The 69,046-nt window shown below is 50.3% G+C and overlaps 3 protein-coding genes and 1 long non-coding RNA gene across 7 annotated transcripts; 2 read left to right on the forward strand and 2 right to left on the reverse strand.

Moving 5' to 3' along the window:
• Positions 1–8,250: 8,250 nt before the first annotated feature.
• On the reverse strand, positions 8,251–29,981 carry ZNF688 (zinc finger protein 688). Its single transcript, XM_069541387.1, has 7 exons — positions 29,574–29,981; positions 29,258–29,371; positions 26,065–27,239; positions 11,693–12,052; positions 11,176–11,557; positions 10,750–10,863; positions 8,251–9,622 (listed from the first exon to the last, which is right to left on the reverse strand). The coding sequence occupies exons 1-7, from the start codon at positions 29,776–29,778 to the stop codon at positions 9,102–9,104; spliced, it is 2,871 nt and encodes a 956-aa protein (XP_069397488.1). The 5' UTR covers positions 29,779–29,981; the 3' UTR covers positions 8,251–9,101.
• Positions 16,264–16,835, reverse strand: LOC132438153 (uncharacterized). The gene is made up of 2 exons (XR_009522155.1): positions 16,623–16,835; positions 16,264–16,440 (listed from the first exon to the last, which is right to left on the reverse strand). It is a non-coding gene; the product is annotated as an uncharacterized lncRNA (long non-coding RNA).
• Positions 29,982–41,504: 11,523 nt separating the features above from the next.
• Positions 41,505–46,490, forward strand: PRR14 (proline rich 14). 4 transcript variants are annotated; one of them, XM_060033118.1, is made up of 12 exons: positions 41,505–41,585; positions 42,378–42,449; positions 42,574–42,742; positions 43,386–43,507; positions 43,580–43,769; positions 44,056–44,099; positions 44,302–44,411; positions 44,704–45,292; positions 45,429–45,504; positions 45,581–45,672; positions 45,945–46,016; positions 46,107–46,490. In XM_060033118.1, exons 2-12 carry the CDS (start codon positions 42,427–42,429, stop codon positions 46,384–46,386), a joined length of 1,767 nt encoding a protein of 588 aa, XP_059889101.1. In that variant the 5' UTR covers positions 41,505–41,585; positions 42,378–42,426; the 3' UTR covers positions 46,387–46,490. The 4 variants fall into 4 exon arrangements, with proteins under 4 accessions (XP_059889101.1, XP_059889105.1, XP_059889104.1 ...); XM_060033122.1 differs by lacking the exon at positions 42,378–42,449 and having other exon boundaries at positions 41,556–41,585; XM_060033121.2 differs by lacking the exon at positions 41,505–41,585 and having other exon boundaries at positions 41,958–42,449; positions 45,429–45,474.
• A 1,473-nt stretch (positions 46,491–47,963) lies between these two features.
• Positions 47,964–60,344, forward strand: FBRS (fibrosin). Its single transcript, XM_060032085.1, has 18 exons — positions 47,964–49,509; positions 49,791–49,970; positions 50,710–50,745; positions 50,866–50,895; positions 51,957–52,005; positions 52,097–52,397; positions 53,767–54,068; positions 54,274–54,479; positions 54,595–54,639; positions 54,876–54,971; positions 55,208–55,276; positions 56,057–56,086; positions 56,467–56,538; positions 56,849–56,969; positions 57,075–57,155; positions 58,058–58,141; positions 58,267–58,474; positions 58,573–60,344. Exons 1-18 carry the CDS (start codon positions 49,054–49,056, stop codon positions 59,162–59,164), a joined length of 2,958 nt encoding a protein of 985 aa, XP_059888068.1. The 5' UTR covers positions 47,964–49,053; the 3' UTR covers positions 59,165–60,344.
• Positions 60,345–69,046: the final 8,702 nt, after the last annotated feature.

Below are 69,046 nucleotides of genomic sequence, written 5' to 3' on the forward strand. Positions count from 1 at the left end.
GTAAAGTAAAGCATGACTGCACTTGGTGTGGGGATGAGGGTGTGGTGTGAGTGCCAGGTGTTGAAGCTGGGCACAGACTGAGGGCCTGGGAAAGTCCTGACTACAGGGAGCCTTGGCCACAGGCTCCAAGGCCACGTCAGTGTCTCTGACCCCAGAGCCTCACGACAACTCCCAGATAGACTTCTGCTCACCCCTTCCAAACGTATCATTTTTCTGAGTGAGTGCTGGGAAACAGCAGATTCAAAACTTACCGTTTTTCCTGTTAAATCTCCAAGGCCTACGTATGTTCAGGTAATAGAATCAACCTTCACAATGACAGAAGCATTCAGATGGGTACCCAGCCCTGGAAGCCCCCTTCTACACTGTATTGGCCAGTTGAGGGCTCCCAAGTCAGGGACATTCCCACCCACTCCAGGGCCAACCAGAAGAGATACTCTCAACCAGAAGGGCAGCTGTTATAGGAACCAGGGACCTGGAAGACAGATGAACTGCCTCCATCCTAAACTTGAATTCACACACTGCCACTAACCTACGGTCTGGATGATTCATACAGTGTGACCTAATCATGTGACCACTTGGATGCCTCAAAGCCAATTAAGTGAGAAAGAGAAGGTCAAGATTGCAATCTCCAGTGGGTGTCATAAATTCAGGTCAGTGAAAATTAGTAATGCCAGCAGTAAAGAGCATATAGATGGTGTTTCTTGCTCAACAAACGTTTTCCCTTACAGTTGACACTGGGACATCACCTCCACTTCCCATCTTTCTGGCTTTTTCTCAGGCTTCCTCCTCCAGAGGATCCTGAGCACCTGTACCCCACAGCTGGGTCTCCTGCTCCACCCATTTGATGAGGGCTGGTTTGGGGTCTGGCAAAACTGGGGAAGAACCCTCATCATCCAATAAACAGTTCTTAAGACTACCTAGGCATGCATTTAATGAAAATGTATTGGGCATCTCACGTGTGCCAGGCATTGTTCTAGATGTTCCAGGTATTAGAGACATTGGTGAACCAAGATAAAGTACCTGCTCTAAGAGAGATACCAGGTAGGAGCTTTGCTGGCACAGGTGCAGAGAGGACCTTTGGGCAGATTGTACTCAGGGCTACAGAGATGGACACAGAGCTGCAGCTTAGAGGAGACTTCCAGCACAGGGCAGAAGAGCTCCAGGAGGAATTTCATTTCTTTTCTTTCTTTCTTTCTTTCTTCCTTCCTTCCTCCCTCTCTCTCTTTTCTTTCTTTCTAATTTTTATTAGAGTATAGTTGATTTCCAATGTTGTGTTAGTTTCAGGTGTACAGTGAATCAGTTACACATATACATATATCCACTCTTTTTTAGATTCTTCTCCCATATAGGCCATTACAGAGTATTGAGTAGAGTTCCCTGTGCTATATACTAGGTCCTTATTAGTTATCTATTTTATATATAGTAGTGTATATATGTCAATCTCAATTTCCCAATTTATCCCTCCCCCCCAAGGAATTTCTTGAAGATGGCATTTGAGAAGGGCATTGAAGGGTGTTAGAGTTGGAGGTCAGTGTATAACACAGCCGAATAGCAAGAACAAAGGCTCATTAAGCTAGAAGCATGTCCAAAGAACAAAGATTCTACTTAGCTGCAGTCAAGGAGATGGCTTGTCTGTAGGGAAAGATCTGGTTTGAGTCGGTGGAGGTTAGTGTGCCATGCGCCTTTAAGGCCGGTACAGGTTCTGAACTTTTTTTAGAAGTTTTTGCAGTGTTGAAATCTAACCGGAGAGGGTCACTTATGAATTTAGGCTGATCTGGCGAGGATGCCGGGAAACAGAGTCCCTCTCTGTTGGAGTCAGGCTCAGTGGATTCAGGCACCTGGCCCTGTTCGTCCCACCCACCCGCTTCCCTTTTCAGAGATCCGGGACACTGGATCTCACCGAGCACGGTCAGGTTAACGTATGCCACCGCAGACATCCCCACTCCTCGGGGAAGAAATACAGGGCCACCTTCACGAAGCCCGTGGCCCTCAGCCTTCTCCCAGCTCCTTCCCCCCCGGCCTTCACCGGCACCTGCGCAGGGAGCCCAGAGCAGGGCCGGGGACGGAGTCTTGGGCTCACCCCCATATCCCCGGGTTGGGACGCTGGTGATTCGGCCTGCGGTGCTGGGCGGGCGTGGGTCCCTCCGGGCCCAGACGACCGGAAGTAGCTTTGGTTGGGGCCACTCTAGGATGGCGGGAAAACGGCTCGTTACGCGAACTCGTTGGTCCCAGGGCCGGGAAATGAAGAAGCCCTCAGAAGAGATGGTGGCACTCTACCGTCCTTCTACTTTAGCGAAAGGCATGTAACAGCTTCAGTGTCGGCCTGGCGTTGATGATCTGGTATACTCCCCCCTCGAGTTGTCTTCTCTTACTGTTCCGCTAGTGGCTTTGCAATGGCCTGTTGCCCGTAGTTAAGATGGCCGCAGCCGCTTCGGCGCCCGCGCTCAGGTCGGGTGGGTGAAAGGTGAGGCGCGGGTGCAGGCGCGGGTGCAGGCGCGGGTGCAGGCGCGGGTGCAGGCGCGGGTGCAGGCGCGGGTGCAGGCGCGGGTGAGGGAGGGCTGGCGGCGGCGAGGGGTTTGGGAGACGGGGACGCTGGGCTAGGAGTGGAGGGGCTGTCCGGCCAAATGTCCTCTTCCCAATCCCCGCAAGAAGGCCCACTCAGTGACCCGGTCATTAAAATATATTTTTTTATTATTGGCAAACTAATTCATTTCTCAGGTTTTTGGGTTTTGTTTTTTCATTTACAAGGTACATAAGAATATTCAGTGAATGTCCTCTCCCCCAGCCCCCCACCATTCCTCTAATAGTTTCTTAACTATCCCTACAGTGATTGTTCCTTATAGAGATAGTCAGTCTGTTTGTCTATAGTACTTCCACACCTTTACTAGCTCTTACTGAGGACACCGGGCCGAATGCCTCTCAGTCCCTTAGAGTTCAGTCATTTTATAGAAGGGAACTGAAACCCAGTTAGGACCCAAGGTCAGGAGGCCATTAGTGACTCAGGGTTTTCAGACTCCTAATGCGAGCCTTTCCACCGCCTCCTGGCGCTGCCTCCTCCAGGCTCCCAGAAAAGTAACATGAATGCTTCAAATTTACTGGCCCCTGCTGACATTGTGAAACAAACTGGATTCTCGTTATTGTCATTATTGTTGTATAAAAAGTTAGACGAGGGACTTCCCTGGTGGTGCAGTGCTTAAGAATCCGCCTGCCAATGCAGGGGACATGGGTTCAATCCCTGGTCCAGGAAGATCCCACATGCCGCGGAGCAAATAAGCCCGTGCGCCACAACTACTGAGCCTGCGCTCTAGAGCCCACGAGCCACAACTTCTGAGCCCACGTGCCACAACTACTGAAGCCCGGGTGCCTGGAGCCTGTGCTCTGCAACAAGAGAAGCCACGACAATGAGAAGCCCGCGTACCGCAACGAAGTGTAGCTCCAGCTTGCCGCAACTAGAGAAAACCCGCGCACAGCAACGAAGACCCAACGCAGCCAAAACTAAATAAAAATTTAAAAATAAACTTATTTTAAAAACAAAAAGGTTAGGGACTTCCCTCATGGCCCAGTGGTTAAGACTTCACCTTCCAATTCAGGGGGCACAGGTTCGAGCCCTGGTTGGGGAAGTTCCACATGCTGTTGGGCGTGGCCAAAATAAAATGTTAAAAAAAAGAAAAAAGTTAGATGAGTTACTGGATGACAGGACTCATTTGCTTTCATGCTCCATCTGAATGTGCTTCCATTTCCAAGCTCCCCTAACAGAACAGTGGCCGACTATGCAAGAGCTGCAGTTGGTTCTGTGATGTGACTAAGACATTAATAATATTAGCTTATCTTGATCGATCACTTACTGCATGCCAAACTCTGTTCTAAGTGCTTTTGCCTGTTAACTCAACCCTCACAACACTTCAGAGATAGGTACCCTTCTGGATCAGGAAGCTGAGGCGCAGAGGAATGACCTTGCCCCAGGCCACACAGCTAGTGAGGGTTCTGACTCCAGAACCCATGCCATGATGTCTCCAATTATTGAAGGCACAATGTCAGCAACCAGAGACAGGTGGGATTTTAGGCCAGGTATGCAGTTGTAATGTGGGGTAGGGCAAGAAGCAGGGACGTAGGAAGTCAGAAGAACTGCTTTTGGTCACCTATGCAATTCCATACTGTTGTATTAAATGTAAAGAGAAAAAATTAAAATGATGTGCTCTAAGCATTAAAAGGATTGTGTTTAGGGGTCAAGTCACGGGGAAAAAAATATATCATTCGAGTGCTTGGGAGGTATGTGGAATTGCCCTGCAGGAGGGTGACAGGCTTCACAAAAGGCACCCTGTAGCAGCTCTTGCTCAGTCCATTGCTGATTTAGGCCTGGGGTCTCCTACCTGGTCTCTGGGCATCCAGCCCTTTGCCTTTCCCATCCATCCGGCACCGCAGCCTGGTGTAGTGAAAAGATCAAGAGCATCAGCTGAGAAATCGGGAGCTTTAGGTTCCAGGCTTGCCTCTGCCACTAACTTAACTGTGTGGTCTAAGCCAGGCCCTTCCCCTCTCCGGGCCTCAGCCTTTCTCAGGGTGTATTCTGTGGAACAGTATTCCCATGAGATAGGAACAAGTGTTCTTCCCCGTGCCCCAGAGAGTCCCCTCCCACCCTCGGTTTCCCAAACCCTGCTTCAAACATTGGACCAGACAGCTCCAAGAGCTCCCCACCAGCTCCAAGATGCCACAGTCCACCCTGTCATCACCTCCAGGTCCACCCCAGGAACTGCTCCTCCATCCTCCTCACTCAGCCAGAAACCTTATCACGGTCCTGGTGCCCCTCCAATGACCCAGCCCCCATGTGCAGCCCTGGACAGGCCCTGTCCCTTCATCTTCCAGTGTTTACCTCCAGCCCTTCAACTACTCTCCATTTCCACTCTATCGCCCCCCTGCAGTCCACTCTCAGAGCAGCCAGAGTGGGTTTTTAAAATGCAAATCGGATTACCTTGACCCTTGACACTCTGCTTAAAACCCCCTAGTGGTTTAATCCCTAAAGTAGTCAAATTCACAAAGACAGAAAGTAGAATGGTGGTTGCCAGGGGCTGGGGGAAGGGGGAATAGAGCATTATTGTTTAAGGGGTACAAAGTTTCAGTTGGGGAAGATGAAAAAGTTCTGGAGAGGGATAGGGGTGATGGTTGCCCAACATCGTGAATGTTGAGCAATGTTGGGCAATGTTAATGCCACTAAACTGAACACTTAAAAATATTTAAAATGGTAAATTTTGTTACATATATTTTACCACAAAACAAAAACAGAAATGATACAGTGGTTCCCAGTATATTTAGAATCAGATCCAAACTTCACATCATGGCAAGCAAGAGCTCTGTGACCTGCCCCTTTCCCACTCCCCACACTCCTTCCCCTGCCTCCAAACTCATTTTCAGCACCTCCCCCAAACTCATCCCTACCTCAGAACTTGGCACTTGCCGGCCCCTGTTTAGAAGCCCCTCTCTCCCACACCCTGTCCCCAGCAACCCCCTTACCCCAGCACCCACCCACCCCCGCCTCTGAAACCCTGCCCTCCCCCACTCCCACATCCTGCGACCCTACCCGGTTCCCCTTGGCTCCTTTTTTTTTTTTTTTTTTTTTCTGACCACGCTGAGCGGCCCTTTGGTTCCTTCTCATCCTTTGGATCTCATCTCAAGCGTCTCCTCACCAAGGGCCGGCCTAGGTATCCCCCCCGCAACAGGCACTTCCAGTATGTCCTCTGTTTTAGTTCCTTTGTAGTGCTTGTTATTTGCAATTACAGTACCTTGTCTTATTTATGTGCCGGCTTATCACTTGTCTCTCCCCACCCTACCCGAATGTAAAGTCCAAGAGGATGCCTATGTCTGTTTTCCTTGCTATACCTTGGCACTTAGAATAGTACCTAGTACATGGTAAATGCTTAGTAGATATTTTCTTGTTGTTTTTTGTTTGGTTCGTTGGTTTTTCTTTTCTTTTCTTTTTTTTTTGGCTGCGTTGGGTCTTCGTTGCTGGGTGCAGCTTTCTCTAGTTGCGGCGAGCAGGGGCTACTCTTCGTCGCGGAGCACAGGCTCTAGGCACGCGGGCTTCAGTAGTTGCAGCATGTGGGTTCAGTAGCTGCGGTGCACGGGCTCTAGGGCACACGGGCTTCAGTAGTTGTGGCGCACGGGCTTAGTTGCTCCACAGCATGTGGGATCTTCCTGAACCGGGATGGAACCCATGTCCCCTGCATTGGCAGGCAGATTCTTAACCACTGTGCCACCAGGGAAGTCCCTGTAGATATTTGTTAACTGGATAAACGAGAAAGAGCAGACAGCACTTGCTCTGTGCTGAGACAGCTCTGCTTGACACACTGTGCCTGGTTCTGCTCCCCCCTCCTCGGTGGCTCCTCCACTCTCCAGCTCCCCCTCCTCTTTGACTCGCCCCCTCCAGTACTGGTCACCCCTGGACCTTCACACCCTCCCACTCCTGATTGCCCCTTGTCCAGCGCCCAGGCTCCCTTACTTACCTGTTCACAGCTCATGTTGTTCATTCACTGAGCCATGCAAATTCTATGGCAGAAGCCTCTCAGGAGTATCTTTCTTCCCAATTCCAAGGTCAGCAAACAAGAGCAACTGAAAGAAAGAGTCTTGCTTTCTAGCTTTGTCCCACTCCTGATCGCTTCTACCTGGGGACAAACGCCAAACAGATCTCTCATGTGCAGGCTCTTCCCACGGAACACACTCCACACTGTTTGACAAAGACATTTTTTTTTTAAGAATATTTATTTTTTTAAATATTTATTTATTGGCTTCATTAGGTCTTAGTTGCGGCACGCGGGCTCTTCCTTGTGGTGCACAGGCTCTCTAGTTGTGGTGCATGGGCTTAGCTGCCCCGCAGCTTGCAGGATCTTAGTTCCCTGGCCAAGGATCAAACCGGCGTCCCCTGCATTGCAAGATGGATTCTTAACCACTGGACCACCAGGGAAGTCCCGGCAAAGACATCTGATGGGACCTGTCAAACAGCCTTGCTACTGCTCGGGGATCTTCTATGGCTCCTCAGTGCCTACAGGGTGAACTCCAAGGTCCCCGCTGGGATCCTTGGTCCTCCCAGATTGGTCCCACTTCTCCGGCTGCATCTGTCATCCATTATTCTTTACTTTCAATCTTTATGTTTCAATCAAGTGGAACTGCCAACCATTCCCCATACATGCCCATCCTGGTTGAAATCTTTCTCATCCTTCAAGGCTAGTTTGAACCACCTCCTCCAGAAAACCTTCCTCGGTCTCCTCTTGGTCCTCCTCACATATTATTTTGTGTTGTATTTGAATAATAACAATAACCGATGTTTATTAAACACTAATATTCAAGGCACCATTCTGTGTTATCTCATTTAATCGTTATGTCAGTCTTATGAGGTAGGTGCTATTATTATCCAGGTTTTATAGATGAAGAAACTAAGGCAGGGAGAGGTAACTTGGAGCAAGAAGTCATTTGCCCACGACTGCAGAGCTATAAAGCAATCGAGTCAGGACCTGAACCCAGACAGTCTGACTCCAGAACCCATGTCCTTAACCTTTACTCCATGCTGTGTCCCTCTTTTATCCTTTTTAGGAAATAAGGCTCCTTCGCTGCTTCCTCTGCCTAAAAATCTCACTACATACCAATTCCTCTTAATGCTATGGGAAGCACAACCACCTCCTTCTCCAAGCTACACTTCCTGGCATATCACCAACCAGGATGGGTTAAGTGGTGCCTCTGGACTTCCTCCATCACAGCCCAAATCACTGTTTTGAACATTGGACTTGAGTCAGTGTCCCTGGCGCCCTGCACAAAACCCGTCTTCAGACGGTGTTTGCTGAATAAAGGAAATTAGCCTTCCTCATCTTGGGATTCCCTCATCACCTGGCAGTCTCTCCAACAGAAGCCACTCAATATATGGTCACTGAATGTTGACTGCCAAAGGTCTCTGGTCTTGGCGGGGCTCTCATTTTCCTGCTGAGACTCCCCCAGACAGGTGAGACTGGCTCCTTCACTTCACCCTCACCTGAGCCCCTGACCCCTGTTCTGCCCAGATCTGACTGCTCATAGGAAGTGGTAGATATGTGTGGGCACAGTGCCAGTTTCCAGCTTTCCTGCTTTGTAGCGGTGAAACTTTGATCCTCAGTTTACTCATCTGTGAAACACAGCTGTTGCTATCCATCCCTGCCTCCTTAGCAGACTTCTTTTCATGGTCTGAAGTGTAACATATCGACAAGCATTTTCAATTGTGTTTCAACAAACGTTTATTGCACATTTACTGTGTCATACATATTGTTACAATTTCAGTCTTCACACTAACCCTTTGAGGTAGATATTATTATTATTATTATTTTTTGTGGTACGCGGGCCTCTCACTGCTGTGGCCTCTCCCGTTGCAGAGCACAGGCTCCGGACGCGCAGGCTCAGCGGCCATGGCTCACGGGCCCAGCCGCTCCGCGGCATGTGGGATCTTCCCGGACCGGGGCACGAACCCATGTCCCCTGCATCGGCAGGCGGACTCTCAACCACTGCACCACCAGGGAAGCCCGAGGTAGATATTATTGATCCTCATTTTACAGATGAAGGAGCTGAGGCTCAGGGAAAGCATGTGACTTAACAGCTACGCCTTGGGGGCAAGTTGCAGAGACTAGGTCTGCACCCGGTGTTTCTGTATTCTTTCCACCCACTCCACTGCCTGAGCCTCCTGTTGGTGTCAGTTACCCGCGACTAGACCATGCCCTACATCTGAGGCCTCCTCCTCGGCCTTAGTCCCCCAGAGCATTTACCTCTGCTGCAGATAAGCAGCGGGGATTTTTTTTGGAGACAGTGTTTGCACATGATCTTGGCTGCACCTGCTACTGAGATAACACTTTGAGAAAAATCCAGCATGTCACTCTCTTCATTTTTTAAGAAAGACTAGGGAGAGGAGGTGTCAAGTTTAATCTCTGAATCTTTACAGGCACTTTTATTTTTACAGGTTTGGAAACTAGAGGGATCCTTGAGGGAAAACCAAGGGATGAATTTTGGGTCCCAAATTCCTGACTCAGGAGCCTCCCTCAGGGCCCAGTTAGTCCTTAGCGCTGAGGTCAGGCTCAAGCCCAGCCAGGGGGAGCCGCTCACCCGCACTCTTTAAAGATGTCCGGGTAGTGCCGGAACAGCACCGGCGGGTCCCGGTCACCTCGGACTGGGGCCCGAGGCACAGCCCGGATTCCGGGCCTCCGGCCCCGCCGGCCCCCAGAGCAGGAGCGGTGGATCCACTGGTGCGCTTCCACGGCAAACTTCCTCTTGAAGCGCATGCCACACTCGGGGCAGGGGAAGGGCCGCTCACCCGAATGCATGCGCCGGTGGCTGACCAGCAGCGAGGGATAGGTGAAGCGGCGGCCGCAGTCTGCACACACGTGGCGCCGCTGGCTGGTCTGAGCATCTACACTGGGCACCAGGGCCGGGGGCTGCGCACCTGCACTCTGGTCACAGGCAGCTTTGCTGGGTGGCTCTGCTCTTGCCGAGGTTTTGCTGATGGTTGAGTCAAGGTTGTTTTTAACCAGCTCTTCAGGCCTCTCCTTCCTAGGAGTCTTTTCGGATCCTTTGGCTCCTGGCCCTGTCTTGGGTTCCTCTTCCTTTTTGTTTGGGGCATCTCCTAGGAAACAGGAATCAAGTTACATTTTAAAACACATTCGCTTATATCGTTTCAGTTTATAGGATGCTTTTACTTAAGGAAGTGCCAGAAAAGTACTGCCCAGTGATTAACACACAGGCTCTAAAGGATGGTAAACAGGGGTCAAATCTCTTAAGAGTGACTTATCTGGGCCTTGCTTCCTCATGTGTCAAACGGGAATCATAATGGTTTCTTTAGTTCACAAGTTTGTTGGGAGGATTAAATGAGTAAAAGCATCTTAAGTACTTAGTAAATGCTCAGTAAGCAATAGCAGTACTTCCCTGGTGGCGCAGTAGTTAAGAATCCGCCTGCCAATGCATGGGACACGGGTTCCATCCCTGGTCAGGGAAGATCCCACATGCCGGAGCAACTAAGCCTGTGCGCTACAACTACCAAGCCTGCGCTCTAGAGCCTGCGCGCCGCAACTACTGAGCCCGTGTGCTACAACTACTGAGCCCACGTGCCCCAGCTACTGAAGCCCGCACACCTAGAGCCCCTGCTCCGCAACAAGAGAAGCCACAGCGATGAGAAGCCCACACACCGCAAGGAAAAGTAGCCCCCCGCTTGCTGCAAATAGAGGAAGCCCGCGCGCAGCAATTAAAACCCAATGCAGCCTAAATAAATAAATAAGCAGTAGCTATTATTATGGTGGTTTCTCATTTTTTGGCAGGGTTAAGACATTTACAGAGGAGTAAAGATATTTGCTTAAGATCACTCTGCTGAGGGATGGTGAAAGAAGAAGAGCCAAGTTGTCAATTACTGGCCAATTACTGCTTTGCCTTGTTTGAGAATGTGAAAGGCAGACCTGAAGCTGCTTTCATTCTTAGGGGATTTTAGTTGTCCCTGAAAAGGGGAGAATGAACAGCGCTTCTCCCAGAGAGAGTCTCAGACTTGGGCTCCTGATTATCTTACTCTGGTCTCAACTTGACTACTGTACCAAATTCTGAAAAATTTGTATCAGGTCTGCCTCTTTTCCTTCTCCCGTATCCAACATCTGTTGACTCTTTCATTCCTTTAGGGATGCTGGAGGTGGCGATCTGAAAGAAAACACTGCTAGACAGGAAGCCCTGGAATACTGGGGTTGGGGGAAACTTGGGACCATCCCTCACCTCTCAGAGCTCCTCCCAGGCTTTCCCCCTCCTCAGGATCCTGGGCGGCGGGGCTCCAAGCCTCACTCTCCTGTTCCATCCAAGAGATGAGGGCTGGTTTGGGGCCTGGGAATCCTGGGAGAGAACAGGGATCACAGTGCTGGCCTGAGAGGCTGCCCTGGGAAGATGGCATCCCCCTGTCAGGGTGAGGTCACCTCCTCAGAATTTAGGATCAACCTGGACAGGGTCTGCAGTGCTCCTGCCTGAAGCAAGCGGATGCGAGATGGAAGGACTCTCGAGAGGGTACCTTAAGCGCTGGGGATGGGAGGTGGCTGGTGTCGTTGGTGGAATAGTGCGGGATTAGGCCTCACAATCCTCCGGGTCCTCATGTCATCTCCCCTGTGAACCCCAGTGAAGGAGCAGGCGAACTCTGACCCGGAGCCTCACCGAGCGCGTCCAGGTGGCCGTAGGTCTCCCGCATCACGTCCCGGTACAGGGCCCTCTGCGCGGGCCGCAGACACCCCCACTCCTCCGGGGAGAAGTACACGGCCACATCCGCGAAGCTCATGGCCGCAGACTTCTTGCAACTAGGCCCGGTCTCCCCCGGTCTCAGCACCAGGAGCGGGGCCGGGGGCGGCGCCATGTGGCCTCCAGCCCAGAGCAGCGGCCGCCTGCTCCCCGCGCCTGGCCTCAGCTCTCGTCGTCCACAGGAAGGGCTCCCGAGCCCGGGGCCCCGCCCAGTCTTGGCCTCCGAACTCAGCCGAAGGGAACCGAAGTAGCAGGGTTGGCTGTTTGGGATTCGGGATTCTGATGGGGACAAATAAACACCCTCGGTGTTCAGTCACTTCCTGGCAGCTTGGACACACACACCCGGGTTAAGGGATCCGTAAGGTGCCTTCAGAAAATATGGCGACATCCAGGCTTCAGTTGTCACTGGCTGCTCTTAAGGGCGCCGTCCCTTGACCGTATCAAACATGGCGCTGGTCTGGCTTTTCATTGCCCACTTGACCTTAAATACAATGGCCGTGCAGGTGAGTTTTAACGGGTGGGAGCTGAGGGGAGCTTTCCTGCCATCAAGAAAGATGGACGTGCCCGCGGCTTCCAGCACTCCCGCTGGCCGCGTTGCACGCCGGTGATTGGCCGCGACAGCAGGAAGCGGCTGTGCCGCGACGCGGGACTGGCGGGGCGCTTTCACGCGGAACTCTCTGTAGGCGGGATCTGGAACCCAGCAACGATCTCGGTGTTTGTGGAGCTCGGGACTTTGAACTCGATTGTCTCCTTCTGCGCGTCCCGGCAGCGGGATCCGCAAGCCGGTCTCTGGCCCCTGCGGGAAGACGCACACACCTGGCCAAACCCTGGGGGCAGCCGAGGTAGAGATCAGGTACACGTTTACACTTGGGTGCACAGCTGCGGAGCCGACACGACTCCTTGCACCGGCAGTTCCGCTCGCTCATTTTCTGGACTGGAGCCGCCGGCGAAGGAAGGTGCTTGGTGAGGCTGGAATTGGAATGGAGAAGTTTTAAATTACTTTTTAAGTTTTTCCAAAATAATTAACTTACGTGGTTTTTAAAAAAGTAATACAAAAGGTTTGTAATGAAAAAGGCAGCCTCCCTACCCATTCACCCTGTTCCCTAGAGGCAACTACTTTAAACTTTTTATTAACTTGAATTATATTGTACATACAGTAAAATGCACGGATCTTCAGTGTGAAATCCGTCGAGCTTTGACAAATGTATGCCATCACCCAAAACAAGATGTAGGACATTGGTATCACCCATGTTTCCTTTCCAATCAATACATACTTTTCTATTGTGATATATTGCATAAAATTTTAACCATTTTTAAGTTTTTAATTCAGTAGCATTAATTACATTCACAATGTTGTGCGACCATCACTAGTGTCATTTTTCAAAACATGATTTTCATCCTCACAAAAGAAAACCTGGAACCCGTTAAACAGTCCTTCCCCATTCCTTTCCTCCCCCCCCCCCAGCCCCCTCTCCACCCCTGGTAACTTCCAATCTGCTTTTCCTCTTGGATTTTTTTTTTTTTTTTTTTTTTTTTTTGTGGTACGCGGGTCTCTCACTGTTGTGGCCTCTCCCGTTGCGGAGCACAGGCTCCGGACGCGCAGGCCCAGCGGCCATGGCTCGTGGGCCCAGCCGCTCCGCGGCATGTGGGATCCTCCCAGACCGGGGCACGAACCCGTGTCCCCCTGCATCGGCAGGCGGAATCTCAACCACTGCGCCACCAGGGACGCCCCCTTTTCTTAAAAATTGTGATAAAATGTACATAACATAGAAGTTATCATTTTAACCTCTTTTAAAAAATCATTTTAACCATTTTTAAGTTCAGTGGTATTAAGTACATTCACAGTGTTATGCAACCATCACCACCATCCACTCCAGAAATTTTTCATCTTCCTAAACTGATTCAATACACTTCACTCTTAGCCATTTCTTCTGGAGCTTTCATTTTACACTTTTTTTTAAAATTGCTTTTTCTTGGTATACTCATTTTAGACACTATGGGCACCCTGCTATGATACTTGATACTTAATTTCTAGCCCCATTCCCTTGACCTCTTTACAACATACTTAATGCAATAAATTATTTATTTATTTATGGCTGTATTGGGTCTTTGTTGCTGCATGCGGGCTTTCTCTAGTTGTGGTGAGCAGGTGCTACTCTTCATTGCGGTGCATGGGCTTCTCATTGCAGTGGCTTCTCTTGTTGTGGAGCACGGGCTCTAGAGTGCAGGCTCAGTAGTTGTGGCGCACGGGCTTAGTTGCTCCGCGGCATGTGGGAATCTTCCCAGACCAGGGCTCGAACCCGTGTTCCCTGCATTGGCAGGCAGATTCTTAACCACTGCGCCACCAGGAAAGCCCATTGCAATACATTATTGTAAATAGCATTTCCTAATATATGCTATTATTATACTTCCTTTCTTGTCAACTGTTTGCTTTTCTTCAATTTTATAATTGTCTTTTCTCCTTGTGTTATCTGCTCTGCTTCTTTAAGTTGTTGCAAATTACCAAGGGGAGCATCAAATCTCAAATCCCCATTTTTTTCCCTGGGAAATCTCCCTCCTTGGGCCCTCAGCCCTCTCTCCAAAACAGACTGGGCCTCAGCTGTCATCCAGGGTCTTCCCTCCCTGCCCTTGGGTTGTATCCTCTGCTTCCTAGACTCAGTGTCTTCCTATTTTTGAGTTGAGAGGGGTCATCTCAATGGCTTGCATTGGACTGACTACAGGTGCTAGATGTTTTCACTCCCACCTTTGGAATATTTCTGCAGTCAGGCAGGATGCAGACTCTAGTTGCTAAGCGTGGGGCCGGTCACTGGAGATAACAGACGGATGAGATCTACCAGGTGTCTGTTGGCAGCAGCCCACAGTCTGGTCTTGGAACAATTCCTTGCTTGCCCTCCTGCCTGCCCTACATGCCGAATCTCCCCTTTGTGTTCAGAAATGTTCTTTGCTGATCATGCTAGTGCCTTTTCAGTCTTTATATTTTCTGGCCTTGTCCTTGCTGTTTTTCACCGGAAATACTTTCTGGCTTTAAGTGTGACTTCTGCTGATTTTGCCTCAACAATTATGTGCTTATTTTAAAACATTTTGAGTTCTGGAGGTAATTCACTGTGTGAACAGTGTAGAAATGGGAGTAAGGAAAAAAACAGATCCTCAGAAATAAGTATCCTTTTAAACAGGGAATCAGGGGCTTCCCTGGTGGTGCAGTGGTTAAGAATCCGCCTGCCAATGAAGGGCACACGGGTTTGAGCCCTGGTCCGGGAAGATCCCACATGCCGCGGAGCAACTAAGCTTGTGCACAACTACTGAGCCGCGTGCCTAGAGCCCGTGCTCTGCAACGAGAAGCCACCGCGATGATAAGCCTGCGCACTGCAATGAAGAGTAGCCCCTGCTCGCTGCAACGAGAAAGCCCGTGCACAGCAACAAAGACCAATGCAGACAAAAATAAATAAATTTAAAAAACAAAACAAAATAGGGAAAGAACTTTATGTAAAGAGAAGCTATAAAGCATTTCACTTGGACCAAAAAATACTTCTGTTTATTCAGGTACTATGTTGTAAATCATTTCTCTTTGCACTAGGGATGGAGAAAACATAAGAAGATGGAGCTAAGTACACTTGGCTGTTAACCATCAGATTGCAACGTTCAAGACTAAAACTGTTTGCTCGTAAGTGGTTGGTGTCATGTTTTTCCTGCCAATCATTATAAAAATACAAAAATGATGCTTTCAAATTGTTTTATTGCCCAACAAACTGTAAATGTTTGTTGAAGAATCTTGATCAGATAATTATGAGAAATTAGGAAACACGCAGGAGGTCATTATAGTTCATAAATTTTACTTGTCAGTTTACATCTGAATAATGTAATAATATAATATGCTTAAGGCCACACAGCTAGTGGGGACTGAGCTGAACCTGGAATCCAGGTCTACCAATTCAGGAGAGGCTATGTAATGAAGTAAAAATAACCCTCAGTTCCCATTAATAATCATCTTTGGAACCCAGGTATTTGGAGAAGCAGTCTTTTGGTCAAGAGATATTTGAGCCACCTAGCACCACTCCTGACATAGACATGCTTAGTCCCCCCCCACCTCCTTGCTTTTATCCCTTCAAGAGTTTCCTGTTCTAAAGTAGGGCTAGCAAATCTAAATAGGTCAGAAAGACCTCTCAACTGTTGACAAATACAAACATTACAGTAAAAATTAAGTCGGAAGATAACTATGCCTTGATTTCAACTCTAATCACAAGTAATATACTCCTTCTTTAAAAAAAAAAAAAAATTCCCCAGCATCATATTTCCAGCTGCTGTGGCCCAAGAATACATCTTTACTCAAAAGATGCAAAATCCAGGAAACATGCAAATATCTGGGGGAAAAAAAGCACATTGCAATTACTAGTTCATAAAAATTTGGAGAAAAAACCCTTTAAGCTCGCTAAGTTTGATACCTTTGTGCACTATGTGCAGAGCAAGTGTGGGGCAGGAGAGTTCCTCACCTGAAGCCACTGTCCTCTTTACGGCCACCTCTAAGTCTTCAAGACCAAACAATGCCAACAGAGGCTTGACACCACATGTGTGTCCTTGCTAGCTACTTGGCCTGCTCTGGGTAAAAGACAGAATCCTTGGATGAGCTTCCCCAGTGCGGACAGGCCCGAAGCGTGCCCTCTATTCCAGGGAGCACCAGCTCCTTTAATAGGCTCTTATATCTAGGGTACTCCGTCTCTGAGGAGCGGGAGAGATACAGTCCAGAAAGCAGAATGCACTAAGGGAGAAAATAATCCAGAAAGAAAAGCCAGTTAGGTGAATGGTTTTCAGTGAAGTAACCTCAAGTGGGACTTGGAAGAGGGACCAGGAGCCTCAGCCCAAGAACTGAACACTAGTCGCGGGTGGCTGAAGGTGCACCAGAACCAGAACTGGAACGTGCCTTCCTAAGAGATGGTAGCAACGTGGCCCCAAGAGTGCTACCAGTCTCAATTTAGCTGTTCTGTTGAGCTCTTTGTGCAGATCAGGTGCAGGGAAACACGGAGGGGCTCTGGAGTGGGCAGTGTGTGCTGAGGCTCCGAGTGCGGGAGGAGGTTCTCCAAGGTCACAACCTGGGGTTTGAAGTGAAGGACCTTTCCCTCGTTTCTGCTCACAGCTGCAGAGATCTGGATCCTGGGCCTCTGGGCTCCACGCCTCCACCTCTCTTTCCACCTAAAAGATAAAATTGGGTTTGGGGCCTGAAAATCCTCACAAACACTGGGCTCGGCTGAGAACCCGAGAAGAGAACTGAGGGCGCTTGCTCGGTGCTCCACACTTCCAGCCCATCGCCCCTGGGCGCATCAGTCCCCGCTTCCCACAGATTACTGGGTCCTGGCTGGGCCGCCGGACCTCACCGAGCGCGCCCAGGAAGCCATAGGTCTCCCGCGTCACGTCCCGGTTCAGGGCCTTCAGCGCGGGCCGCAGACACGGCCACATCCGACAAACCTCACGGCCCCTGGGCTGCTTTCCCTCGTCCGCCCGGTCCCGGCCTCCCCAGGCACATCCGCCACCGGGAACCGGACCGGGGGCGACGCCATGGGAAACCCTTCTGTGCTTCGCAGAGAGGCTTCCGGAAAATGTGGAAACGCAATTACCTGTTTCCGGCCTTCCTTGGAAAACGTCCTGAAAGCCCACAGTCCTGCCCTTAACTAAGATGGTGCCCCTCCGGCCTCAACATCCCTCGCCTTTCTTATCTGCCCTTCCATGCCAAGGGGCAAATCGGAAGGGAGGTTGGACTCCACGGCGTAACCGTAGAGAGATAGCGTGCGTTGATTGGACAGCGCCGGTCGCTAGGGGAAGAAGGAAGGCTCTGATTGGTCTTTCCGGAGCGGTCTGTTTGAAAGGCCGAGAGTGAAGTAGCGGCAGATCCGAAGGTGGCCGGCGGTGCAGGATTTCTCTTGATCTGGCTTTTCTGGGTCGGCATGTAAGAGAGAGGTTCCAACGGAGTAAAGGTACTCATTTCTGCTACTCTCATGAGACCTCTTATGGGCAGGTCCGGGGCTTGGAGGTGAGTAAAAGCCCAAGGGCAAGACTGAGGCGGGTTCTGGAGGTAAGGGAGTGAGCTCTGGTACTCGGGCAGGGCTAGCCCGTGGGCTGTGGAAATGCGTTCCTACCCAGTATTTGATCTGGCCCGTTCTCCAAGGTCACAGATGTCTCCCCTTTTACAGACAATGAAACTGAGTGACGGGGCAGGTGACAGCTCACGGGGCAGCAGAGCCGGATTCAGAGTCATCTGGCTCCCGTTTCGGTTGAACTTAGGTTCAATTAAGTGCTTAGGGTAGCGCCTTGCACAAAGTACTCAATAAATAGGAGCTTATAGTTGTTATTGTAATTATAACACTATCTAGACCCTGCCTCAATCAGAAAACCTGTGTCAAATTACAGCTCATAAATGAATAATAACACTGAGGAATGAGTCAGATCATCTCTTAAGATTTATTTCAATTCTGGATCAAGGTGGTGGAGTGGGAAGGTCCTGAGCTCACCTCCTTCCAGGACACACCAAAACTACAACTACATATAGAACAACTATCTCTGAGAACTGACCTGAAGACTAGCACAACAGATTTTCTACAACTAAGGATATAAGGAAAAGGCCACATCGAGAAAGGTAGGAAGGGCAGAGTCCTGGTCTAATGAGAACCTCCCCCACTCCCGTGGGACAACCCACAAGCAGGAGGGATATCACAACCGCAAAGGTCCCCCCTGAGGAGCAAGGGGTCCATGTCCCACATCAGGCTCCCCAGCCTGGGAGACCTGCACCGGGAAGCCAAGCCCCCATAACATCTGGCTTTGAAAACCAGCAGGGCTTACATCTGGGAGAGCCCGAGGGCCGTGGGAAAGGGAAGACACTCAATTATTAAAGGACTCTCGCAGAAACTCACTTGCTCCAAGTCCTAGCACAGAGGCAGCAGCTTGAAAAGCGCCCGGGTCATACAAGAAGGAGATTCATTGACTAATTTCAGGGCATGCACCGGAGGGGCAGGGATCTGGTGGAATTTTCTCTGGGGATGGAAGCACTGGCAGACGTCATTTGTTTTTACTTTCTTTCCACGTAGCTGGCCTGGTGCTGGTGAGCACTATTTCTATCACTCTCCATCAACCTAGCTAACACCATGCGCCCTGCCCCTGCTTTCCCCTGAGGACCCAGGGGACCAACCTCACCCACCAGCACACCTGCAACATTTGCTGCCCAACCGCAACAGGAGGGCACATGCAGCCCACACAGGGGATACCCCTGGAGCACCTGGCTCTGTTGTTCGGGGGAGATTGCACCACTGAGCCCACAGGACACCTCCTATGTAAGGCCACTCTTTCAAGACTGGGAGATGAAGCTGATTTACATAGAAATGAACACAGAGGGTTAGGCAAAATGAAGAAACTACAGAATATCTTCAGAAGGGAAGAACAAGACAAAACCTCAGAAAAAGAACTAAACGAAGTGGAGACAAGCAGTTTATCAGATAAAGAATTCAAAGTAACTGTCATAAAAATGCGCATCGAACTCAGGAGAAAAGTGGATGAATCCGGAGAGGTAATCTGTGAGGAAATCATCAAAGGGCTAGAAGATCTGAAAAACGAAGATTTAAAACTTTTGAATTTATTAACTGAAATGAAAAATACACTCGTGGAAAGCAGCAGGAAATCAGAGAATGCAAAAAAACCAAAACAGACCAGTGATCTGGAAGACAAATGGAAGTTGCCCAATCAGAACAGCAAAAAGGGGGACTTCGCTGGTTAAGACTCTGTGCTCCCAATGTAGGGGGCCCAGGTTCAATCCCTGGTCAGGGAGCTAGATCCCGCATGCTGCAACTAAGACCCGGAGCAGCCAAATAAATAAATATTAAAAAAAAAAAAAAGAATCCCCAAAAAACAAGAATAGGGTCCCCACCGCGGGTCCCAGCAGCTCCAGTGTGGGGGAGAGTGGCAGCAGCCAGACAGCCCAGCTTCGAGAAGGCTCTTGGCAGTCTGGCTGGCACACCAGGGAAGTCCCTATTTACTCTCTTTTAGATCCTTTTCCCATATAGGCCATTACAGAGTATTGAGTAGAGTTCCCTGTGCTATACAGTAGGTCCTTATTAGTTACCTATTTTATATATAATAGTATGTATATGTCCATCCCAATCTCCCAATTTATCCCTCCCCCCCAATCCCCCTGGTAACCATAAGTTTGTTTTCTACATCTGTGACTCTATTTCTGTTTTGTAAATAAGTTCATTTGTACCATTTTTTTAGATTCCATATATAAGCGCTATCATATGATATTTGTGTTTCTCTGTCTGATTTACTTCACTCAGTATGACAGTCTGTAGGTCCATCCATGTTGCTGCTGTAAATGCTTTTTTTTAAGAGGTGAAGTCATTTGCTGGTTGTTTATTTTTTGGTACAATCAGAAAGTAGTGGGATATTGAATATGGGAGGTTCTGATTGTCTGGGGTGTCAGCTTAACATTCCATAGATGGGGTAGCTTTTCTATCCTATAATACAAAGCATACTAAATGGCAGTTGGAGTCAATTGTACATTTAATGTCTTGAACACTTTTTATATATTTATTTTATTTATTTTCCTTTTTTTTTTAATTGGCTGCGTTGGGTCTTAGTTGTGGCACACAGGATCTTTGTTGAGGCATGCAGGATCTTTCTCATTACAGCGTGTGGTCTACTTGGGCTTCTCTCTAGTTGTGGCATGTGGGTTTTCTCTCTCTAGTTGTGGAGGATGGGCTCCAGGGCACGTGGGCCCTGTAGTTTGCGGCACGCAAGCTCTCTAGTTGAGGCGCAAGAGCTCAGTAGTTGTGGCATGTGGGCTTATTTGCCCCATGGCATATGGGATCTTAGTTCCCCGACCAGGGATCGAACCCGCATCCCCTGCGTTGGAAGGCGGATTATTTACCACTGGACCACCAGAGAGGTCCCTTGAACACTTTAAATTACTTCTCTTCCCTTGTTGTTTTTGGTAGAATTGTTTCCTAAAGCAAACCACTCCTTGATCTTGGCTCTCCTGGTCAGAATTTTGTGCACTCTGTAACATCGTTGGTCCTGGTAGTCCAGTTTTCCTAATAACTTTGTTGATGTGCTATGAATGATTGAAAACTTGAGTATGTAGTGTATACGATATTAAATTGTGAATTTAGTGGGACTTAGGATGTAACGGCATATCAACATTTGAAGATATGGGTACTTGATATCCTGTTAAGGGAATTTGCCTCCAAATTTTAAGCTGGAAAGGCACTGGAATAACTGTTCAGAAAAGAATCATGGGGGACTTCCCTGGTGTTCCAGTGGGTAAGACTGCGCTCCCAATGCAGGGGGCCTGGGTTCGATTCCTGGTGGGGGAACTAGATCCTGCATACATGCTGCAACTAAGAAGTCCTCATGCCACAACTAAGAGTCCACATGCCTCAACTAAGCCCTGGCACAGCCTAAGTAAATTAATTAATAAATTTAAAAAAAGAAAAGAAAAGAATCATGGGAATTTCCTGGCTGTCCAGTCGGTTAGGACTCTGTCTTTCCACTGTAGGGGGCACAGGTTCGATCCCTGGCTAGGGAACTAAGATCCCACAAGCTGCGCAGTGCAGCCAAAAAAAAAAAAAAAAAAGAATCACAACTACATAATTTTTTAGGTTTTTGGTATGTATGTTAAGAATTGTGTACAGAGCCTCCCTGGTGGCGCAGTGGTTGAGAATCCGCCTGCCAGTGCAGGGGACACGGGTTCGATCCGTGGGCCGGGAAGATCCCACATGCCGTGGAGCAACTAAGCCCGTGCACCACAACTACTGAGCCTGTGCTCTAGAGCCCATGAGCCACAACTACTGAGCCCACGTGCCGCAACTACTGAAGCCTGTGTGCCTGGAGCCCGTGCTCCACAATGAGAGAAGCCTCCGCAGTGAGAAGCCCGTGCACTGCAACAAAGAGTAGCCCCCGTTTGCCGCAACTAGAGAAAGCCCGCGCACAGCAACGAAGACCCAACACAGCCAAAAATAAATAAATTTATTTTAAAAAATGAATTGTGTACAAATTGAAATGCCTGTGTACTGATTCTCGAAACAACTAATAAAATCTCAATTATGAAAGAAAAGAAAAGAAAACAAAAATGAAGATAGTTTAAGGGGCCACTGAGAGGACATCACGCAGACTAACATTTGCATTGTAGGGTCCCACAAGCAGCCAAAAAATAAATAAAATAAATAAAATTTTTTTAAAAAGAAAGAAAATGCAAATTCACATGAATTTTTTAAAATTTATTTATTTAATTTATTTTTTGGCTGTGTTGGGTCTTCGCTGCTGCACGCGGCCTTTCTCTAGTTGTGGCGAGCAGGGGCTACTCTTCCTTGTGGTGCACGGGCTTCTCATTGCGGTGGCTTCTCTTGTCGCGGAGCACGGGCTCTAGGAGCGCAGGCTTCAGTAGTTGTGGCATGCGGGCTCAGTAGTTGTGGCTCACAGGCTCTAGAGCGTAAGCTCAGTAGTTGTGGTGCACAGGCTTAGTTGCTCCACGGCATGTGGGATCTTCCTGGACCAGGGCTCGAACCCATGTCCCCTGCATTGGCAGGTGGATTCTTAACCACTGCGCCACCAGGGAAGTCCCTGCATTTTATTTCATAAAATAACCAAATGCAAAAGAATGTATAGTCAAAAGTAAGTTTCACAAGTGTTGAACTCTCATACTACTGGTGGAGTGTCATTTGGTACAGTCACTCTGGAAAGCTGGCAGTATATACTAAAGCTGAAAATATGCCATACCCTATGACCTAGTAATTTCATTCCTAGGTGTATTCCTAGGTGTATACCCAACAGAAATGAATACATATGTTTACTGAAAGACATGTGCTCACAGCAACATAAGTTGCAATAGCTCAAAACTGGAAACTATCCACAACAGTAGAATGAATAAACAAAGTGGGATATTCACTACATGGAATACCATTCAGGAATGAGAATGAATCATCTCCAACCACATGCATAATATGGATGAATCTTATAGGCAAATATTGAGCAAAAGATGCCAGACAAAATAGTATACATGATTCTATTCATATAAAGTATAAAAACAGGCAAAACTAATGCAAGCTGTTAAGAATCGGGATAGAGGGTTACCTTTTTTGTTTCTAGGGTGCTGATGAGATTCTGATTCCTGTTCTAGGTGCTGGTTACTCAGATGTGTTCAGTTTGTGAAAATTGAGCCATGCACTTGTGATATGTGAACTTATTTTTGTATTATGCTTCAATTTTTTACAAAAAGTCTCTCCTCTAGTCCCTTTCCCCTCCCTAGAGGCAATTTCTGTTACCAGTTTCTTATGTCCTTCCTGAGTTATTTTACTTTTTTTACTTGTTTTTTTGGCCGCGCGGCATGTGAGATCTTAGTTCCCCAAGCAGGGGTTGAACCCACGTCCCCTGCATTGGAAGGCAGATTCTTAAGGCAGGTTCAGACTGGACCACCAGGGAAGTCCCCCAACTTCATTCTTTTTCATGTCCCAGCACCACCTGTTGAAAAGACTTTCTTTCCTTGCAGTGTCTGGCACCTTTGCTGCAAATCAGTTGATCATAAATATAAGGGTTTATTTCTGGAAGAACATTTTGTCTTATTTAATACATTTCTCTCATTTGGATCTCGAAGAATTAGAATCCCTGAAAACTCTAGTTACTTCCCTTCTCCCATGCCCAGCCACCCTGGTAGATGGCTGTAGGTACATTTGGAGAAGGGTAGGAAGAAGTTTTACAGTGTTTTGCCAATGTAACATGGTCCTTCATCAAGGGGACCCAGCCTTCCCTTATTCAAGGGGCTCTAGGTCTGGAATTGGCTCAAGTCTGAGAATTTGCTGAGGGTAGAGCCTTGTGTTTTTTGGCATACTCAGCAAGATGTGTAGCAACATGAGAGACCCATGGAGGGGCATCTCCTAACACTGACTTTATGGGGTTCTCGTACCAACTATAGATTGGCATGTATATAAAATGCTTAATGCCATGGTACACGGCACATCATAAAGGCTCAACAAAATAGCTAGAATGCTATTGCAGTAGGCCAAAGAATAAACAGAGTGGATGTAGTGAATGTAGGCTACTGTTGTTTTAAAAAACTTAGCTGAAAATAGGAGATGGGGACGGAAGCCAAAGGGAAATTTCTTTGTTTTCAAAGACAGATTTTTCCATGTTTATAGGTTGGCATGTATATATTCCAGGCAAAAGAGGGACTCTGAAACCATAAAACTAAGAGAGAATAATAGACGGAGCAAAGTCCCTGAGAGGGCACAAGGAGATGAAATCCAGGCACACCTATACAGACAAGCTCTGCGTATGAGGGACTTCCCATGAGGTGGGGAAGCAAGTACCAGTGGTCACACTGGTAAATATGGAGTCACAGCAGGGAATGGAATGTTAAGGGAGTTCCTGTTTGACATCCTGTGTTTTCTTGGTGAAGGGGAAGGCAGTCACTGGTTTGGGGCTATAAAAGACATAAACAATGTTGAAGGTTCAGCTGAGGATGGAGTGGAAAGGCTGGCCCCTCTCAGCAGCACTGTGAATTTTTTTTTCTTCATAGCTCACATATAGGCATGAGGACAGATGGGAGATATACCCATATTGGGGCTGTGGATTAGTTAATTCTTTTGGTTGCAAGTAACAGAAACTCAACTTAAACTACCTGAAGCAGAAGAGAGAATTACTTGGAAGAATACTGCGATCTCCCACTGACTACAGTTAATTGTCAAAGGGATCCTGGGACTGAAGTGCATTAGGAAACCTAAGAACTTGTCTGTCATCTCGGCCCTCCACAGACCACATACTGGGACTTGCCTACCAACGGCTCCCAAGTTCATGAGTTACAATCCAGGCCCAGAGAAATTTCTAAAATTCCTAGGTAAGGAAGTAGTTGGGTCAGCCTGGTGATAGAGGTAGGGAAAAGAGGCAGTTCTGAAACAGGAGGCTAGGCAGAATTCTAATAGGTTTCTGCTAGGAAAGGGCAGGTTTCCATCAGAACTGTAAAAATGTCTACTTAGTCAAGGAACTAGATTTACATTTTATAAACAGTAATTCCACAGAGAACATAATCATTCATCAGACATTTTAATGAAACCCAATCTGGTATGACCCCTGCTTTTGGGGTAGCCCATCAATCCAAGGAGAAACAAACAGTTACAACACAACTTGCTAAATACCAGAACAGGTAATTACAAATACCCTGTGCCCCAGCTACACCCCCCTGGGGCTGATACCAGGCGGACTGAGGGAAGAAGCAACAGGGGTAGGAGGATGACCCACACCAGCTATTGGAATATGCGATATGTCATGTTTAGAAATTCAGTTTGGTAGAGCTACCCAAGGCAAAGTGGTAGGCCTTGTTTACTTAATTCAGTAAAGCTTTACTGCACACCTACTTAGGAATGGGTGCCACGGAGGCATGTCAAAATTAAAACACATTGCTGCTGCTGCTGCTGCTGACTGGAGCTTTTATTAGGGAGGCAGGGCATGAACACAACTTGATGACTACAGACTCTTCCTGCTTTGTATTCAGTTATCTAACTCTTTAACCTCCTTGAATGGCCTCACTTCATTTCATGAAAAATGTTCACAGAGGACTCATTGGAAGGTTTTGTGCTAGTGTCCTGATTCTGATGAGACTCGGGGAGGAGTGAGACCCAGTTCTCAAGAATTTTCCAGCTACTGGCTGCCTGGAACTAATCCAAATCCACCAGATAAAGTACAACAAGCTGGTCCTGGTTCTACTTCTTGCTGCCTAGACCACAGCTCCCCTGTTTTTCCTTAAAATTAATCTTCTCCCAAAGCTCACTGTGCTTATGTCCCAGACCCATCTTGAACCAACTTTCCAAACACAGGATGCAGACGACTTACTTCACAGCATGTGGTTTTAGAACAAAAGAAAAAGCTTAGGTATTTAGGTGTCTGAAACCCAATAAATTCCTGGTACACTGCTACCACCCCCAAATCCAATGCAATCTAGAGCTGTTAAAACAAGTACAGACCAAGGAGGTACAGCGTATACTGTGATGCTGGCTTACTTTGTATGATCCTTTAAAAAGGACATTGAAAAACCAGCACCTGTTTGGGGAGAGATCATGTGTGGGACTTGAATACCTATCTTTAAGGAATGACTGACCAAATTAATGCTAATTAACCTGAAAACATGGGGGCAGAGTATCTGTGGTTAAGTTTTCTGAAGGGCTGCCATGTAGATCAAGTTTTAAACATATTCTGGGCAAGGCTTCCAGGGAAGGAGAATGTTGTTCTTAAGGGCCTTCTAAATTGTCAGAGCTGTCCCACAGTGAAATGACCTGCGTTGTGAGGTAGTGAGCTCCCTGTCAAGGGAGGTTTTAAAGGGTAGAAGACCACTTGGCAGGAATATCATCAAAAGGGGGCTAAACCAGGTTTGTTTAAACCTGGCATGGAGGAAGAGGCAGAGGAGGAGAAGATCTTGCTCCCCATAAATGGGGTCCTCCTGACTGCATGCAAGGGGACAGGTAATCCCTGCGTGCACAAACTAGAAAACACAAAGCCCGTAAATTAGATGGGGAGAACTTTTAGCCCAATATCCACACACAGAAACTCTTTTAGGATAGAGTAGGTTGGAAAACTTTAACCAAATAATGTCACTTGTCCTACTGGGACTGTCTGTTCTAGACACATGTATTAAGGCAGCCAGCGTGGTAGAATAAAGTTCAGCTCTGTGTAGCAAGAGACCTGGGTTTTAGTTCTGACTCTGCCCTGTATAACCGGGGGCTCCTTCCCTTTTCTGGGCCCCTCCGCAAAAAGAAATGAACTTACACAGTCCTTCCCATTCTAAAGGGCGTTGCCTTTCTGGCTAGGCACCCCTATAGCAGATCTAGGGCTACAGTTCTGGACCCCAGGGCTACACTTGTGGACGGCCAGAGACCACCTCTGGCGGAAGCAACGGCCACACTCGAGGCAGGGGAAGGGCTTCTCCCCAGTGTGCAGGAGCTGGTGCTGAGCCAGGTGGCTCCACTGGGCGAACCGCTTGGAGCACAGGTCGCAGGCATAGGGCCGCTCGCCCGAGTGGACGCGCCGGTGACTGGCCAGCAGTGAGGGGTAGGCGAAGCGGCGGCCACAGTCGTCACATGCGTGCAGTTTCTCCTCGGTGTGCGTGCTGCGGTGTATGGCGAGGGAACCGCTCCGCCGGAAGGCACGTCCGCAGTCCGGGCAGGGATAGGGCTTCTCTCCCGTGTGCAAGAGCTGGTGCTGGAGCAGCGTGCTGCGCTGGGAGAAGCGGGCCTCGCAGTGCTCGCAGGCGTAGGGACGCTCTCCGGAGTGCACCCGCCGGTGACTGACCAGGCGAGAGGAGGAGGAGAAGCGCCGCTCGCAGTCCGGGCATGGGTAGGGCTTCTCGCCCGTGTGGATGCGCTGGTGGATGACCAGAGCGGTGCGCTGGCGGAAGCGCCGGCTGCATTCCAGGCAGGTGTAGGGCTTCTCTCCGGTGTGTGTGCGCTGGTGGATGGCGAGCAGGGAGGGGTAGGCGAAGCGACGCCCGCAGCTGGGGCACTGGTGGGGTTTTTCACCCGTGTGTGTGGTCCGATGATTGGCCAAGGACCTGCTCCTCCGGAAACAGCGGCCACAGTCAGGACAGTGGTAGGGCTTCTCGCCTGTGTGGATAACCTGGTGCTGGGAGAGGTTCTTGCGCTGGGAGAACCGCTTGCCACACTGGTCACAAACGTAGGGACACTCCCCAGAGTGTGCCCGCCGGTGACTGACCAGCAGGGACGGGTAGGAAAAGCGGCGCCCACAGTCTGGGCAAGGGTAAGGCTTTTTCAGATTCTGGGCACACTTGTGGCTCTGCAGGGCCGGGTGATCGGGAAAGGTACAACCACAGTCAGGGCAGATGGGACCTCCGGATGTTTGCCTGGGGATCAGGCGGGGTTTGCTGGGCCGGCGGCCTCGCTTCCCCTTTCGGGGTGCCTCCTTAGGCGGGAATACTTCCTTCTCTTCATTCTTCTTTCTGGTTCTGGTTTCTACAGGAACACAAAGGAGAAATTAATTTAACAAACACTGGGCTCCTACTCTTTCCTATTATAGTGTTACAGGTTATAAAACAGACTCAGCTCGTCTTCAAGGAATGTTAGTGACAAAGACAACCAACCAAGTGTGACATACGGCTATGGAAATATGGAGGGTATTACAGGAGCCCCTAATCCAGCTTGGAGAAATCAGGGAAGGTTTCTTGGAGGAGGTTAAGCTGACTTTAAAAAGGTTTTGGGGGCTTCCCCCGTGGCGCAGTGGTTAAGAATCCTCCTGCCAATGCAGGGGACACGGATTCGAGTCCTGCACCGGGAAGACCCCCCATGCTGCGGAGCAACTAAGCCCGTGCGCCACAACTACTGAGCCTGCGTTCTAGAGCCCATGAGCCTCAACTACTGAAGCCCGCACGTCTAGAGCCCCAGCTCTGCAACAAGAGAAGCCACTGCAATGAGAAGCCCATGCACTGCAAGGAAGAGTAGCCCCGTTCGCCACAACCAGAGAAAGCCTGCGTGCAGCAAAAGACCCAACTCAGCCAAAAATAAATAAATAAATAAATTAATTAAAAAAAAAAGTTTTGGGGACTTCCCTGGAGGTCAGCGCTTCCACTGCAGGGGGTATGGGTTCGATCCCTGGTCCAGGAACTAAGATCCCGCATGCCACATAACGTGGCCAAAAATAAACAAATGAATAAAATAAAATAATAATTTTTTTTTCAGTTTTTGAAGAGGTAAATATAAGGCAGGAAGTGGAAACAAATGAGGTGTGATTTGGCATTGACTAGGTCATAAGGCCCTTTAAGCCAATGCTTCTCAAATTTTATTGTGATCCGAATCATTTGGAGGGTTTAATGAAACAGATTGCTGGGCCCTACCCCCAGTTTTAGATTCAACATGTCTAGGACGGGGTCCAGGAATTTGCATTTTCTAATACATTTCCGACTGATGCTGCTGCTGCTGCTGCTGCTGCTGCTGCTGCTGGTCTGACGGCCACACTGTGAGAACCAAACCTAAACGTACATCCAAATCAACTGAGGCTATTAAAATATGTATATGTTCATAGATATCCATAAGAGTAAATGAGTCGTTCTGGGATGGGATCCAGGAATCTGTATTTTCACCAAGTTCCCCAAGTGTCTTAGATATAACTGACAGCCATTTGACAACCTGCCTTGGCAAAAACTGAAAGGTTTTTTTTTTGTTTTTTTTTTCTGGTACGCGGGCCTCTCACTGTTCTGGCCTCTCCCGTTGCAGAGCACAGGCTCTGGACGCGCAGGCTCAGCGGCCATGGCTCACGGGCCTAGCCGCTCCGCGGCATGTGGGATCTTCCCGGACCAGGGCACGAACCCGTGTCCCCTGCATTGGCAGGCGGACTCTCAACCACTGTGCCACCAGGGAAGCCAAGCTGAAAGGTTTTAAGCAAGGAAATATCATGTCCGATCTGAATCTTAGAAAGATAGCCCTGCTCTTAGAGAATCTGGCACAGAAACTCCAGCCCAGACAGTTGCATCTGCCCCTGTAGGTGGATCTGGGGGGACCTTCTACCTGAATGGCCTTAATCAGAGCCTTGCTTGATCCTGAGGAGACGTGCAGATTCCTGCACTGATCGGGGTCATTCTGCCAGAAGGGCAAACAGAGGCCCCTGCACCCCAGGCCACTGTTCCCCATAAGATCCCTTCAACCAAAACCTGGAAAAGTCAGAGGTATAGGCTCTCTCAGTCAGAGCCCAATTCAAAGCATGCTGGAGACAGAGTCCTGGGAAGGAGGAAGGAGGGTTGTAGCTCTTTTGAAAAGCTCACTGATCCATTTACACAACAGACAACTGCAGATAGTCAGTTTACAAACTGACAAGTGAATCTTTGGTAGAAGGACTCGACACCATGAAAGAGACAGGAACTCTGAAGTTGTAAAAACGAACACGGTAAATGGAGCGTGGGTCATAGGTACCCCTAGCCACGGAAACTCTGGACTGAGTCATTAGAGGCTGCAAGCCCTCCGAGGCATTTTTCACTTACTTCTTTGGACTGTTACCCTCCTTGGGCACTCCTGTGGATCCAGAGCAGCCGGTTCCCAATCATCGGTATTTCGTTCCAACCAGGAGATGAGGGTTGGTTTGGGACCTGCGCACCCTGGGGAAGAAGAATCAGTCAGAGGCCCAGCTCGTACATAACGCTGGGTAGACTTATCTACCCGGTGGCATCTCCTGCCAAGCCCCTGTCCTCCCGCCCGACACAACCTCTTCGCAGGCCAGGACCATGGACACTCTGGACTCCCACCCCCAGTTCCTCCATCCCTTCAGGTCCCGCGGAAGCGGACTGGGGCGGGCCTTACCGAGCGCGCCCAGGTGGCCGTAGGTCTCCTGCATCACGTCCCGGTACAGGGCCCTCTGGGCGGGCCACAGACACTCCCACTCCTCCGGGGAGAAGTACACGGCCACGTCCCCGAACTTCACCGCCCTCGGCCTCCTTCCCCTTCTCCGGCCGGGTCCGGCCTCTCCTGGTCCCCGCGCGGGGAGCGGAGCCGAAGGCCGCGCCATTGGACCCGACAAGCCGGCGCCACGGCTGTCCCGGCCTTGGCCGCTGGGCGCTGGCGGGCGCCGGGACTTGGGAGCCCAAGCCGGATCCGGGCGGAGCGTGCCTGGGGAGACCAGGAGGGAACAGGAATCGGCCGCCGGCGGGGTTAACGGAAACCTTTCGCTGTTATTCAGGAAACTCCTGCCCGAACTTGGGTGAAAGGCACCGGAAGATGCCTTCAGGGAAAATGGCGGCCCCGCTACTGCACCGCCTTTGCCTGAAACACAAGCAGCTTCCAGCTATCGATTTTATTGACCGGAGCGCCATGCCGGCTCCCTAACCTCTTTGCCCTCAAGTGTGATGGCGCTGCGATTGGGCTTCACGCCCTTTTCCCCCCCTATTCCACGCGGTCATTGGGCGGTGGCCTAAGATCGAGTATTCTGATTGGGTATTGCCAAAAGCGGCCTGTTTGAACGAAGCCAACGGAAGCGTAAGGGCAGAAAGTTGGACCCTCGATGTCGGGTGACTGCCCGGGAGTCTGGAGGCGGGAAGGGGCGACCCCGCCTGGGATCAGTAATGGTCCTCTGTTTCTTGGAGGCGCAGCCTAGCCGAGGGAGGGAAGGATTTGAGCGACGGAGCCACTCTGGCCAACCCGGGGCTGGAATATCCCTGGGTCTCCTTTCCTGGCTTTCTCAGAGGAGCCTTCTCTTGCGATAGTGGGTAACTCCCTCCTTGCCCTTTGGGGAAGGGAATTAACGTTAGCGTTTCCTGTGCGCAGGTACCATGCCCAACATATTACACGTTCAACGTATTTATTTTTTGCTACCATGTGTGAAACGATGATTATCATCCTGGTTCTACTGATGAGGAAAATCTCAGAGGGCACTTGCTAGTAAGGAGAAGAACAAAGATTTTGTCCAACTGAAGAAAACGTACAACCTAAAAGTTCCGAGTTGAGTTTTATTCCAGGAGCTTACTGAGGACTATCCTCTCAGCTCTGAGGAACTGCTCCAAAGAGGTAAGGGAGGAGCCAGGATATATAGCAGTTTTTGCTGGAAAAAAATATATATATATTTGAACATCAAAACATTATTGCTAATCACAAAAAAACAGACATTTCAAGTTAGTGATTTTAGGGCTTTTCTATATATGGGAAGATGCAAGAGTCTGGGCTTGTTGAAATTGTTCTTTAGATATGCAACTTAACTATCGAACAGTATCCAGGGCACAGAATGTTTCCTGTATTTTTCCATCTTGAATTTCCCTCAAGGCACACCTTGGTAGGGAGTAGGAGGGCCTGGTGGCTGCAGTGGCTGATAACTTGATGGCCGGCAGCATTTGTTGTTTACCAAATGGCAGGCAAGGTTCCCTTTCCACAGGGCCCCGCCTTTTTTTTTTTTTTTTGGCCATGCCCAGCGGCTTGTGTGATCTCATTTCCCTGACCAAGGATCGAACCCAAGCCATGGCAGTGAAAGCCCGGAATCCTAACCACTAGGCCACCAGGGAGCTCCTGCACAGGGCCCCCTCTTGGTCATAAATTCGACCAAGGTTTGGGAGGCTTTTCATGGTCAATTTGTCATGGAATTCTTATTCCTAGGTCAGAGGAAGATTTCATTGATCAGCCACCCAATGTGCTGCTTCTGTTTTTTTTTTTTTTTAATTTTTTAAATTTTTATTTGGTTGTGCCAGTTGGGGCAGATGTGCTCCTTAGTTGCGGCTCACCGGCTCCTTAGTTGTGGCATGCGAACTCTTTGTTGCGACATGCATGTGGGACCTTAGTTCCCTGACCAGGGGTTGAACCCAGGCTCCCTGCATTGGGAACATGGAGTCTTAACCACTGTGCCACCAGGGAAGTCCCCCAATGTGTTATTTTTGGATTGGGCCCTATTAATAACCTAAAATTCTCTGGATCGTGTGTTTTACTAGTCTATTCCTATAATCCAGGAAATGTTTTCCCTTGTTGCTTCTCCATATCTAGAGTCTCACTGTTAAAATTATTTTACATAGGGTTATGTATATGATCAATTGCCTCAAGACATTTAGCCATCATTAATTTTGTTGGAGGCCTGATGATACATTAGGTAATGCAAGAGGTAACAATCTTATAAAATAGACAGGATATAAGTAATATAGCTAGTAACATTAATAAGGTCATAGTACAGCAGAGAGAGACACAAGGCATAAGCAATTGGAGAACAACATAAAGAGAACAAATTTCAATGATTAGTATAACTAGTTGTAACCTGGTCGCAAGAAGCCATCAAGTCCAGAGGGGAGCTAGCTAGAGAAGCCAAATTCTGGAGGGATCAGGCAGAGAAAAAGAGCAATGTATCATCTTCATTTACAATACAGAGGTATACTTTATCAACTTTTTGTAGGTCATAGCATAAGAGGAAAGGTTTTCTGGAAAACAGAGATTAAAAGCCAGCCAGTAATATTTTAGACAAAAAGTCATAAAATTATAAATCATATTTATCAGTTCATTCAGTCCCATGTAATTCCTGTTAATCTGGAGGAAGCCATCAGGTTTCCTGTTAGAGTTTTGTGAATCTTAATGTAAACTATGGACTTTGAGTGATAATGATGAGTCAACGTAGGTTCATAGATTGTAACAAATGTGCCACTCTGGTATGGGTTGTTGATAGTGGGGGAGGCTGGGGGGAGGGCAGAGGAATATGGGAACTCTGTACATTCAGCTCAATTCTACTGCGAACTCTAAACTACTCTAAAACTAAAATCTATTAAAAAAATTCTAAATAATGATTCATGTTATAACACGGATGAACTTTAAAAACATGCCAAGTGAAATAAGCCGGATTAAAAAAGACCACATGTCTTATGATTCCATTTACATGAAATGTCCAGAAAAGGCAAATCTACAGAGAGATAAAGTAGATCAGTGGTTGCCCGGGGCTGGAGGAGAGGAGAATGGGGAGTGATGGCTGGGGAGTTCCTTTCTGGAGTGATGACAATGTGTTTAGTTGATTGTGGTGATGGTTTCATAACTCTAAATATACTAAAGAACACTGAATTTTACACTTTAAATGGGTGAATTACATGGTATGTGAATAACATTTCAATAAAGCCGTTTAAAAAAAAAACTATGCTGTAGTCATAGACACAGCAAGATGGTCATAGTAAATTATTTAAAAAAAAAAAAAGGCTTTCAAGAGGCACTCTAGGACAGTCCCTCCCCAAGCCTCAGCCCACTATCCCCTCTGTTCCCCTCAGCTCCAGGCATTTTGCCCTGAGTAGTCCGCATCTGCAGTTCTAGCCCAAGAACTGGCTTACGTACATCGTGAATAGATGAATAAAGAGTGAGCAAAAATGAGCAAAGGGAGACCACTAAAGGGCCTCACGGAGCGCCCTCAGGTGGCCATAGGGTTCTAGTATCACTTTCGGTAAAGGGCCTTCTGCGCCTCGGATTTCACCACTTCTCCAAGAAGAAATACTCCGCCGCGCGGCAAAGTTACACAGCTCACAGCCTCCTCGGCTCGGATCCAGGCTCTGGGCTGCAGATGGGGAACGGGACTAGGGCGGCGCTTGAATTCTTCCAGCCCCCAGGTCCTAGATGCCCCAATCCAAGAGCTACTCTCTTTTCCGGACCGAGGAGACACTGCCCTGCTAGACCCGGTGTCTGAGCCAGCCCGGATTTGGCTTTGCGTGGGGCCAAGCTGCGGCCCAAACAGAGGAATCACAACGTCATGGGTCACTCTGGTACTCAGAGTGGACAATGGTACCGGAAAACGCCCTAAGAGAATATGGCGGCGACCTGCCTTCACAACCATCATTCAGATGCAGTCGGAAGCTGGTCATTCCCTCCCCCTAGGTGGTCTTATCAAATAAGAGCCAGCTCCGAATACTCAGCTCCAGCTCTTAAAATTCCTAACCCCTCATTGGTGCTTGCGGAGATTAGCTTGAGGAGGTGGCTGTTGACAGCGCCCGGTGACTGGACTGTTCCCATCACTGAAATAACTAAGTACGTGCTGATTGGCCTCTTGGGCCAGACTCTAGGACGCTGTTGCTAGGTAACGCCTGACAGGAGGCCGGGTTCGCAAGAACAGGATCAGGAGTCTCCGGAGGTTACCATGTAGCGAGCCCGCATTGGTCAGCGTCCTCTGGGCTATTCCACCTCAGCTCCTTCTGTTCTGCTGACCCACAAGGCCTCGGAGAGTGCGTCCTGGCCGCAAAATTAACTGGGTTCCTGTCCTGAGAGAAGCCAGTAGGGAGCTGAGCACCTTTGTGGAATTTCTACATTGCCCCAGGTGCACAACAACCTTCTTAGAATCATCTAACCTTGATCAACGCTCCATGTGAGGGTAGGGACTGTGGTCTCTATTTAAGAATAAGAACATTGAGATTCATTAAGATTTGTGCACTTTTGTGTATTATATTATTCTTTAAAAAAAAAAGTAATGTATATCTCAATATGTAAATGCTTGGGCAGGGCTTTGCCAAAGGATTTAGTGAAGCAATCATATGGAAATATGCTTGCACTACATATAGGATTTCTATGAACACAGCAGCTACAAACTCAGGCTGTCACAGATGGGTTGTGCTGCTGATTCAAATTCAAGTGTGGCCATCTGTGCAATGATTTTCCAAAATGGCAAATAATTCTTGGCAAAGTTCCAAACAAAACAAAATACAGTCTTTCCTCCATTTATACAGGCCTTTCTGGAAAAGTCAGGATTAAAACTGTACTTGTAAGTTTGTGCTTCTATATAAAATAAATATAGGTTCTGTACTCAGATAATTACAAACCTGTTTTCACCTACACGCATGTCCACGGGGCATTCTGAGCATGGTAGAGGACAAGGGACACTTTTTCACTGAGCAGGGCTGGCTGGTTTTGAGCAAGACAGCTGATACCCCTGGGCCCACCCATTATCCATAGATAAGGAAGGATCCCTTATCTATGTCGATTAGAAATTGTCCATTCTCCCGCTTTGGAAGGTAAGCTCCTTGAGGAGAGAAACTTTGCCTGTTTTTTTCCCCCATGGATTTGTCCTAAACTACAGGTACACAATAGACTCGGGACTGGCATGGGAAAACCATGAGAAGGAAGGACTCGGGTAACAGGATTTTAGGTCATATGCTAGCAACAGGAGTAAAGTGTAGTTGAATAGTCAACTAAAATATCTAGAAAAAAATAAGCTCTCGGCTCATCAACCATGTGAAAATGTTTAGCAGCCAATTAGATGTGCAGGCCTAGAGGAGGATTTCTCAATCGCAGCACTATTAATATTTTGAGTCAGAGAATTCTTGGTTGTGAGGCGCTGTCCTGTGCATGGTAGGATGTTTAGTGGAAGCATCCCTAGCCTCTACCCACTAGATGTCAGTAGCGCACACATAGCCCTCCCTGGACCTTCCGTTCCCCCCCACCCCCACCCCCATGCTGGACAACCAAAAAATGTCTCTATACATTGCCAAACATCCCCTGAGGGGTGGGGTAGTGGGGAGTCACCCCCCCAAGTGGGGAATCACTGGCCTAGAGGATATAATGACAGTTGGAACCAAGGAAAAGAGGTTGGATGCCTGAACCTTGGGAAAATGTTTTTTTTTTTTAATTTATTTTATTTATTTTTGGCTGCATTGGGTGTTCGTTGCTGCGCATGGGCTTTCTTTAGTTGCGGTGAGCAGGGGCTACTCTTCGTTGTGGCGCACGGGCTTCTCATGGCGGTGGCTTCTCTTGCTGTGGAGCACGGGCTCTAGGCGCACGGGCCTCAGTAGTTGTGGCTCACAGGCTCTATAGCGCAGGCTCAGTAGCTGTGGCGAATGGGCCCAGCTGCTCTGCAGCATGTGGGATCTTCCTCGACCAGGGCTCAAACCCGTGTCCCCAGCATCGGCAGGCAGATTCTTAACCACTGCGCCATCAGGGAAGCCCCAACATATTTATTCTAAAAGGCATGCATTAGTTCTGAGAGGCTGACACCCAATTATTTGCAGCCTCCCGAGTTTTGTCCTCTGGTCCTTTGCACAGTTGGGATGACCCATGCACAGTCTCCCCACCGACCCCCTTTCCCTCAGTTCTTAGATGATTCATCACCTTCTCTGAGGTTTCTCTAGCTCTGCTTATGTGCACTTTTGGGAACCTGCATATAAGCTGAGTTTAGCATTTATCTCACTAGGCCCTGGTCTGTTTACTTGTCTGTCTGTGGACAAGGACTCTCACTGTCTTGCTCACCACAGTATTTTTTGTGTCTGGCATGTGGTTTGAGTTTTAAAAGTGTGTTGAGCAAATAAATGGACATGTCATCCCATATTTATAGCCTTCTTTTTTTTATTGATTTATTTATTTTTGGCTGTGTTGGGTCTTCTTTGCTGAGCACAGGTTTTCTCTAGTTGCGGTGAGCGGGGGCTACTCTTCGTTGTGGTGCGCGGGCTTCTCATTGCGGTGGCTTCTCTTGTTGTGGAACACGGGCTCTAGAAGCACAGGCTTCAGTAGTTGTGGCTCGTGGGTTCTAGAGCGCAGGCTTAGCAGTTGTGGCGCATGGGCCCCGTTGCTCTGCAGCATGTGGGATCCTCCCGGGCCAGGGCTCGAACCCATGTGCCCTGCCTTGGCAGGCGGGTTCTTAACCATTGCGCCACCAGGGAAGCCCTAGAGCCTTCTTGACCAGCCAGGGCCCTTGCCTCCCATGTCTAGGCCTCTTTCTCTGGAGCAAAGGTCATAGCCAGGTGAATGTATTTTGTGTGTGTCGTGGACCTCCCTGCCTCAGCATTGCCACTGATACCACTGCCCCTCTGCCTTCTCAGCCTATAGTATCAGGTACAGTCATTTCTAGAAACCTCTACCTGGACTTGTTTTCTGAGTGTTGTCTAGAGCTGGCCTCCACCTGAAACCACAGGATGTCAGGAATGGCCTTTAGATAACATGGCAGCTGTCTAGTCCAACTTTCTCCACTTCAGTTGAGCCAGCTGTCCTCACAGGCACCATCTGCTCTCATTTATTATTTTTTTCTCAGGTGCGATAGGAGCATTCAAAATGCATTTAAGGAATATGTCTGCAATGCAGATTTTAAACCTCTCTCAAAAATGGCCTACTCTCTGAAATATCTGCATAGTAATTGCAGTAGGAACTTTCAAGATTCGTATATTCCATTTTCTTTAGTGCTAAAACACTAGTATTTTTGTTGGTGATGGTATAAGTGTGGGTGCAATTGGGAGAATCCACATAGCAATTTCAACAAGCAGAAGTTTATTAAACAGAATTATTGGGAGTTCCCAATAATTGGGGTGGCTTAGTGGTTAGGATTCTGGGCTTTCACTGCTGTGGCCCAGGTTCAATCCCTGGTCAGGGAACTGAGATCCCGCAAGCCATGCGGCGCAGCCAAAAAAAAAAAATCATCGGGACTTTCCGGGTGGTCCAGTGGTCCCTCCCAATGCAGGGGACATGGGTTCAGCCTCTGGATGGGGAACTGGGATCCCACATGCCACGGGGCAACTAAGCCCCCGCACTCTGGAGCAACCAAGCCTCTACGCTCTGGAGCTCGTGCACCACAACTAGAGAAAAGCCCACGCACTGCAACGAAGATCCTGTGTGCCATGACTAGGACCTGATTCAGCCAAATAAATAAATAAATAAAATTTAAAAATACTTTATAAAAAAAGAATGATCAACTAAAAACGGGAATTAGAGAAATGAGGGATTGGATTATGTATTAGTTTCCTAGGGCTGCCGTGACAAATTACCACAAATTGGGTGCCTTAAGACAACATAAATCTATTCTCTCATAGTTCTGGAGACTAGAATCCTGAAATCAAGGCATCAGCAGGGCCATACTCCCTTTGAGACCCTAGGGGGAATCTTTCCGTGCCTCTTCCTAGCTTCTGGTGGTTTGCTGGTGATCTCTGGCATTCCTTAGATTTGTACATGCATCACTCTAATCTCTGCCTCTGTTACCACATGGCATTCTTCTTGCATGTCTCTTTGTGTGTCTTCACATGGCCTTCTCCTTTCCATGAGTCTGTGTCCAAACTTCCTTCTTCTTACAAGGACACCAGTAATTGGATTGAGGCCCAACCAAATACAGTATGATTTCAATGATTATGTCTGCAAAGACTCTATTTCCAAATAAGGTCACAGTCACAGGAACTGGGACACAATTCTGAGGGACACAATTCTGCCTGCTATAGATAGTAAGAAGGAAAGAGAATTCTAAAGAATGCAGGAATAGCAGCTATAAGAGCAGCCACTACCCCTCAGCTGGAGATACTGCACCTAAGAAAGAGCCTCTACCTGGGCCTCCCTGGAGCTGAGATCCAGAATTTTGGGGGGAGAACACAGAAGTCACTGGAGTGTCACTCTGGTGGAACATGCTGGAAATCTTCCCTCTAGGGTGCCAGGGAAAACTGTTCATGGGAAGGTGTCTCACCAGAGGCACTGTACCATTAAACTGTCCAAGGGGTGTACCAGGGGAAGCTGCTGGCATTTGGGTGCCGCTGGCCACTACGTACTTCAGGAGCCTGCCAATAGGGCTCATGGGAACCAGGAAGCAAAGCCCTTCCTTCCTGCAATGTCTCCCCAACTCTCTACTGACAAAACATTAATTGTGCCAGCTGGGAAAGAAAAAGTAGTTAAAGGGCCCAGATCCATTTTCACAGAGCATGCAAAAAGAACGAATTTTTTTCCAAGAGGTAATAAATGAATAACTGGCACAGTGACATACATCTGTTTCAGATACTAATAGGTAGCTCCCTTTACACTTCTTGACTCTCTCTCTAATCCTCCCAATGTTCTTCCTTCCCCTGACATCCTCACCATAAGCCCTATCACTTTTTTTCTGGCCGCACTGTGGGATAAGTGGCATCTTAGTTCCCTGACCAAGGATTGAACCCGTGCCCCCTGCAGGGGAAGTGTGGAGTCTTAACCACTGGACCGCCAGGGAAGTCCAGGCCCTATCACTTTACCATTCAGTTCCTCCAAACTTGACACCTGCCTATCATACCCACTTAAATAAATAAATAAATAAATAATAAAAGGAGGTGAGGATAGTAGTGGTGGCAGATGGTTCTAGACTGGGGAAGACGAGTTAGACGATGGGCAGGACCACTTTCCCCAGATAAATAAAAATTCTAGCAAGTAGCTGACCAGAGTGGAAGAGCCCCCAGAGGTGGTCTTGAAAGCTCCTCACCAGGGGAACTAAATTGGACAGGAGTGTGCTGGCACCTGGTGGACTAAATACTTCAGGGTGGAGGGGACTGAGGCTGAGGGAAGCAGCAGAGGCAACGGCCACCTTGTCACAGGCATATAAACTCCAAACTCCTAGGGACAGGCACCTGTCTGTTCCCACAGCATGGCACACAGGTAATGAAATTTTGTTGAATGGTTGATGCGAACCAGAGTAGCAACCCAAACCCAAGACTTCCTGTCATTTCTCTGGGGTGGTTCTTGGCAAAGGGCTATAACTGAACATCCCTCCATCTCAACACCCTGCAGCCACAACCCAACCCAATCCTCCCTGGCTGATCTAGAGCTCAGGCTAGAGGCTTCTACAGAGAAAGATACTGAGCAGAGTAGCTGGCTTGAGGACCAGAAGGGATAGAGCACTCTGAGGGAAAGAGGCAGTTTTTATCATCCTCTTTTTACCTGCAGCCTGAGACTTAACTTACTTATCAGGCACTTTCAGATGTGCCTTCTCACTTGATCTTCTAAGTCTATTTTGAGGCAGGCACGACAGGGTTTATTGTTCCCATTTTACAAATGAGACCACTAAGGCCAGGAACAGTTAAGCAGATGTGAGCCCAGAGCCTAAAGGGGTCCAGAGTATCTTAAGAATAGATACACGGATGTGCCAATCTCCAGCCACATCACCTGTCCCGTAGGAGGCTGGGTGAGGCCTCTTGCCACTGGATCAGCACACACTGGCCACACCTGGGGTGTGTACACAGGTGGTGGATAAAGTAAGAGTTTTTGAAATGGTAGTCACAAAGAGGTGACTGGAAATCCTCCCTCTAGAGTTATTTCCAGAGGCAAGGCCGTGAGGGTGTGAAGGCTCGTCACTGCTGGCCTGGGCTGAGGGCCAAGAAACCGCAGTCCACCTTATTCAATTTGATGAACTCCAGCACCCCAAGTTAGGATCATAGGGCTGGGCCCTCCCCGCCAGATTCTCAGGCCCTTTCTTTAGGCTACTTCCTTTGCCCTCAAAACTCAGATCAGGCTTGCTCGGCCCTTGAAATGTTTTCATTGCCCTGGAGTCTGGGAAACACCTGTGTATTTAAGCAGGAAAGTGAAAGCCTACAGGGGCCCTCTCAACTCATCAAAGTTGAGAGGGATCTCTACTCACAGCTGGAAGCATCACCATACCAGCAGGGAACATCCTCAGGCACCTGTGTAGCCGGCCCTGCTCCAGCGGGGAGAGAGAACACTTCTGGTTGGAAGAGCTGTTGCTTATTCGCACCAGAAGTCTCACCATGCATTTCCAGAGGCCCCAGCAGGCCTTGTGCTACAGAGAGTCACTGTAGTCCCAGAGACCTATCTGGATGAGTCCTTGGTTAGAGTCGGGAGTCTTCATTTTCCACACCAACTCTTACCGATGCTGTTCTTTCCATATCTTCCTTTCTGGATCATTACTCTTATCACTCAATCCCATAAAAGAGAATTATGCTGGGCTGAGTAGGTCACTCCGCACCTTCATCTCAGACCCAGGATTCTAGGCTCCAGGCTTTTTTGTTCTATCAAGAAAATAAATACTAGGGAATCCCCTGGCGGTCTAGTGGTTAGGACTCCCAGCTTCCACTGTAGGGGGCAGGGGCTCGATCCCTGGTCGGGGAATTAAGATCCCGCATGCCCTGGGAGCGCGGCCAAAAATAAATAATTTTTTTTAAAAAAAGAAAAAAAAGAAGAGTACTAGTTTGGACCAGGGAATCCTGGGGAAGGAGAACTAGTGGAGGCATGGGCTTTGGTTAGGCAGTGAGGGCGCCTTCACAGTACAAGAAGCCAGTACATGCCCACTACCTCCCCACCAACAGCAGGCTGCTGGTATAAAATTTCCGTGACGCAGCCTCTCTAAGCAGCAGGATTCCATCCCCGATCCCCTACTACTAAGGACTATCTACACACCCCATCAGCCAGGCCCCTCTTGAAAGAGGGCTCGTGGGAGCCCCAGAGAAAAGCGGACCCATCAAGCACGCCAAGGTGGTTACTGGTCTCCTGCAATGACGCCTCTGTACTGAGCCCTCTATAGAACACTTGGGTAAAGTGAAGCTCAATGCCCCACCCTCTTCCCCACTTTGACCGAGCCCAGTCTCTCCAGGCCACCGTGCGAGCAAAGGAGCCTGAGGCGGCACCAGCCCTAGCCAAACTCTTCCCTGCAACGTGAGAACCCGGTTCAGGAGCCTTCGATGGTACTGGAAACGGGCTCAATGGGGCCTCTCTAGGAAATTGGGAATTTCACATATCGTTAGCACTCAGTTCACGTTTATTGGCCTAAAAACGAAAGAACCGGAAGATGCCCTTAAAAAACGTGGCGGCAACCTAGCTTCAGGACAGTTGCCTCAATAGCTCAAGAAACTTGCTATAGCCTTCGGCCACTCACTGACCGGAGAAGATGACGCCGTCCGGTCTACTTCGGTTCATCTGGTTTAGCGTAATCTGCCCTCAATTATAATGGCGGCGCTGCCAAATTTGGCTTCTTGCCCCTAGGGATGATGGCCGCCAGGCGGCTTCACTTAGTTTCTCACCACCCCGGAAGACGGGGACCGGCGATTGGGCGGTGCCCCAAGGCTTCGAGAAGAAGGCCCTCGGCGGTTGGGCAGTGCTGGGTAAGGCTAGTTTTAAAGGAGCCGGAGGTGGCAGCCGTCGAAGACCCGGGATCCGCGGGAGGCGGCGGTGAGCGGCGCGTGGGGGAGGGCACCGAACGGCTGCAGAGAGGGCGGGAGGAGGGAGGGAAAGAAACTTTTGAACCATCTGGTCCCCGGCTGGGGAGAGAGCTGGGCGGGGATCAGGGGAGGGCGGAGGGAGGGGGTCTGTGGGCGGGACCTCCCGGGATTGGAGTGAAGGGGGGGTATCTGCTTGACAGTGGATCCCCAGGGATCCGGACTGAGTTCCTGATGCTCAAGCTCGGGCCGCCCCTGTCTGAGTGGAGCTTTGCGGAGCCGAAGCTCACAGGGAGAGGAGGATCCTCGCGCGGCGTCTGTTTGGAGGAACCGCGCTGTAGGATTCTTTCCGCGGGGGTCTAGTCTAGGGGATCTAGTGGGAGTGGGGAACCGTCGGCGTGTGGGAGTATTGCTTCGGAGTCCTCGGCCACTCGCTGGGGGTGGATGAGAATTGAAGAGGGTTCCGGCGGAAACTGAGCCTCCGAGGACTGGGATCCCAGCTGATCCCGGGGGAATCTCCGGGCGGAATCTGCAGGGACAAAGGCCCCAGGAGGCTCGGGCCGGGGGAGAACGGGGGCCGCAGCAATCCAGGTTTTCGCGGCCCAGACAGGGCGCGAGTGATCCGCTGGTCGCTGCGGCGGCAGCGGGAAGACACCCGTTCCTGGCAGCCAGGCGGGGGCGCCCTTACGCGCCCCAGGGCTCCGGCCCGTGAGCTACCGGGAGCCGCGGGCGGACCATGAAGGGCGGAGCCCCACGGGAGGGGCTGGCCTTCACTCCCGGCTCCCCCGCTCCCCCCCCACCCCAGGCTGGAGCCTGGGATCCCCCAGGGACTCCCCGGAGCCGCCGCTTCCCCCATGGACTTGCCCGGGGACTCCAGGTGAGAGCGCACCCCGCCCGCCTGTCTTGAGCCCGGGAAACGGGGAGCCTGGTGGCCGTACCGGGGAAACCACAGAGCCAACAACAGGCTCAGGCGACCGTCCTCTGCTTCTCTCATCCTCCAGCCCGCCTGGCCGGCAGGGTCTGTGCCGCCAGCCCCTGGCTCGAGCATTATGGGGAGCCAGGAGCCCCAAACGGCCGAAGCTGCAGCCCCTCGGGGCCCCTTCGCCGTTGGAAAAAGCCTCTCGGCGGGTCCTGGCCGTGGTCCTGGAAGATGTCATGGCTGCCCACATGGTGAGCCCCTTGAACTGAGAGGCCCCCTTCTCCCTCAGGTCCCCTCAGTACCAAAGTCAAACTAGATCACTAGTGAGGATAACTGAGGTCCAAACACCTCACACTCACACTCGTCCATCAGGCAGCCTCCCTAATGCTAGATTTTTTTTTTTTTTTGTCTTTTGTTTTTCCTTGGCTCTCACTCCAGCCTGGAATTGGGCAGTGTCTCCAGTGCCCATTCCCCACTACCAACTCTGTTGGGCTGAAACCACATCCCTACAACTCTTAAGTATGAGAAACCCTTCTGCTTTCTTCCCAGCCCAACTTCTAGGCAATCCTTGGGAAGCAGGCTGAGGACTTTGGCTCCATTGCACAGATTAGAAAAACTGAGGCCCCAAATAGGGCAGTGACTCACTCCAGGTCACCTTCTCCTTTTCATTTCTTCAAATAGCCTGGGTGACATCCAGCTCCCACACCAGCAGCTCAGGACACTGTCATATCTGGCCCTTAATTGAGGGCCATCACTGACCTCTTCTTTGGGGATCTTGAATGAATTCTAGCCACGATTTGTGTCATTTTTGTGGCATAGGGCACTGTTAGGCACAGGGAGGTCCTGTCCAGCCTCATTCAGTCACCTTGCTCTTGACACTTCCTCCTCCCATAGGTCCCCCTGGTGCCCCAAGAGGAGATCTCCACCCCACGGCACTGCAGCAACCGTCGGGATTCTGTCCACAGCCATCCACCTGCCTCACCACCCCGACAGGCCACGTGGTCCCCACAAGCCAGGTGAGCATGGCAGGATGGGGGGTAAGCTGGGAACACAGCTGAGCCCCACTGATATTCCTGGTCCCTCTCTAGGCCTCCCGACCCACTGCACTTATGCCGAGAGCCCTTGAGCCGTGTGCGTCGGCCCCATTCCACACTGAGGCGGCGATCAAGGACAACACCTGGCCCAGAGGAGGGCCCTTCACAAAAGGTGGACCAGGCCCCCCAGCCCACTCTGGTGGTGATGCTAGAGGACATTGCCAGCTCCAGACCCCCAGCAGAGGTATGGAAACTTCAGGGAAAGATGTCAGGAGTTCAGCTGGGGGCAGGCATGCCAGTGGGCATAGAAGACAGGGGTAGGAGGGCTGAGTCTGGGGTGGATTTTGCTCAGAGCAAGGAGGACAGCGTTTTAGGGCAGAAGACACTGTCTGAGCAAAGACCTATATGAAAAAGTCTTTAGTGTGAACCCAGGCAGGAATCTGGAGACCGAGAGAGTCGGGATGTGGGAAGCTACGGAGACCACAGGGGGCTTCCCTGCCTCCTCACAACCATCCCCTGTTTATATCCAGGGCTTTGCCGATGAGACTCCCAACTTCACCGTCCCAGCGAGAAGGTGAGAGGGCTGGGGAAGGGATTATCAAGATGTGCAGGCAACAGCCATTATCCAGGCAGCCAGAGCTAGGGGCATCAGAATTTACATGTCCAGTCCTTCCTTGTAGCACTTTCAGAAGCCTTAAGGGACAGGGGATGTGCTGGCTCAGGTGGGATCTGAATCTGGAAGCTTCCTCAGCCTTTAACTTGCCCCTTCACCCCAGAACTGAGCCAAGGATGATGGTTCACCAGCCAAAGCCTCCACCCAGGGATGTGGAACCCTCATTCCAGCCATCTGCCCTGCCTGCAAACCCTCTGGAGAGCCCACCACCAGGTAAGGACTCAGATGGATGAGACTTGGGGTATTCTAGCTGAGCTTAGAAGTGTGAGGTGACGAGTTGGGGATGGGGCTTAACCCCCTCCTGGGGCAGAGCTTGGTGTATGAAGATGGGGTTTAGACTTCAGAGACCTGAAGCTTAACTTCTAAATTTAGGGCTTGGTATTTTAGGGATGGGCTTATTCCTCTGTGGGCAAAGATTAGTGTTTGGGGAGGGACTAAGGCTACTGAAGTGGGGCTTAGACACCTGCAGCTGAGGAATACCCACCTGACCCTCTCCTTTCCTCAGCCCCAGATCCTGTTCTGGAGCTCCCATCGACCCCACCGCCATCCAGCCTTTTACGCCCCCGCCTCAGTCCCTGGGGCTTGGCCCCCCTCTTCCATTCCGTCCGCTCCAAGCTGGAGAGCTTTGCTGACATCTTCCTCACACCCAACAAAGCCCCACGGCCCCCGCCCCCATCACCCCCCATGAAGTTGGAGTTGAAGATTGCCATCTCCGAGGCCGAGCAGTCTGGGGCTGCTGAGGGCACTGCATCTGTCAGTCCCCGGCCCCCTATCCGCCAATGGCGGGCCCAAGACCAGAATCCCCCAGCACCTCTCCCTAAGCCCTCTCTGGGCCGAAGCCACTCCTGCCCCGATCTGGGGCCCCCCGGCCCAGATACCTGCAGCTGGCCCCCTGCTCCACCCCACCCAAGCCGGCCACGGCCTCGGCGGCACACTGTGGGTGGTGGAGAGATGGCCCGAGCCCCGCCACCCCCTCGGCCCTGTCTCCGGAAAGAGGTCTTCCCTCTTGGAGGAGTGGGAGGCTCTCCTCCCCTCGTCACATCTTGCTCGTCTACCACGTCCACTTCTTCCTTCTCTGAACCTGCAGAACCCAGGTAGTGCTCTTGATAAACCCTCCTTAAAGCTCTGGCCATAGTCTGGGCCCAGCCTCCTTCCCTAGTATCCAGTGGGCAGGAGATGGGGATGTTGCTGTGAATGCTGTTTGGCCCTGAGCTTTGACCTTCTCTGCAGGTTGAGCTCAACCAAGAGGAAGGAGCCAAGGGCCTCAGAAGACCAGGTGCTTTCAGACCCCAAGACCAAGGTAGAGGTACAGATGAAGGGGGAGGAGACAAGTGGGAGCCTGAGCCCATGCTGCACTTTTACACTCTGCCCCGTTTTTGCAGACCATGGGAAAGGTTTCTCGATTCAGAATACGCAGGACACCGGCCCGTTCTCAACCAAACCTTACACCAATGGGGCTGCCTCGACCAATCAGGTGAGAGGCTTCTTGTGCACAGAGCTGCCTTGGCCAAACAGGTGTAGGCTCAGATCCCCTGAGTGTGGCTTCATCTCCTCTCAGGGAGCACAGTCCAGCTTGGAGGAGTCAATTTGGTCTGGACATGGTTTATGCTTAGAACCATTTGTCTGCCTCAGGCAGCACTCCTGGCACGTCCTAGAAACTGAAATACAGACCAGGCCTTAATTATCCCTTCTCCAGGCCCACTGGCCCCAGGTTTCTCAGAGGCCTCTGCTCCTCTTTGCTCACAGGTTGAACAAGAAGGAGTTCAGCTTAGAAGAAATTTACACCAACAAGAATTACCAGTCACCCACAACCAGGAGGTGAGAAACTTTGAAGGCTTGGGGGTGACAGAGGGAAATCTGGAACCAGGGGGCGTGCTGGTAACCAGCACTCCTCCCTGCCTGGTCCAGGACCTTTGAGACCATCTTTGAGGAACCCCGGGAGCGCAACGGGACTCTGATTTTCACCAGCTCAAGGAAGCTCCGGCGAACTGTAGAGTTTCGGGACAGTAGTCTTCCTCGATCCCGGCGGCCATCTCGCGGGGCCCGGGCTGCAGCTGGCAGGACCCTTACTCCCAATCTGGCCCCCAGCCCAGATGTAGGACCCCTGCTGCAGCAGCGACTGCAGGAGCTGGATGCCTTGCTCCTGGAGGAGGAGGAAGGGGATCGAGAGCGGCCCCATCGGACTTAGAAGCTCCATCTGTTTGTCCATCCGTCCTGGAGGGAGGGGAAGTCTCTGAGACAGTTATATTTTTTTTCTCTGTGTTTCTAGTAAAGTTTTCGATATGTTTCTGATTCTTTTGTATGTCTCTAGCTGAGTTTGAGATTAACTGGCAGTACTGGCTGATGTTTCTACTTTGGCACCCGAAACTGGGAAACGGGAGGGACCAGGGAAGATGATGAAGGTTGGATATAGGGAGAGGGTAGAGGAATGGTCATTGGAGATACCCTCTTGATTTGAGAATTTTCCTATGTGGAGGGATACTTCTGAGTATGCTCCAGAAGCTAATGTGACCCTGGTCAGGGTTCTCTCAGTTCACTTACATCAAGGAGGAGACTGAGGGAATTTCCTGGAAGTCCAGTGGTTAGGACTTCGTGCTTCCACTGCAGGGGGCACGGGTTTGATCCCTGGTCGGGGGACTAATATCCCGCAAGCTGCGCAGCGCGGCAAAAAACAGGAGACTGAAAGTCCCAGAGTGGACTAAGGCCTTGTTCAAGATGGTCCTGAGTTCCTCCTAACACGCAGGCCAGGAACGTGCTGCTGGATTCAAGAGCTAAGAGTAATCAGCTGTAATTAAGCACCTACAACAACCTGTCACAGGTAATTGACCTACACATAGCCCTGTGAGAATTATACTCATTTTATACATAAGAAAAGCAAGTTGACTCTCAGTGTAATGTCCACATTAAAAGGGTAACCCAGGCAACCAGAGGACACAAGCGGCACTGTACATCTTTCATAACTTAGAGGCAGAACAGAGCAGTGGTAAAGAGCACAGCCTGGAGCTAAGCTTCTTGAGTCCAAATCTTGGTTAGGAAACTAAATGTGCATCAATTCCCTTCTCCATCTGTAAAATGGGGCCGATAGCAGTACTTTCCTAAGATACTCCTCATTGTCAAATGAGTTAATATGTGAGGAGGTGCCCGGCACTGTTTCTTTCTTGTTAGCACGCGGAGACCACAGGCCAGCACTCTCCCACTGCACCGAGCGATAAATGGGATGCGGTTTCCTTCCCGCGCGGCTGGCGCTCTCAAAGCACGCCGCGTGCTCTAGCCACCACGCACGGCGGGGGATCCTACTGAGCTGCCAGCCGGATGGTGGTATCACCAAGCGCGTGCGCGAGAAGCCAGGCTGCCTGTGGGCTAAGCCAAGCAGCGGAAAGGGAGAGAAGCCGTTGCTGGCTGTCGACTGGGACCTTCCGCGACCGCGCGCCGCCCAGCGGCCAACCGTCCCCTAGGCCTCGCGCACTACATCCAGATCCTCGCCTTGACGCCGTCAGGAGACGGGCCAATGAACGAAGAGCAGGAAGAGGCGGGGTCATCTGGAGAACCGCCCCAAGCACCTACTTCTAACCAGTCGAGTCACAAGACTTGATGAAGGGCGGAGCTAATCTGACATACCCAATCCAAGATTTGAGGGCGGTTACATATTACTCACGCCCCCTAGTTTGACTCCGCCCTTCGTCTTGACGTACACTTCTCAACCTATCAACGACTAAGGCTGTAGAGGGGTGAGGGGGAAGGGGGCGGAGAGTGGGAGGAGGCCGAGAGAGGAAGGAGGCGTAGGCTGAGAAGGAAGAGGGAGGAGGGGCAGGGAAGTCCTGGCGGAGAAGAGGCCCAAGACTCCAAGGGAGACGACAGGAGGGTGAGCTGGAGTTCCCTCGCTGCCCAACAGCCGTTTCGGATCCCTTAAGACGCAAGTCAGACAGAGACGGAGGAAAGGAGGAAGAGACTTTTATGTCGGCAGACAGACAAGCTTTACCCGTCACCGTTGCCTCACATCCGGGGCTTTGGAGGGCTGGCCCCCGCGGCCCCGCCCCCCCCCTCGCGCCTTTCATGGCGACCGGAGGCGGAGGCTGGAAGAGCTGGGCCTGGAAGAGGCCCCTTTAAATCTCCTTAAAGGGGTGGCCACTGATCTCGGCGGACTACAACGCCAGCCTTTAAAGGGGAAGGCACCGAACCAGATGCTGACAAATTGAGAACTGTACTGTTGGGAGAAGTGGAGCTAGTGGGAATTCTCACCGCCACTTCTCCCCCACGCAAGAAGTCCTTTAAATTCAACTTAAAGGGGAAGTGGCCGCTTGTGGAGGACTAGAAACTAACTTCCGAGCCCTTAAAGGGGTGGCCTGGTGTTTGGAGAACCCTGGACTCTTTAAAGGGGTGGCCTCTTTTAGCCGGCGGACTTGAGGCACTTTTAAAGGGGAGGTCTGCGTTTCGGGGCGAGCTTTCGGCCCCTGGTAAAGGGGTGGCCCTTCCTCTTCCTCGGGGAGAGTTGTCTCGACCCCTGGCAGGGGGCGGCCACCGAACTAGGCCGGTCGGACACCGTTGGGTCGTCTTAAAGGGGCCAGGGGCTGGACAGCTTGAGGCCTTGCCTTAAAGGGACGACCGCCCCGTTTTCGCCGTCTCGGCCCCGCCGGCCCCACAGGGGGGGCTCTCAGGCTTGTCGCCCCGGGGGCGGCGCCGGCTCCCCGGGCCTTGGCCTTGGGGCAAGCTCGGGGCCAGCAGATCCTGCTTTAAAGGGGAAGCCGTGGCCCTCTCGTCCCTGTGCAGCCGCCAGCGCCGCGCCTGCGACCCCGGGCCTCCGGACAGGCCGTTTCGGGGCCCGCCGCCTCCGGATGCGGCGCTGAGGGCGGTCGCCATGGAGACGGCAGCGGCCGCGGCTCCGGGCCCGGGCTGGGCCGCTGAGGGGGAGCGGCGGCGGCGGCGCTGCTCGCGCCGAGACCGAGACCGGGAGCAGCGGCGCCGCCGAGGTCCCGGCGGCGACGCGCCCCGGGCCCTGTTGGCCGCCCCGCGCGGCTCCTCGTCGTCGTCGTCGCCGCCGCCGCCCGCCAGGCCCTGGTCGTCAGCTTCGTCTGGAGAGCGGCCCGGAGGCCCGAGACGGCGGCGGCCGCGTCCTAGGCCTCGGCCCCCGCGACCCCGAGCTCGGAAGCGGCCTGCTGGCTCGGGCAGCCGCGGGGAGGAAGAGGAGGAGGAGGAGGAGGGGGGCGCAGACGATGGGGAGGCTGAGGAGGAGCCTGAGGAGGAAGAAGAAGAAGAGGAGGACTTGATCGATGGCTTCGCCATCGCCAGCTTCGCCAGCCTCGAGGCCTTGCAGGTGGGGCCTGATGGGGCCGGGGACCTTTTCAGAGGGCCAGAGAGAAGAGTACGGTGCCTGGAGGGGGTGGAGTTGAGGGGGGAATGCTGGCACCCCAAACCAGAGCAACCGGCTCCTCTGGCCAGGCTGCTGCCCCACCCTGGGGTGGGAGGAGGTAGAGCTAGTCTCCAGGGACCAACCAGGTTACCTGGCCTGAGAGCCACTTTGGTAGCCTGGTCACCCCTAGAGAGGTCGGAGCTTTCCTTTCTCCATCTACTGTAGTTCCACCTTCTCCTCCACAGAAGGATGCGTCTCTTCAGCCCCCAGAGCGACTGGAGCATCGGCTGAAGCATTCTGGGAAGCGGAAGAGGGGGGGCTCCAGTGGGGCAACTGGGGAACCAGGGGACAGCTCTGATCGAGAGCCTGGCCGGCCCTCTGGGGATCGGGCCCGAAAATGGCCCAATAAGCGGAGAAGGAAAGAGGTGAGCTTGTCCCAAATCCCTGTCCTTTAAAACTCTCTGCAGAATGTTCTTCACATAGATCCATTTTCCGTCAGCAGTGCTGCTAATGGTAAACAGTGACCCCAGTCTCTAAGGGCAAAGAGAAAGGCAGAGCAAATTTGAGCTTCCACTGCCCCATCCAGGTCTGACAAAGACATGTCCGCAGTCAGACTTGCCTGCTTTTGGCCAACACTATGTCTGCCTCAAAACATATTGATAATTCAGAAATATAGCAAAGGGACTTAGTTGAATCATAAGTTAGATATGGTGTCTGCACACCTTTTCAAGTCGGTGTCAGTATAGCAGGAAAGAAGCAGCCTTTGAGCAATTACCTAGACGAAAACCTGAGAAGCAACAGAAGGCAGAGATCTGGGAGAGATGCTGCAGAAGCCCACATGAGGAAGCCACTCATTCTGTCTGGGGGATGGGAGGAGGGTTGTGGTTAGGGAAAGCCCCCTGGGATGTCTTAGTCAGGCCTTGAAGGATAGTCATAAGTTTGCTAAGAAGAGAAACAGGGCTAAGTTGTTTTGGGCGAAAACACAGAGATGTGAGAATCTGGTATATTTGAAAAATTGCCAGAGCATTGAGAACAAGGGTGGGCAGTAGAAAGGGATTGAGAATAGGTCATGAGGGGCCTTGAGTGCCTTGCCGGGCAGTTTAGACTTTATCCAAAGGCCTCGCCAGTCAGCCTCCCTTACCTCTGGACTCTGGTCTTTCTCAGGCCTCCTCCCGTCATTCTCCGGAAGCTGGATACATAGTAAGTGCTCTCCACCTGTACCAGCCCCTCCCCTTTCGCTCCCTGTCTGAAATTCCCCTCTCAACCTTTGCCCCCACTCCTCTTCCCTCTTGTGACACCTCTGTCTTTCCTTCTCCCCAGTGTGACGCGGAAAGCGATCTGGACGAGAGGGTGAGTGGGGCTAGAACTTGTTGGGTGGGCAGTATTACAGCTTGTAAAATGAACTGCAGCTTAAAAGTTTCCTTGTGCAGCAGACAAGAGTCTCCCCTTAAGTGGGGAACGTGTGTTAGGTTGAGCCAGAATTAGATTTTTAGGGAGGAAGTATGGAGCAGGGGATTGAGAAAGTAAGTGACAAATTATATTTGGTAACTAGAGCCAGTTGACCAAAGAATCAAAGGCCCATGCCTTGCTCTGCCATCCTTTCCAAAGCCCTTGGAGATACCAGTGTTCTCCACGGAAACCTGGAGTGGCTGTGGAATCCAGTTGGTCCTTCCTGCTAGCCATTAGTCTGTTCCTGTAGATTAGAGTCTGAGCTGAGAGGATGGTCATGGCAGTGAGAACACTAAACCACTGTAGTCAGTTTAAGAATATATCCTGTAAAGGTATATTTCATTTTATCCTTAGGGCTGATGTGCTAATTTTGAAACAGTGTGTTCTAACGGTTGGTGCTGTACTCCTGTAACTAACTAAATTTGTACTCCCTGATGTGTGTCTTGCTGTAGTTTAAAAAGTTGGCTGGACAGGAACTGTGGTGAAACAAATAGTACTTGTCTATCCAAACGGGGCAGCCACTATTGGAAGAATAGCGGCCCATTCTCAAGAGAACCTGCAAGTCTGAGTTTTTAATGAGGAATCTCCAGATTTCTAAATATAAGCAATTAGTTTAAGAATTTTGCTAACGTTTATGGACCAAACAAATCTATAAGCCAGGTAGGCATCTGAGCCAGCAGTTAGTGATATCTGACATTTTTGATTTGCTTGTTTCTCTGCTACTTCCATGCTGCCTCAGTTCAGTCCTCCCAACCTATCAGATTCTCAGGCTCAGTTGCTCTACCCTTTTCCCCAAGCATAGGGCCCCCTAGAGCCCACAATCTTTGGTGGATTTCAGCTAAGTTGATGGAATAGACTTGTCACCACTACCAGTTCCTAGCAGACTCCAGAGGCTGTTGGCCTTCCTGAGTGAGGGCCCGACCTGACCAGAACCTGACCCTGTCCCTGTCCTTCTTCCCCAGGTCTCCGATGATGACCTTGACCCGTCCTTTACTGTCTCAACCAGCAAAGGTTGGTCCCAAGGGCTGGGGTTGGAGACAAGGGAGGGAAATTGGGTGAGCGTGGACCTCAACTGAATATATCTGCTGTCCTGCCTTCACAGCCTCGGGCCCCCATGGCGCCTTCAATGGGAACTGTGAAGCAAAACTCTCCGTAGTCCCTAAAGTGTCGGGCCTGGAGCGGAGCCAGGAACAGCCCCCAGGGCCCGACCCGCTGCTAGTGCCTTTCCCCCCGAAGGAACCACCGCCTCCACCGGCCCCTCGGCCTCCTATCTCACCCCCTGCACCCTTGCCGGCCGCCCCCAGTCTGCCACCCCCACCCCAGCCCCAGCTGCAGCTTCGGGTCTCGCCTTTCGGCCTCCGCACTTCCCCCTATGGCAGCAGCCTGGACCTCAGCACTGGCAGGTGAGTGGTCCAGGGGTTTGGCCTGGTCTGGAAAGGCCTGGTCATTTTGGTGTCAGCCCCTGCATTCTGTGGCTGGGATATGGGATGGTACCTGTGGGATATGACTTGAAAAGGGATTCGGAGGCTAAAAAGTTTGAGAGATGCTGGGTGGAACAAATCTGAAGAGATTACTACAGGACTTATCAGAACCCTTATATATTCACATAGAGGGGAATCCAGTTTGTGTCGTTTCCCAATCTTATTTGCTGGTGAGACATTTTCGCAAGGCACATCTGCTAGGTATAGTGTTCTTTGGAACATACTTTGGGAAATGCTGACATCATGATTAAGAGTGCTGGCTTTGGTGTCAGTCAGACCTGGATTCAAATTCTTGTTCTGCCACTTAATGGCTGTGTGATTTTCGACAAGTCACTTAACCTCTCTGAGCCTTGATTTCTTCTTTCTGGAAAGTGAAATAATAGTACCTTCATTGTAAAGCTGTTGTGAGGATTAATTACGAATTAATGCAGTGTTTCCCAAAGTGTGTACGCTCTTTGTTAGTGGTATGTAAGTGCATTTTAGATGTCATGCGAGTAAAATTTTTTCAGCTCTGATGTGCTTTAAAAAAATATAAATAGTTCCTCAATCCCTTTATTTCACGTGTTACTGCTTGGTGAGGCTAAGTAAAAACAAACTGAGTTAAGTTAAAGAAGTAAACGGTACAGGGGGTTCCATGGATGCGGCAGCAATTGGGAAGGTGATGTGGAATGTTGGAGACTTGGATTAGCATATAAAGCAGGTGACAGCACTTGGCCTACAGTAAGTGCTCACTAAAGGGTAAGAATCACTGACACTGTTATTATCATCGATGCTGTCTTTGTTATTATTGTTATCATCATTATCATTCTCTTATTATTGGGAAAACTAAGGCTCAGAGAGGGGCAGTGACTTGCTCAAGGTCACCCAGGGTGTTAATGGCAAGATGGGCCTAGAATTCAGGTCTCCTGACTCCTAGGCCAGGCCAGGGCGGTGCTGCTTCCACTGTCTTAGGGTGGGAACCCAGGTGGCCTGTCGTAATTAAGCGTCAAAGTGAACGATACGTTTTGTGCTGTGGTCGAGTCAGAAAAGGGAAAGTCACGTGGCCAGAGGCGTCAGAGGCAGCTGTGTGGAAAAAGAGACCTAGAGATGGAGAGAGGGGGCTATTGGGTGTGGGAGGTACCTCAGTCTGAGGCTGGGTTCTCCGGGTCGGCGGGTGGGGGTCCTGGGGGCCAGGTTCTACCACCTTCCATGTTGGAGAACCAGGGTCAAGGTATCGCCCAGGCTTCTGACCCCCTCCCGTCAGAGCTGGCACCTCCCAACCCCTCACTCATCTCCCCACTTCTCTCCCCAGCTCTTCACGGCCGCCCCCCAAGGCCCCGGCCCCTCCCGTGGCTCAGCCTCCCCCCTCATCATCCTCTTCGTCCTCTTCCTCCTCATCTGCCTCCTCCTCGTCCGCGCAGCTCACCCACCGGCCCCCGACGCCCTCACTGCCCCTGCCTTTGTCCACCCACAGCTTCCCCCCACCCGGGCTGCGGCCCGCACCCCCACCCCCCCACCCCTCCTTATTCTCCCCTGGCCCCGCCCTGCCCCCGCCCCCTCCCCTGCTGCAGGTGCCAGGGCACCCTGGGGCCTCAGCCGCTAACGCCCTTTCTGGTGAGTTTGGGGTCCTGGCCGGGGGGTGGGGGGCCATGGCCCCGGGCTTGGGCCCAGTTGGCTTCGGGGCATCTGGACCTTAGCAAGCAGCAGGGCGTGAGGAGGGAGCGGCCCAAAGCCAGAAGGGAAGGCCAGTCACCCGGGCCCAAGGAGGCTGACACGGTGGCTACAGATGTTAAAGCCTTCTCCCCCTCCCCTCCCACAGAGCAGGACCTGATCGGCCAGGACCTGAACTCTCGCTACCTGAATGCCCAGGGTGGCCCCGAGGTGGTGGGGGCAGGGGGCTCTGCCCGGCCCCTGGCCTTCCAGTTCCACCAGCACAACCACCAGCACCAGCACACCCACCAGCACACCCACCAGCACTTCACCCCTTACCCCCCGGGCCTGCTGCCACCCCACGGCCCCCACATGGTGAGCTCCTCATTGGGCCGGTGATGAGGCTCAGAGACCTGGGGGGAGGGTATGGCTTCCAGGGGAAGGCCCTGGGTTCCTGGCTGGCAGCTTACTCTTCCCTTCTCTTCCCTAGTTTGAGAAATATCCAGGAAAGATGGAAGGCCTTTTCCGGCATAATGTGAGTGTGTGAGAGTGTGTGTGTGGGTGTGTGGTGTGTGTGGTGTGTGGGCATGGATGCATCAATGCTTGTGGCCCTGATTGTTGGGGTCCAGTCTTCAGCTTCAAAAGCAAGAGCTTTGAGCCTGGGAGAGCTCCCTGGGGGGGATTTAGGGTGGAGGCCAGAGGACTGATGGGCAGACCGCAGATGGGCTGCACCTCCACCCCCAGCTTGGACTAGTCCCCTTCTCTCCACAGCCGTACACGGCCTTCCCTCCCGCAGTGCCCGGCCTACCTCCGGGCCTCCCGCCGGCTGTCTCCTTTGGCTCCCTGCAGGGGGCCTTCCAGCCCAAGGTGAGCTCCCAATCCAGACGACACCACCACCTCCCACCCCTTACAAACCCGGATACCCCTGGATCCATTTACCTTCCCATTCCCCAAAACCATGCCCATCCTCCTGCCCTCCCCTTGTGGACCCAGGTTTCTCCAAAGCCATGCTCCCTCCCTGTCCCAGCCCCCAGCTTGGTTTTAGATCCCTCTTATGCCTGGTGTCAGCTCTCCTGACTGATCCCTCCACTCCCCTTTCCCAGAGCACGAACCCCGAGCTGCCACCACGACTGGGGCCAGTGCCGAGCGGGCTTCCCCAAAAGGGGACACAGGTGAGGGGGGCCAAGGCAGGTCCTCGGGCAGCTGGAAGATCTGTTGAGGGAGAGCAGGGTTGACTTGAGAGTGAACCACTGATTCCTCCCTTTAATATATGGTCAGGGGTGTCTCTGAGGACCTGAGAAGAGGGAATTTCTATAAATGAAGGATTTCTCAGGCATGAGGGATAGGAATTTCATGAAGTTGCCCCAGAAATAAGATTTCTAGGATGGTGGTTTTTGTAGGGGTTTTCAAATTTTTTAAGTCACAGCACTCATTTTTTCAAATGATATCATACCAGGAAGTTCTGTCCATAAAACAATGAAAAGATAAGCTGCTTCTTTGTGAAGTGACGTGGGGAGCAGCCTTAAAGCCCAGGGCTTTGGGAACATCTTGAAAAGCACAGGATCTGTTTCCTAAAGGAGAGACTAGACCAGAGGTTTTCCAGCTTCTTTTAACAATAGTAAAGGTTTTTTTCTAAAGAAATCTTAAGCAGATCTTCATTATATAAAGCTGTTTATCAGATAGCTACTCTTCTTCTCTGAGAAACCTGTCCTGCCTGCCCACTAACCCACTCCACAGCCTTCCAAGCAGGGCACCTCCTTGGAGCCAGGTTCAGTAACTTGGTGCTGGAGGGGAGGTGCCTGGAGTGGGAGAGATGGGGAAAGGAAAGGTTTGAGGGAGCCGCACACGGTCTCAGGGAGGTGTTTGGGGGGGCATTGGGGACTCTGGAGATGAGGTGCCCAGGTCAGTAAACAGGTCTGAACTGCTGCCAATCTCTGCTTTGCTATTCCCAGATCCCTGACCATTTCCGGCCACCTTTGAGGGTGAGTTTGGTGAGGACCTCAGGCTGCATGAGGCTGGGGGCTGGCGTCAGGGTGTTTGTGTGAGGGGAGGGTCTTGCTTGGGAATAAGCAAGAAGCCCAAGACGTGGAGGCAGCCAGATGTGGAACAGCAGGAAGCGAAAGGCTTGCAAACCGCAGACCTGGGTTCAGACACAGCTGGCCGTGGGACCTTGGGCAAGACAGTTTATCTCTCTGAGCCTCAGTTTCCTAGGCTGTGAAATGAACCTAGTCATCCCTCAGGTGTAGGGGTGATGAGTGGGGACGTTGTGTGGCAAGGCTGGGCCCAGGGCCAGGTCTGGAGTGGGTGATGAGTGAACATTCTTTCCTTCCCTTTCCCTTTGGTCATCCTTCTGGGGCGGCAGAAACCAGGGAAGTGGTGTGCCATGCACGTGCGCGTGGCTTACATGATCCTGAGACACCAGGAAAAGATGAAGGTACTGGGGCTGGAGGGCTGGGGAGAGTGGGCCTGCCTGAGCTCTGGGCGTCTACCTTCAGCAGAGCTTGGCAGAATCTTGGCCAGAAATGTTCCCTCCTGTCCCTGGTCACTGCCTGAGCAAGTCCACAGTTAGCACTAGGTTCTCTTGCTAACTGGGGGGTGGTCAGAGAAGGCCCTGAGAGAGGCAGAGGGCCACCCAAGCCCTGTCTTGGCGCCAGGCAGCCCTCGGAGGGGGCCTCGGGGTGGAAGAGCAAGAGCGGGACCACACCTGGCTCCTCACTCACTGCCCCTCTCCCTGTCCCACGCAGGGCGACTCCCACAAGCTTGACTTTCGGAACGACCTCCTGCCCTGCCTTCCGGGGCCCTATGGGGCCCTGCCCCCTGGGCAGGAGCTCTCCCACCCGGCCGCCTCCCTCTTCACTGCGACTGGTGAGTCTGGCCAGCCCTCTCTGGGCCTGAGGTTGCCCACCTGTAGCCCGAGGCCCACCTTGCGTCCACTCAGCCTCATCAGAATCTCCCGCCTCTCCGCCCCAGGTGCCGTCCACGCTGCAGCCAACCCTTTCACGGCAGCTCCCGGGGCCCACGGACCCTTTCTGAGCCCCAGCACCCACATTGGTAAGAGCCAAAGGCATGTTGGGCAACCTAAGCCTTGTCCCTGAGTTCCAGGAGGTGTTAAGCTGGGGATAGAAGTTAGACCTGAGAGGCAGCTGGAATGGAGGGTAGACCTGGTTCCACTTGCTTTGTGACCTTGGGCAGGTTACTCTACCCCCTCTGAGCCTTGATCTCATCCTCTGTAAAATGGGATAGGGAAGGGCAGAGTAATCGCCAATCCCTGACAGCTCAGTCACTGTCTCTGAAACTAGCCAGTGGTAGTGGGGAGTGTGCCACCTGGGAGAGTGGGGTGGAGGAAGGCTGTGCAGGCCCAGCGGAGAGCATGGTCACTGGCTCCCAGTGATCTTGGCAGGCTTCTTGGGGAGATTTATCCTGGGTTTGGATGGACGAGGAGGAGTTGAGCCGGCTGGCCTAGGAAAAGGTGTTCCTAGAAGAGGAATTGTGAGGTTCCCGCAGCTTGCTAGTTACATGTTCTGACTGGCTATGTGACATATATATGAAGTTAGGGTCAGGTTGGGAGCAGCCCTGCATGCAGGTGGGAGGAAGCTAGCTGAGGCCTTCAGGCGAGTGGCTTGCTGTAGAGCTGGTCTGGGTGGCTGGTGTCGGGGGCTGTGGGGTAAGAGCCTGACCTCTGGAGTCAGAGGCCCTGGATTGGGGGTTCCACTCACTGGTTAGATGACCATTGATTGGCAAGTTACTTCACCTCTCTGAGCCTGTTTAATCATCTTTAAGTGGGAATGCTCCCGTCTGCCTCATGGAGCTTGTGAGGTTAAACAACACGTTGCACCTTAAAGCTCAGTGCTTTTCTGGGGCCTGCTTGGTGATCAGCCTCTTCCCTGCCAGTCCTTGATGCCTGCTCAGAGCCGGCCGCCCAATGCTCTGACCATCCCCCTTTTCTCCTACAGATCCCTTTGGGCGTCCCACAAGCTTCGCCTCCTTGGCTGCCCTCTCCAACGGGGCCTTTGGAGGCCTGGGCAGCCCCACATTCAGTGAGTGCTGGGCGGGGTGGGGTGGGGGCAGTGGGCTCCTGTGCTCAGGCAGGGGACTGGGAGGATGCCTGAGTGGGACCTCCCACTCCTGGCTCCCATCACTTTCTACTTTGTCTTCTGTCTAGACTCCGGCGCCGTCTTTGCCCAGAAAGAAAGCCCAGGGGCCCCACCAGCCTTCGCCTCCCCGCCAGACCCATGGGGCCGCCTGCACCGCAGTCCTCTGGCCTTTCCTGCCTGGGTCCGGCCCCCTGAGGCCGCCCGGACACCAGGCTCAGACAAGGAGCGGCCTGTGGAGCGGAGGGAGCCCTCTCTCACTAAGGAGGAGAAAGACAGGTGTGCTTCCCCGCCAGCCCCCACCTGCCCTGCCCTCCTCCCTCCCTTACCTCAGTCCAACCTCCGGAGTACCTTCATCCTCTCCTCCCTGCCCCCAGGGACCTCCCCTTCTCACGGCCCCAGCTCCGAGTTTCTCCTGCTACTCCCAAGGCGCGGGCTGGCGAGGAAGGGGCCAGGCCAGCCAAGGAATCGGTGCGGGTAAAGGAAGAGCGGAAGGAGGAGGCTGCTGCTGCCGCCGCCGCCGCCGCTGCTGCTGCCGCCGCCGCCGCCGCCGCCGCTGCCGCTGCCACCACCACCGGGCCTCAAGGCCTTCACCTGCTGTTTGAGAGGCCCCGGCCACCCCCCTTTCTGGGCCCTAGTCCTCCAGAGCGCTGTGCTGGCTTCCTGGAGCCAGCCTGGTTGGCAGGGCCCCCTCGCCTCTCTAGGCCACCCCGCTTCTATGAGGCGGGTGAGGAGCTGACTGGACCAGGGGCTGTGGCTGCTGCCCGCCTCTACGGTCTAGAGCCTGCCCATCCCCTGCTATACAGCCGCTTGGCTCCACCGCCGCCACCAGCTGCGGCCCCGGGAACCCCTCACCTTCTCAGCAAGACCCCGCCAGGAGCCCTTTTGGGGGCACCACCTCCGCTTGTGCCCGCCCCTCGGCCTAGTTCCCCACCTCGGGCCCCTGGCCCAACCCGGGCTGACAGGTGAGGGAAGGGGAGGGGCAGGGGCATAGCTCCATCCCCCTTTTCTTTTGACAAGGTCCTAGAGCTGAGGTTTCAAGCCGGGGCTGGAGGGTAGAGGTCATGACCTCACCAGCCACCTCTGAGGTCGTGGAATCTGGAAGCAGTAAGCCCCAACCCCCACTGGATCAAGCATCAGTTGGATCTTGGGGTCACTGGGAGGGCAGAGGTCACAAGCCTTTAGAGAGGTGTGTGTGTACATGAGAGTGGGGGTCATTTCAGAGGTCATAGCTCGTGATCTCCTGAGGTGCACCATCGCCCCTTCTGAGGGCCCCTAGGCCCTTGGCCTGCCTCCCCAAGGGCTCACTAAGCCAGAGGCCAAAGTGCCCCCCTCCTCTTCACCTACCACCCAAGTCCTCATGCCCTCTCAGGGCTGGGGGAGGAGGGGCTAAAGGAAGGGGGGTTCCATGTACATATTTATCTCCTCTTCCACATAGCCCCCCAGACCTTTTGTACATTTTTACAGGGGTGCCCCTCCCAATAATCCCCCTTCCTGGTTAATTAAATCCTAAGACTGGTGCTGTGTTCCTAGCCTCTGGCCTCTCTGTGGGGGGAGGGGGGATTGCAGTGGGGAGAGCTGGGAGGGAACAGGCAGGAACCCAGGGCTTATCCCTGGAAATCTGGGGCCCAGCAGGAGGCGGACCAACAGGAAAAGGGACCTGGGTACCTAGGCTAGAGAGAAGGGCAAGTGCTTCCTGCTTGGCTGTCAGCCCAGGTTCCCCCCACCTGTTCCTGTTACCTCTGTGTGCCCCCATCCCCAAAGGCGCAACCTCTAGGCTTCAGACTCCACCTTAGTGGCTTGGTCCCCCCCACTCTATTTCCAAGTGCCCCCAGGATTCCTGGACCTTGCTCTCCAGAACCCTGTTCCCCAGAACCCTGCCACAGGCTCCTTAAGGGGGGCCAGAGAAGGTCACCATGTACCACACACCAAAGAAGGGGGTTGGCCCGGGGGTGGGCAACACAGGCAGCTTCTTCAGCAGCCTCTTGGCAGCAGCCCCAGCCTTCCCAAAGCAGCAGGTGCCCCCAGGCTGGGGCCCAACCTAGAAGGCAGGGGTCGGTTTAACAAAAACATAACATTGACTTTTTTCCCCAGTGGGACTTATTCTGTAACATGACTTGCGGATATTTATATAAAAATGAGTGTTACAATGAGGCCCCTTGGCTCCTCTTTGTGTGTGGGTCACCTGGGGGGGATTGGGCTGGGTCCTGGGGTTGGGGAGGGATGAGGACAATATTGTCCATGTCCTGATGAAGGTTTTCCCCTCCTTCCCACCTGGGCAATTTGTTCTACTTCTGGATGGATGGATTGGAGTGTTGGGCACTGAAGTTTTTCACATTTTTCTGCAGTCCAGGAGTACATATTCCAGTTGACCCTTGAACACGGGTTTGAACTGCACAGGTCCACTTATACGTGGTTTTATTCCCAATAAATACTTCATACAGTACCACATGATCAATGGTTGGTTGCATCTGTGGATGTGGGACCACAGATATGGAGAGCCAACTATGGGACTTGAGCATCTGAGGATTTTGGTATCCATGGCAGGTCCTGGAATCAATACCCCAGGGTCAACTGTGTGTAAGATTCAAGCAATAGGGCTTCCCTGGTGGTGCAGTGGTTGAGAATCTGCCTGCCAATGCAGGGGACACGGGTTCGAACCCTGGTCTGGGAAGATCCCACATGCCACGGAGCAACTGGGCCCGTGAGCCACAGCTACTAAACCTGTGCGTCTGGAGCCTGTGCTGTGCTCCGCAACGAGAGAGGCCGCAATAGAGGCCCGTGCACCGTGATGAAGAGTGGCTCTCGCTTGCCGCAACTAGAGAAAGCCCTCGCACAGAAACGAAGACCCAACACAGCCAAAAATAAATTAATTAATTTAAAAAATACTTTATAAAAAAGAAAGATTCAAGCAATAAAGACAGCAAAACTAGATCTCCCGTTCACGTGTCAACATACCCCAGCCCTGCACCCTTCCCAAGGTAACCACTGTCAGTCATTTGGTATTTGTGTTTACCTGCACATATATATGAACATGGATAGTAGTTAATGTTAGAAAAGATAAAAGATCTATAATTTTTTAAAAATCAGTATTGGTTTTTCTTTTATACATGGTCATTATAAAACAGTTCAAATACACAGAAATACATGAGAAAGTGCCTCATGATCCCATTCCTCAGAGATGCCACTGTTAACTGTTGGGCATATTCTTCCAGTTATTTTACTAACTGTATGCTCAAAATGTAATGAAAAAAATGGGATCCTGTGAAATGTACTATTTTACAACTGTCTTTTTACACTTAACATCATTCTTTGATGTAATCATAAAAACCAAGTGACGACTAAACTGAGCTAGAGAAGCTGGCTCCCACCCGAGCCACCCAGAATTGACTTGTTCCGAGTATACCCATCACCTTAGGAAAGATGCATCCAACACTCTCTGCTACCACCACACACGCCCAAGACTTCTAGGGAGGACTCAGGTCTACCTTGCTCCAATAAGTCAGAAACGGGTTGACCAGGAGAAACTTGGCTTGCAGACAATATTTCACCTGGCAGTCCTTGTTTTCAGCTTCTCTTGAAAAATCCAAAGATCTGTTAACATTGTACCTGCTCTCCCTATGACTGTCACTTGAGATGGGGCGTATTCTCTCCAGATTGTCACTGTCCTTTCCACTCTATTGTCTAGGAATGGGGCATTGGCATGATTCAGGGCACTTCCCTGGTCCCTGTAAGCATTTGGGTATGGAATTCTCAGTGAAATATTTTCTAGATACATATATCCAACCTCTCCTAGATCTCTCCCGCAAGTACCTCAGATCTCTGATGCTGCACACCACCCCACCCCTACTCCATTTCCACCTCTGAGAGTTTCACCAGCACCAAAGTCAGAAACCTCCCTCTGTCTGATTCCCTGTCTGCACTGCCTCTTATTCTTTCAACTGCTGTTCGCTTCATCTATCATGCCAGGCGCTGAACTAGTGACTGGGGATACAGAGGTAAACAAAACAAAAGTCCAGCTTTCCTGGAGCTTACATGCTACTGTGAGAGAGGAGCAATAAACTCATACGAGAAGAAAGAGTGAAGGGAAAGAATCCCAAGGGCTATACCTTGTTAGGGCCTATCCTCAATAACCATTGTCTTCCATTGACCCATCTCTGGTTCTGACCCTAACTTATGCAGCTCCTTAGGCAGAGGTAAAAGGACAGTCCAGAAACGACTGTCAACATTGGGGAAATACAAAACAAAACCCAAATCATTCACCATCAGGCTGCTATTTGGAAATGTGTTTCTTTGTTCTGAATGAGCTCAGCAGAGTAGCTGTGTAATCTTAAGCAGTGTGCTCATTTCTGTGCCATGGTTTCCTTATTTGCAAAATGGAGGGTTTTAAAAACAAATTTACTGATATATAATTCACATACCGTACAATTCAACCTGTCTTTTATGACTGGCTTCTTTCACTTAGCATTATGGTCTCAAGGTTCATCCCTGTCGTAGCTTGCATCAGTACTTCTTTCTGTTTTATTGCCAAGTAACATTCTCCATTTTATGGATATGCCACATTGTGTTTATCCATTCTTCAGTTGATGAACATTTGGGTTGTTTCTTTTGACTATTACGAATAATGCGGCTGTGAATATCTGTGTGCAAGTTTTTGTATGAATGCATGTTTTCAATTTTCTTAGGTATATACTTTGGAGCGGAATTGCTGGGTCATATGGTGGCTCTACATTTAGTATTTTGGGGAACGGCCAAACTAGTTTCCAAAGTGGCTGAACTATTTTACATTCCCACCAACAATATATGAACCTGGAGTTTTAATGGTTTCTTCTACCATTACTGCATGAATTTGCTACGTTAGTAAGCATAAAGTTCTTAGAACTGTGTCTGGCACAGGGTACATGCTCCAAGAACGACTGCTGTCATTGCTGGTGATGCCTTTCTGATCAGAAACCGTAAAAAAGAACTTAAAAGCTTTTGCACAGCAAAGGAAACCATAAATAAAATGAAAAGACAACCCTCAGAATGGGAGAAAATATTTGAAAATGAAGCAACCGACAAGGGATTAATCTCCAAAATATGCAAGCAGCTCATGCAGCTCAATATCAAAAAAACAAATAACCCAATCAAAAAAATGGGCAGAAGACCTAAACAGACATTTCTCCAAAGACAACATACAGACGACTAAAAAGATGCTCAACATCAATAATTATTAGAGAAATGCAAATAAAAACTACAATGAGGTATCACCTCACACCGGTCAGAATTGCCATCACCCAAAAAATTACAAACAATAAATGCTGGAGAGGGTGTGGAGAAAAGGGAAACCTCCTACACTGTTGGTGGGAATGTAAATTGGTACAGCCACTATGGAGAACAGTTTGGAGCTTCCTTAAAAAACTAAAACTAGGGCTACCATATGATTCAGCAATCCCACTCCTGGGCATATATCCAGAGAAAACCATAATTCAAAAAGATGCATGCACCTCAGTGTTCATCGCAGCACTATTTACAATAGCTAGGACATGGAAGCAAACTAAATGTCCATCAACAGAAGAATGGATAAAGAAGATGTGGTACACATATACAATGGAATATTACTCAGCCATAAAAAAGAATGAAATAATGCTATTTTGCAGCAACATGGATGGACCTAGAGACTGTCATACTGAGTGAAGTAAGTCAGACAGAGGAAGACAAATATCATATGATATCACTTATATGTGGAATCTAAAAAAAGGGTCCAGATGAATGTATCTACAAAACAGAAATAGAGTTACAGATGTAGAAAACAAACTTATGGTTACCAGGGGATAAGGGGGTGGGGGGGTGTGTGGAGGGATAAGTTGGGAGATTGGGGTGGACATATACACACTACTATATCTAAAATAGATAACTAATAAGGACCTACTGTATAGCACAGGGAACTCTACTCAATACTTTGTAATGGCCTATATGGGAAAAGAATCTAAAAAAGAGTGCATATATGTATATGTATAACTGATTCACTTTGCTGTACACCTGAAACTAACACAATATTGTAAATCAACTATACTCCAATAAAAATTTAAAGAAAAAAAGAAAGAAACCTTAAGAAAGAGATTTTTAGAGATTGATGAAAGAGAATGCTTAGTTACAAGCAGTTTGCTGGGGAAGCACATCTTTCAAAATGGGCTTTGGGGTGGGAAGCATCTACCAATGAGCATAGAAGAGGGAAGGAGGGATCTGAGCCAGTGGAGAACACAGGTTTAGAGCCTTTTACATCAGATATAACGGAGTTTGAATTTGGTTTCCACCAACCAAAGCTCTGTGTCTTGGTGTAGTTGCAGCCTCTTTCCATGGTGGACAAAGAAGAAAAATGACAATCTTAGCCCACAGTTTCACTGTGATGGTTACACGGGAATAATGCATGTAAAGGGTGCCTAGCATAGAATTTAGTACACAGTGAACATTCATTCACTAAATGAGAGTGTTGTTATTGATTGTAGTTGGAAGGATTCAAAATAATTTCCCTATTTCAAGATGGGGAAATTGAAGTTCAGAGAAGTTATATGACTTACGGATTCAGGAGAAGAAAGGAGACATTCTTATGTGGAGATGTTAAAAAAATAAACTTTATTATTCAGAAATTTTAGATTTATAGAAAAATTGAAAAGATTGTACTGAGGGTTCCTGTATGTCCCCCCACTCAGTCCTCTATTAACATCTCACGTTTGTTACAATTAATGAATCAGTACTGATACATTATTATTATTAAGTCTATACTTTTTTCAGATTTCCTTAGTTTTTATCTAATGCCCTTTGTCTGTCCCAGTGTCATCATGTCTTCTTAGGCTTCTCTTGACTGTGAGTTTTCCAGGTTTCCTTGTTTTCTTTTCTTTTTTCTTTTTTTTTTTGGCATAATGTAGTGATTTTATTTTATTTTATTTTATTTATTTATTTACTTATTTTTGGCTGTGCTGGGTCTTCGTTGCTGTGTACGGGCTTTCTCTAGTTGTGGCGAGAGGGAGCTACTCTTTGTTGTGGTGTGTGGGCTTCTCATTGCAGTGGCTTCTCTTGTTGTGGAGCACGGGCTCTAGAGTGCAGGCTCAGTAGTTGTGGCGCACGGGCTTAGTTGCTCCGCGGCATGTGGGATCTTCCCAGACCAGGGCTTGAACCCGTGTCCCCTGCATTGGCAGGCAGATTCTTAACCACTGCGCCACCGGGGAAGCCCCTTGTTTCCTTTTTTTTGTGTGTGTGTTTTTTAAATTAATTAATTTATTTTTGGCTGCGTTGGGTCTTCGTTGCTGCGCGCAGGCTTTCTCTAGTTGCGATGAGTGGAGGCTACTCCGCAGCGGTGCGCAGTTTTCTCATTGCGGTGGCTTCTCTTGTTGCAGAACACCGGCTCTAGGCACGCGGGCTTCAGTAGTTGTGGCTCGCGGGCTCAGTAGTTGTGGCTCACGGGCTCTAGAGCGCAGGCTCAGTAGTTGTGATGCACGGGCTTAGTTGCTCCGCGGCATGTGGGATCTTCCCGGACCAGGGCTCGAACCTGTGTCCCCTGCATTGGCAGGCGGATTCTTAGCCATTGCGCCACCAGGGAAATCCCAGGTTTCCTTGTTTTTGATGATCTTGACAACTTTGAGGATTACTGGTCAGGTATTTTATAAAATGTCCCTTAATTGAGATTTGTGTGTTGTTTTCCCTAGAAGTAGACTAGAGGTTATAGGTTTGGGGAGTAGGCAGAGGTAAAATGCCATTTTCATCTCATCATATCAAGGGTACATGCCTTCAAGATGATTTATCACTTTTTTTAATTTGCAATTTTTTTTTCAGGTTGTATTTATTTATTTATTGGCACCACACAGCATGCGGGATCTTAGTTCCCTGACCAGGAATTGAACCCGTGCCCCCTGCAGTGGAAGCACGGAGTCCTAATGACTGGATCACCAGGGAAGGCCCAAGATGATTTATCACTGTTGATGTTAACTTTAATCACCTGGCTGAGGTAGTGCTTGTCAGATTCCACTGTAAAATTACTCTTTTCCTCCTTTCCCTATCCTACTCTTAGGAAGGAAGTCACTATGCACAGCCCAGACTACAGGAGTTGAGACATTATGCTCCACCTCCTTGAGGGCAAAAATATCACATAAACTATTTGGAATTCTTCTGTACGGTAAGAATTTATTTATTCAGTCATTTATTTATATTATATTATGATGGATTTATGGATATTCATTTTATACTTTAGGTTAAACACTAGTACTACTTTAATTATTACTCTCCAGTTTTCAGTTGGCTCCTGTGTCCCTTTGATGTACCCCCATCATTGTGGGTTTTTTTTTTAAATAAATTTATTTATTTATTTATGGCTGTGTTGGGTCTTCGTTTCTGTGCGAGGGCTTTCTCTAGTTGTGGCAAGCGGGGGCCACTCTTCATCGCGGTGCGCGGGCCTCTCACTGTTGTGGCCTCTCTTGCTGCGGAGCACAGGCTCCAGATGCGCAGGCTCAGTAGTTGTGGCTCATGGGCCTAGTTGCTCCACGGCATGTGGGATCTTCCCAGACCAGGGTTCGAACCCGTGTCCCCTGCATTGGCAGGCTGATTCTCAACCACTGCGCCACCAGGGAAGCCCCATTGTGTTTTTTGTTCTGGGTGTTTTGGGTTTTTTTAGCAGAGACTTACTTTTTATTATTATCCTTTTATGTTTTTGGATTTTTGTCTCATGTGCATGTATTATCTGCTTTTATGCCTAGGGTAATTAACATTAAAGTTTGTAGGTTATTTAAAAAGGTAGAATAAAAAGTTTTCTTCCTTCCTCTGACCCTCCTACCCTGCTCCATTTCCCCTTCCCCGGAGACATCATTTGATTTCTTGTTTGTTTCTGCAGAACAATTCCTTTTTTTCTTTCTTTTAAACAAGTGTTTACATATAGTACATGCTGTTCAGCACATTGCTGTTTTCAACTAACAATCTCTTGTGGGTTATTCCATTTCAGCACATAGAAATCCATTTCTATTTTAGTCTCTACATAGTATTCCATTGTAAGGCTATACCATAATGTATTTAACCAGTATCCATCAATGGACATTTACGTTCTTTTTAGTGTTTTACTAGAATAAGGAGTGCTGCAGTGAATACCCACATCTTTGCATACTTGAGCAAATAAACCTGCAGGATCAGTTTCTAGACAAGGAATTGCTAAGCCAGAGTATGTGCTTTCAAGATTTAGATGCTGCTAAATTGTCCTCCACAAACCTTTCACCAATTTTCATTCTCACCAACAGTGTATGAGAGGACCTGTTTCTCCACACCCTTGCTAACATGGAGAAGTAACAAGCGATTTTTTTTTTTTTTTTTTTTTTTTTTTTGCTGTACGCGGGCCTCTCACTGCTGTGGCCTCTCCCGTTGCGGAGCACAGGCTCCGGACGCGCAGGCTCAGCGGCCATGGCTCACGGGCCCAGCCGCTCCACGGCATGTGGGATCTTCCCGGACCGGGGCACGAACCCGCGTTCCCTGCACTGGCAGACGGACTCTCAACCACTGCGCCACCAGGGAAGCCCATTAGCTTTTTGATCTTTGTTAATCTGATAGGTGAAAGATGGTGACTCACTGAAGTTTTAATTTGCATTTCTTTTATTATGAGTGAAGCTGAACATCTTGTCAGACGCTTACAAATCACTTGTATTCTCCTTTTCTGTGAATTGTCTCTTCAGATCCTCTGCCCATTCCCCCCTCCCCTGCCCTTTAGACTTTTTCTAATCCTTGTTTTGTGCCTCAGTGAAAGCTACTCATTCATTAAGTCCATCAATATTTATTATCTACGGTGTTATAGCAACATGCAGTGAACAAAAAAGACAAAGGTATTTTTCTCTGGGAGATTAAAATTCTAGAGGGGGCAGAAAGAGTAAAGAAATAAATATATGTCAGTTGGCGATAACTGTTAAGGAAAAAGAGTAGAATATAGGCTAGAAAGTTCTGGGGTGCTATTTTCTCTTATTTTTTTCAACATTTATTTATTCATTTATTTTTTGGCTGCACTGGGTCTTAGTTGCGGCACCTGGGATCTTTTGTTGCAGTGCGCAGGCTTCTCTCTAGTTGTGGAGCTCAGGCTTAGTTGCCCCTCAGCATGTGGTATCTTAGTTCCCTAACCAGGGATCCAACTGGCATCCGCTGCATTGCAAGACGGATTTTTAAACACTGGACCACCAGGGAAGTCCCTGGTGTGCAATTTTCTATAGAGAGATCAAAGAAGGTTTCTCTAAGGGATGCCAAGGGCAGAGTGGGAATGAAGTGAGGAAAGGAATCATGCAATACCTGGGAGAGGAATGCTTGAGGCAGAGGGAGGAGCAGGGTGAAGTCCTTGAGGTGGAAATGTGCTGGGTGAGCTGGAGGATCAGGCAGGGGACCAGTGTGGCTAGAGCAGAGTGAGTGAGAGGGAGAGGGATGGGAGATGAGATCCAAGAGGTGTGCGGGGACGAGATCGTGTAGGACCTGGCAGGCCTTTGTAGGGACTTGAGGATTTTGGCTTCTACTCTGAGTGAGATGCTAGCCATTACAGTTTATTTAGGCTGTACTTTTTTTTTTTTTTTTTGAGAATTTCAGAACAGTGGAAAGACATTACCTGATTTAGTTTTTTAAAGGACCACACAACGGCACAACAGTAAGGTCTGTGAAGGGGGTTGTTACAGTCCACACGTGATGGGGGCATTTCCCATCATTAGCCTGTTCTAACTGGACTATTTAGGGGCCTAGCCTGCTTTAAGCAAATCCAATGTGTGAAAATCCAGATGGACCTAAGTTTCTCTAAGGGACAAGGTGGTCATTGCCATAGGCATGTGCTCAGTGTGGAGAGGGTAATGCAGAGATCCCAAGCCT

The sequence above is a fragment of the Delphinus delphis genome, chromosome 15 (assembly GCF_949987515.2).
Source record: "Delphinus delphis chromosome 15, mDelDel1.2, whole genome shotgun sequence".
Lineage (NCBI taxonomy): Eukaryota > Metazoa > Chordata > Mammalia > Artiodactyla > Delphinidae > Delphinus > Delphinus delphis.

Bases quoted from the DNA above. Each gene is read 5' to 3' on its own strand.
- ZNF688 (XM_069541387.1), bottom strand. From the start codon at position 29,778: ATGGCGCGGCCTTCGGCTCCGCTCCCCGCGCGGGGACCAGGAGAGGCC. The intron at 10,864-11,175 runs GTGAGGCTCCGG...GTTCTCTCCCAG, and splicing joins CGGCCACCTGGACGCGCTCG to GATTCCCAGGCCCCAAACCA. The intron at 9,623-10,749 runs GTGAGGGATGGT...CCTGTTTCCTAG, and splicing joins CCTGGGAGGAGCTCTGAGAG to GAGATGCCCCAAACAAAAAG.
- PRR14 (XM_060033118.1), top strand. From the start codon at position 42,427: ATGGACTTGCCCGGGGACTCCAG. The intron at 42,450-42,573 runs GTGAGAGCGCAC...CTCATCCTCCAG, and splicing joins GACTTGCCCGGGGACTCCAG to CCCGCCTGGCCGGCAGGGTC. The intron at 45,673-45,944 runs GTGAGAGGCTTC...CTTTGCTCACAG, and splicing joins GGGCTGCCTCGACCAATCAG to GTTGAACAAGAAGGAGTTCA.
- FBRS (XM_060032085.1), top strand. From the start codon at position 49,054: ATGGAGACGGCAGCGGCCGCGGCTCCGGGCCCGGGCTGGGCCGCTGAG. The intron at 54,972-55,207 runs GTGAGCTCCCAA...CCCCTTTCCCAG, and splicing joins AGGGGGCCTTCCAGCCCAAG to AGCACGAACCCCGAGCTGCC. The intron at 56,087-56,466 runs GTGAGTTTGGTG...CTGGGGCGGCAG, and splicing joins ATTTCCGGCCACCTTTGAGG to AAACCAGGGAAGTGGTGTGC.